The sequence below is a fragment of the Emys orbicularis genome, chromosome 3, assembly GCF_028017835.1.
Source record: "Emys orbicularis isolate rEmyOrb1 chromosome 3, rEmyOrb1.hap1, whole genome shotgun sequence".
In the NCBI taxonomy this organism is placed as follows: Eukaryota; Metazoa; Chordata; order Testudines; family Emydidae; genus Emys; species Emys orbicularis.
Window position 1 is genome coordinate 27,531,323 of NC_088685.1, and position 72,089 is coordinate 27,603,411.

At 41.2% G+C, this 72,089-nt stretch overlaps 1 protein-coding gene across 1 annotated transcript; it reads left to right on the forward strand.

The window, feature by feature from the left end:
• The first annotated feature begins 1,125 nt into the window (after positions 1–1,125).
• Positions 1,126–28,937, forward strand: CYRIA (CYFIP related Rac1 interactor A). Its single transcript, XM_065401268.1, has 10 exons — positions 1,126–1,195; positions 14,430–14,551; positions 15,647–15,752; positions 16,766–16,902; positions 16,987–17,064; positions 17,361–17,477; positions 17,564–17,643; positions 21,164–21,290; positions 28,056–28,126; positions 28,874–28,937. Exons 1-10 carry the CDS (start codon positions 1,126–1,128, stop codon positions 28,935–28,937), a joined length of 972 nt encoding a protein of 323 aa, XP_065257340.1.
• Positions 28,938–72,089: the final 43,152 nt, after the last annotated feature.

The following is a 72,089-nucleotide window of genomic DNA, read 5'->3' on the forward strand; positions in this document are numbered from 1 at the left end:
ACAAACATATTTGCCATGCTTAAATTGTCATTAATATAGTGCCTCACTTATCTTACAATATAGTACTTCTGAAAGAGGTACTTGTGTAGATGAAGATAAAGGGGAAATATTGTGGTCCTAGATTGCTATGGGCACTGTCTAAACATGGAAGTTTTTCAATGTCACTTAGTTTAACGCTTTCTCTCTCTCTCTCCTATTATAACTGCCTTTTTCAGTTTAGCTTGTCTCTCCGTCTCTTGGGAAGTGGGGTTAAGCTAACCTGAAAAAAGTCTTTTTATACTCTGCCAGAATAAGAGTCTCCATGTAGAAAGATTATACTGGTATAACTGGTAAAACTTTCCAGCAAAGACAAGGCCATACAGAGGCCTCTTCCATGTCTGTCAATGAGACACTCCACTTTTTCAGGAATTTCTGCAAATTTTTCTGTGACAGTGAGTTTTTTTCATTAAGATGGGGCCTGGGTGTTTCTTAAATCACTAACAAGATGTATCTGAGGTTTAAGGGGTTTTCCTTTTTTTTTTTTTTTTTTAAATAATTGTACTACAATGAAGGGGTAAAGTTCAACAGTTTTTGTAGTAGTGCTTATGATGATGATGCTATTTAAATCTTGTTAACTTTAGAAACACAGAGAACAGTAACTTTTTGGTTCTGTTCCTTAGATTAATGGATGGTGGGTTGTTTTTTTTTTTTTTTTTTCAATAGATGACTACTTAGGTTTCTATTTAATATAAATCCAGGACTGAGACCTTGTTTTTCTTTGGAATATTCCTGATTCAGCAATTGGGAGGATTCACAATCATTCAGGGTTTGTCAGTTTTGCAAAATGAAGTAACTCCGACATATCTTTGCCTACATTTAAGGGTCAATACAAATGCATCTACCCTGACTGCTGACCGTCTGTTTCTCGATCAGAGGTATTTCCAAGTATAGACAAGGCCTCACTCTCTCTGCATTGGTATGTAAATAAATACCACACAATTAATAATCGTTTTCTGTAAGGTCTAGAACTTCTATGAAATTTAATAGATGTTGCAGACTGTGTCAAGCCCTTAGTTTTAACTTTCTAATTTTGCATATACAGTATAATTATTTTATGATTTTGTTGCATTCACTAGGTTTGCTGGGATGGGTAATCTTCTTAAGGTCCTTACCAGGGAAATTGAAAACTATCCACATTTTTTCCTGGATTTTGAAAGTAAGTTCAAAAAATTACAAGACAATGAGAGAATCTTTTCCATGACTTAAAAGCTCGTTGAGAGAACTTTTTAATGATCAAATACAGTGGCAAGTTTCCAGCAGAATCAGAATATCCAAATCCATATCTCCAAGATCATTCATTCACTCAGGATGCCTGTCCTCTTTCTTTTCTGTTTTTCAATAACCAAATGTGAAAGCTTTTTAAACATACTCATTTGCACAGAACTTGATCAGGGGGCAAATTTTTTCCTTGACTTTGAAAGTGAGCAAAACTTCTTGCCTGGCTTGCCGCCTTTATTCCTAATAATTTTTTCCTAATACTGTATGGATTTATGCATCATACAATATTTAAAAGGAGATTTGTAAACAAATTGATATATGCTTCTGTTTAATATTGAATTCCGATAAATACTTGTAAAACATTTTACTGTAAAACTGCTTAAATCTTGTTGGGCAAAGAGGATAAATGTAAGAGTAAAGTCTCGTCTTGACTTGGTTTCAATACACATAGTATCTATCCTGAAAGTAGACACACAAATACTGATGTTTTTGATGAAAAGCCTTGATTGCCTTAAACTTTTTTTAAGAATCATGTTTATAAAAAAAAAAAACCCACAATATTTTATTTTGTCACTTCATCATATAAAAGGTTTTTGGTTTTTTTAAATAAGTACCAAATATATCAATAACTACAACATAAATTGTTCAGATGGCACTTTTCTTTGCATTGTTCAATACTGAATAAACTGGGCTATTTTTATAACGTCTAAAAATGAAAATGTGGTCTATATATGCTTTATTGCATCTTTGTCACATGTTTGTCAGCTTACAAAATTTAATGTGTTGCATGCTAATTTTCTAACCACATCTGTACCTTGATGCAAGATAATTCATTTTTTACTGGTTAGTTCTGCATGTATTCTAGACATTCTCTTGAAAACTGGCCATCACATTTTTAAACATAGATTGAATCTCAATTCTGCTACTTAAATGAAATGCCTTTTTAAATTATACCAATGCATGTTGGCCTGGCTTTTTTTCTTAGAGTATTTAATTACCTTTATTAAACAATGGTTCTGGCAGAAATAATTAATTACAGACTTCTGTCAAATTCTTTTGGAAGAATGACAAGGACAATTTCAGTCTGAGTCCAAATTTGTACTTGTCTTAAAATACTCGAAGAATTGGATACCCACCTGTTTTCTAAAGTCATTTTTTTAAAAGATTGGATCCACTTTTAAAAAAAAATAATCTAGTCATTATTTTTAATTCTTAACAGAAAAACAATGGCGTTATTTACACACTCAGGTCAGCATGATCTTAAATCAATGCCTGTTCAAGAAACCACTAGAACATGCTTTCCTGAATTGAGGCTACAGCTTGGAAATAGCGTTATGTGGATATATAACAATTTCCCCTCCCAGATCTTAATTTGCTACGTTATGAAGAATCATGCTGATACTACTTGTAGAATTTAATCTATTCGTTCCAATAAATAGTACAAGTAAAAATTTGAGTTTGTAAGCCTTGCATCCTTCTCTCTCTTGTCCAAATAATATGAATGTGTTTTATTGTAAAACTGGGGTGTCAAACCTTTGTCCCAAACATTGTAATCTGGTCTATCAAACTTTAGAGTATTCAAATTGAGCTCTACACCTGCCTCTATACTTTTACAAAGGCCTCTTGCTGCCTTGGGGATGCACTGTTTAATCAGTACCATCATGTCATGGATTGAAAAAAAGGTACTTCTGCCAGAACTGCAGACTTGGCAGGAGACAGGTGGTCTGGCTGTAGGAGGCCTTGAAGGAAGAAATATCTATTTTTAAAATCTTGGCACTAGAACTGGATTTTCCTGAAGTATGTTGCCAACAAGAAATGGAGTGGGGTAATGCAGAGAACACCCACTCCCCAAGGACAGTGACAAGTAATTATTATAGGTACATGCATACACTTGTCTGGCACTCCCAACTATGGAGGAGCAAAAGTGTCTACAAATTTAAATTAGTTGACACTGCTGAGTGAAAGGTTAAAAATGCTGTGGTTTTGTTATTTATATAAATATAATTATTTATATATTATTATTATTATTAAAAGTACTACATGATTGAATTGAGCCAAGTCTAAAATGTATAAAATAAATACACCAGAAGTTTCCCTTAGCTGCATGCTTGAATGTACTTTACATTTACCCCATTACAGCATAAAAAAGAGGCTCTTAAACTAATATGCATGCATAAGAATGTACTTGGATTCTTGCTGGACTTGTTTTCTAACTTCTTGTATACTTAAGGTTTCTAGTTTTAGGTTTAAGTCAATTAAAATGCCACCAAAGCTGACACTTCAGAAGGCTTTTCTAAAATACACACTAACCAATGCCCTTCCGCAACTTACTTTTTTTGCATTGTTGAATTTTCTTTGAGGGGGCTGGGCATACTGTACAGTTACTGGGAACTCCTCCACCATACTTCTGGACTTGGGAGTTGGCCAGTTTATTTTGATATACAGTGAAACAAGATACTGTCCTTAATGGGAACCTCCTCACTTTAGAGACCACCCTAAAGAATTTCCAAATGTATGCCCTGATCCTGCAAGCAACTTTGCTCATATTTAAGTCTGAGTAATCTAGTCAGTTCTATGGGACTACTCACATAGTGGTAAACACATGCAAAAGTGGTGGAGGACTGGGGCTATATTGAGCACAGTTCTGTTTCATGTTCGTTAAAAGACCACCTCTGTTCTGCAACCAATTGTTGGTGGTCCCTTACATGATTAAAACTGTCTTCACTGTATTTCACTCAAAAATTAATTTGCCTAAAAAGCAAACAATAGAAACAGGAAAAAATAGAACTCTCTCTCTCTCTCTCTCTCTCTCTCTCTCTCTCTCACACACACACACACACACACACACACACACACACACACACACACACACACACACACACACACACACACACACACACACACACACACACACACACACACCTCTCTTTTATAGCTTCCGTGCCCCCATCACTCCTCATTATTTATATAGGGACAACTTTTCAATTGTATCTTTACATTTGATTAGGATATAATATATATATTATAGCTATTCTTCAATATATTTTTACATCTGAAAACAGTTGAGTTCAATCATCTTTCAGCTTCTTATGAAGTTGACACGCTTATTTTAGGACTATCTCTCAGAATTCTTACCACACTCGATTGTGTGACACACACACAGGCTTTGTGTCACAGACCTCCCTGTTTATCACAAGTGCACAATAGCCAAGCGATGTGTCCGAATGGTTTGGAGATAGGGGATGCATACAGTGTATGTGTATCCTTGGTTTTAGATTTATAGTTCTTAAAGTGAGATTATGTAGCAATTAAACAATAAAAACAATTTGCACCTTGAGTGCTGTCCTAAATATCTGGTATGTAACTTTAAAAGTGCTGAGACTTTAACAAATCTGACCATGTTCTACTGCTTTAGAGATTATGATGAGAACCAGTAGGGAAGGGCTAATAAACATTAGATCTTTGTTACTATGATGTTACTCTAAATGTGTCAACTGAAATTGTAAACCAAACCAGCTCTGTATTCCTCAAGCTTAGGTAATCATCTAAGTCCAGAGAAGTCTAGTTAGTGTACTGTAATGACATGTCTGATTTACTGCACTCTTAGTCAATATTAGTTTTGTTTGGGACAACTGCCTTTGGTAAAGTTATTTTATTTTATGATTGTATTGTCCCCAGATTGGAATTTCTGGCATGACAGTGTTTTCCCTGACTCCAAGGCTTTGTATTATCTTGATAGTCTATGGTTTGATGACCTTCAATAATTGATAATATTGGCAGATTCCTCAATGCATTTATCCCTTCCTGACATTATTTCTTACCTGGCTTGAGCTAGTTGCTCTTCGTCCACGTGCTCATCTTTCTAGGCACTGGAACATGTAGGTGATGGCAGGGCCTGCCTCCTCAGAGAGGAAATAGACAGCTGAGTGTCACCAGCATCAGAGGTTCTGGTGTTCTTTCCTCTTCAATATCTGCATAACAGAGTTTGGAGAAATTGAGTGTACATTGAGCCTTGCAATACTCCCTATGCTAGTGCATTGGTGACCTGGAGTAAAGGCCAATCATGATCCCCTGGGCCCTGTTCGATAGGAATGAATGAAACCAGTAGCATGTTGTCCCATTTGCTTCTGCAAGATCTTGTATATGTGTCATCAGCACAATGTGATAAGCAGTACCAAAGTCTTCAAAAAATTGAAGTACTATTACCATGTGACCTTTTTTCCCCCCAAACTTCAGTGGGTTTGGGTAAACAATGAGTACCAGCAGAACTATTTTGATGCCATATCTTGATATCTGACATCTGATTATGATGACTTCAGGGATTCTGGCAGAGAATAGATACTAATGGAGCTTGGGTGTTACCACTGTCTCAATTATCTTGCCAAGCAAAGGAGGCTGAGGGTAATGCAGACAAGGATACAAGAAATGTATGACAAATCAGGATACTTTCAAAGTGGTAAGATACATTCATGCTAAAAGCCAAACCCTACTCCATACATTCTATAATGGAGTGCAAATGGCAGTCTCTGATACATTTGGACCCTTGATATATTAATGCTCTCAAATATTATGGAGGAGTCCATCGTTCAGGTAGCGTTGAGCTTTTCACTTAAAGCAGGACTAAATTTGCTGTGTTTCACATATTAATGATTGAATTCAGTCTCAAAATTTAACACTGTTGTTCAGGGGAGAAGTAAATTTTTATGGAACATTTTCTGGATAAAATACTTGCCAATTTTTCTAGAGAATTTTTTTTTAAATCAGCCATCTATGAAATTTTAGCCCTAAGTATGTCTAATATTTCTTATTAACTATAGCTACACAATCACAATTAGTACAAACTGCAGAGTTCATAGAATAAAATATCAGGGTTGGAAGGGACCTCAGGAGGTCATCTAGTCCAACCCCCTGCTCAAAGCAGGACCAATCCCCAGACACATTTTTGCCCCAAATGGCCCCCTCAAGGATTGAGCTCACAACCCTAGGTTTAGCAAGCTAATACTCAAACCACTGAGCTATCCCACATACGTTCTACACCAGTGTCTTTTCTCAGGCACTGGTCACCACTACAATTTAAAATACAAATACATTAAAGAAAGTTATTCATCATAATAAGCTTTATTTCCACCAAAAGAAGCAGATGGAACTATCCCACTGTATGATTACTTCTGTTTTCAGACACTTTCTTCCTAGCCCAGCTGCTTGGCCTGTCTCCTTGCTCCCTATCTCCACTCCTCAGAATTCCCTAGCCTGATCATGGGGATGTAGACTGAGCTGTGGAATGATGAAAGTAGAATGGCATACATGCAGTATTACTTGATAGGGCTGCTCCCCAGCTGTGCTGCTTAATTTGTCCCCTATCTCTGCTTTAAGATGTGGCATCTTTTGGCTTGGCTGAGTAGTCCTACCTGTAAACAGACTCAAACCAACCACCACATTAGCCTTTCTCTAGCTCCCTGGCCCACTCATTCCGGGCCCCTGGCAGATGTCATTGCTTCCACCAATGGATGTCTGCACCTGACATATCTGCTTGGGTCCAAAAGACTGAAGCCCCTCTCTGGCAAACTACAAGTGGATCCCAAGAAAAAAAATTGCCTCCAGAGTTTAGGTGATGACCTGCGGTGCACACTGTTTTTGTAAGAATTTCTTCCCTCTCTGCTCACTGTTAGATGGTGTAAAAGATCTGATAGAGAGGGAGATTTGCAAATTAATGCACCTGAGAAGCAGAGCTTAATAGTTCAGCTCCTGAGGATGCCCTTTCCTCTGTTGGACTTCCTGTGGCTTGCTGAAGAGGAGTCCGAATGTGACAAACCTGAGCATGTTAGCTGCACCCTGCAAAGGTGGGGGGGGGGATATTAGTTGTGTGGGTGAAGACCGCCATTAGAACATGGCTGGAGGTTAAACAATCTTGTACTAAACACACAGCCACTCCCAAATATGCTCTTAGAAAACGGGCTGAAGTCCAGGGGGGAGGGTGAATCAAGACATGGGTTGAGGACAAATGGGTGAGCTGAGACTGTGTAAGGATGTAGGTGAGCAGCGAAGCATGCGGACAGGGAAGAGAGGGTGTTGTATGGAGGCAAGAGGTTGTCCTGTGCTGAGGCATTAGTGAATGAAGGGCTCCCTAGAGTGTCTAGAAAGCAGCACATGGAGAGCTCTTGATATGCCAGTGCCTCAGTGCAGGCATACTTTATGGACGTAACATGTTACAGGTATTTCTACTAACAAAATATCTTAATCTGGCCCAGGTCTGAGTTCATGTTTTGTATGAGTGCTCTCAAATCATTGGATGAGTGCATTGTGAGTGGCTGTTATAATTGAAAGAGTTTGGGTGGGTGGGTGGGTGGGGTAAGACCTGGGAATTAAGGATGGTTAGATAGGACTATTTGTTTAACTGATGATTTCCTTTATTACTTTTAGGTTGTTGTGTTAAGTGGGATGTGCATTTGAACATTAACTCTGTTAGTTAAGATTTTTGTTGACAACCAGAAGTACAAATAGGTTTCAGAAAATATGCACATATATCTAGGTAAATAAGGACAAGTTGGTTACTTATGTTAATTTTCTCAGGGCTGAAAGAAAATTTCTTGTTCAGCAAAACACTTGCCACATGAAAAAGTTTTTCAATTATGTGACTATATATAAATAAAGTCAGTATTGGTTAGCTCAGTTCATTCAATATTAAATACAACATATAAAATAGGTCAAATGAGCTATCAAATTTCTTAAACATTTTATATTCTTTTGACCGGATTCATGGGTGAATCTTGGATAAATTTAGAGGAAGGATAATCTGCATGTATGTATTTACAGAGATTTATTCCAGGCACATATCACCTGTGTGCCAGGGCAGCTAGATCTCTACAAAGTGATGCTTCTGGTTAAAAGGGGCAGGGTTTTAGCTCAGTGCATTCCTTCTTCGGGTTCTGTTTTCCTTACAATGATCAAAATGAAGTCCAACTGAGGCAACAAATGTTATTTCAACCCTTGCATAGAATAACTGCTGTTCAGTAGCTTCCTTGGGTGTGAAGTTAATGTGCAGACAAATATACAGCACTCTGATTTGGGAACGCACTCTGGAGAATGTTACTTTAAAAAAAAATGGTGTTTGGGGACAGCAAATTCTGTTTACTGCATTTTGTGACTTAGCAGGACACTGTACTTTTTCTTCATAACTACATGCTGAAATTTCAAAATGTAATCTCTGCATCAACTCAGAAATATATATCTTTGTAATTTATCTTGCAATTCTTCACTAGCCCTTGGGATATGTCAGCTGAAGAGTGGGTGGGTACGTGAGATGACCTATCACTTCCTGTCATGGATGCAAAATGTCACACTGGATTGCAAGCCCTAATGATTTCTTTGGCAAACCAATCTTTTTGAAAGTAAATATAACTATGACCCACATGATTGCCCCACCCTCTCCGCTTCTAAACAGAGGTTACATGTGCAAATATTGGTCAAAAGTGGTGAGGAGACAGGGTAAGAGATCTGAGTGGGAAGAGAAGCCAAAGATCAGCATGGTTCTTTACTCTCCACCCTTCATGTGAACTGTCCATAGGTTTAGGTAGCTGGCTGTAGGGATGAGCTGCACTATCTTCTCCCAGCAAAGTAGCATGTTACATGTTTATTAAATGCTGATTCTCCATACCTGTTATTACTGGGTTGACCAGTAATTCTATAATTTGATACAGATTAATAGCAGGACATCTTCACTTTAGGATTTGAAAAATCCTACTATGTAACTTTCAATTAGCAATACATAAGACCCCAATCTACTTCCAACTGCTCTTTCTTTTCATCAGTTGAAGGATCTCACTTTTGTCTCAAACAACTATCACCAGCCTGCACTTTTCATCTTTTTGTCCTTATGTGTTTCAAACTCTTTTGACATAAAATTCTTGACTTTCTTACTAGGGCTATTTGAAAAAATGAGCTGGGGACTCTTGAATATTTGTGTGAAAATTCACAGACACACACACACCTTTTTAATTCAAAATTTGTAAAATTTTGACTAGCTCTACTGTTGGCTGAAAAATAGGTGAGAAGGATGACAATCCTCTCAACTTTTTCTTTATCCAAATCTTGAAATTTCATCAATTTCAAAAATGTTGACCAGCTCCATTTTCTTACATTTCATCTACGGTGCTTAGGGATTTCGGGTACAGAAAAATCCTTTACCTCTCTCATAATTTTTTTTCATGTAACCAGCTATGTGATCAGTGTAGTTTTTTCTTCTGGTGTTTTCCTGCATTATCTTGACAAGAAAAAGTATACTTCTGAGCTGGAGATGGAAGTAAGAGCTAAGGAGGTAATACTTTAAAATTGCCATTATACTTTTCTGTAATATTGTCTTGCAAGCAAAGGGAGTTCTGTGTACACAGGAGTAGTTTTCCTGAGTTGGGCAGGTACGGTGGTGATCAGTGCCATAAGAACCTAGACAAATTTAAAAAAAAAAAAAAAAACTAGACAGGCAAAAATCAAAGCTGTTAATCACAGCACATATCTCAATATAACAGCTGAGTAGATTCAGCAGCTTCCATCATCTTCTTTCACTCCAGACTTGAAACCAAATAACAGTGCTCAAGACAGTCTCTCCAGCAAATGATATCCCACTTCGGGAAGCAAGTCTTATCTCCTGTGAGTGTGTGGGGGGGAAATAATTTCAAAAGCCCTTCTGTAAGAGTAGGATGCAGACCAGATAAACGTAAGCCATATCACTTTGATAAAGGACTACCAGTATAATCTTACTTTACTTACAACAATAAAACAAATGAGCATTCTTCTTGAAGCACGAGGCATTGGTGATGCGGGCATTTTCATTCAAACAGGTTTGGATTTGGATTGATTAGACACCTCCTATACTTCTTCCCCTTACCCCATCAAATTTTGCGTTGATAGAGTAAATGATACAGAGACAGAATCTTAATAACTCCCAATTGGTCATGTGAATCTTAGGCATCACAACTAATGAAAACTTTCATTAGCACTTATGGTGAATTCCATGATGTGCATTTTGTTAATTCAAGGGGCATTGTACTGTTTGGGTCTGACCATGTTTAAATTAATGGCTAGTAGACTGAATCCTGAGTACCTGAGGCTGTTCTCAGCAGGCGCTGAATTTTCTCTTTCTCTTAAAGGATTTACTGCCACAGTTTATTGCTGCCCATGGAGGCCCTTTTTCAGGGGTACAAAGAAAGCAGAAAAAAATATCTTGCTGGGAATACTTTGGAGTTTTCTTAAAGCAACAAAAACAGTCCATTTTGAACTTTGAAGGAGTTCTGTTTTATAGCAGCCTCACAAGTTATTTTGGAAGTTTTTTTTCTTGAGCAGTTCTTCTCTTCCATGTACTTCTTCTCTTCCCCCCCAACCCCCCCAAAAATACCTTTCACTTTCTAAAAGCAGGGGCACTTCCAAAACCACTTGGAACTGAATGCAAGTTAAATAGTGCCCTACAGAACTTGACATTCCATTTTTGAACTATTGGCCAATATTTGTTCTCATTTCTATTCAGGTGGCTTTCAAAAATTATGATGAACTTTGGAACAACAGACCAGAGAATTTGGGGCTGTTAGTACAAATAACCATTTTATTCCCAAGAGATGCTAAACCTAAGACCAACTCTTTCAAACTAGATTGTCTCAGGTCTGTATTTAGGCACCTAAGTAATCAACCTGTTTTTTTTTTCTTCCAGGCCAATTATAGTTGTGGGTGTTTAGCATTTTTAAAAATCAAGCTGGCTGACTAGCTGCCTAAATGGGAATTTATGTGCCTAATTTGAGACACTAGAGTCTGAAAATGATATCGAAGACACTTTTTATTCATATCCCAGTGATTTCAGAGCAAGAAAACAGTGGAGCTTGAATTCAATTCAATTAGAAAAGTTATTGGGTCTCAGTTAGATAGATTGTCAGCTAATTACAATTTGCAGAAATAGTCATAAAGCTTCCAAGGATCCCCTCTTCAGGCTGGCTAGCAACTTCACTGTGAAATCAGATATTGTCAGCTCCATTGCTCAAAGCATTTGCAACTTCCGGATGGAGAATCAAGTTTCCTGTTAAAACACGAATAGAGGCATCAACCGTTGGAAGAAGTAGTAGATATCTATATTACGTCATGTTCCAACTGTCTTAAGTTCTAAGAACTTATGCTCCTCCTATTCCCCTCAGATCTGCACAGTGAAGGCCTGAGAGCATGCGGATGATGAACAAGATTGACCAAGCCCTTTGCCTAGGCATCCACTTTTGCAACTTCACACTGAGGAATGCAGTTCTCCCATGAATCCCAGGTTCTGTTGCTTTGCAAGTGCAGTGCATCCAGGAAGTAATGTGGGTTATGAGGTTGACACTCCCTTAGTGGCCTATTGGGTACTTCTGCTCAGTGGAAGTACCCGGGCTACTTTAAGTTCAAGAAGTTGGCATGCGGGTGTTGTGAACTTCCTAGACTCTGAAAAAACAGTCATGCAAGTTCCTTTAACATACATAAAAGTGCTTTTAAGTAGCTATAATTTCTCCCTTAAGTGTTCCTTCACCCTTCCAAAAAAAAAAAAAAAATCCTCACCAAAGGTGCATTGGTCCTTGCCAAGACCAACAAGTTTAGAAGCGAAAGCTGCATTTGGAGTTGGAGCCAGAAAAAGTGAAACCACTGCCTTTTTTGTAAACATATCCATGAAATGCCTTTGCTGAAAACATCAAAAAAAAAATTTCCGTGCACATGATCATACTCATGAAATTTCAGGTGGCTTGGTTTCATTTTGACTAATTTAGAAGGTAGGAAACTCAATCTAGTTTATAAGGAAATTTTGTTTAAATCTTAACCATGGAGAGATTAGCATCTCTACCTAATACTTTTTGGAAAAAAATTCATTGCATTTAATGGTGTTTGGAGTCCTCTTAAGTATAGTATTTGCTGTAACAAGTAATGCTGGGGGAGAGGGGTATTCAAGGTCATAAAATACCTTTTGTCTAATTGCTTTTGATAAATGAGGGTGTAGAAACAATGTTGCTGTGATTTTAAGACATGACTACAGCATACATACTATATCTTTCATTCTATGCTGTTCTCTGTATTATCAGTGCTGGGTGATGAGCTATGTAGTAAGGGGCAGTGTTGACAAGATAGGCTCAAAGCAATGCCTTCAAGGCATTATGCTCCCTTAATGTTCGGGTCCGTCAAAGCCAGACAGGTGTGATGCTTTTGGCAGATATGATGCCTCACTTAGTGACATGCCAAGATTGGTCTGCTTGAAGAGGAGACATTTTAACTTTCATTTGGCTTCATTTTCAACTCCCTGAAGAGGCCACCCAAGACCTCACATTACCCCAGCCTCATTAACTTCAATGCCTTTGGTCCACATCGCAAATTCTTAGGGACAGCGGGACATATTGATTGGCTTTATATCGTCCTCATGGCGTATAATTTTAGTGATATCCCAGGTAATTGCACCAGCTTCACCATAGAGACAATCCTTTGTATATTTGATGGATAAGCAAGGCACTGCCTGACAGTGGTTTTTGCACAGCTAATGTTGATGCATACCTGGCAGTTGCTACATTTCCAGCAACTGCATGGTCTGGAACAGATCATTTGAATCAGGGATGTTAGACCCTGAGGAAACTGAGGGCAAGTTGGGTTTTTTTCCCCTCTGTGAAGGAGGAGGAGACACAATGATTTCTTCCCAGGAACATCGGACTCCACTGTTCGTAGGAAAATGGCCTGGATTGTCCCTTCTGCTTCAGAGACCATTAGGACCCCATGGTAGGCATTTTGAGGAGTACCTCAAAGAGGCTGCTCTTACAGACAGGGTAAATGATTACCACTGTCTTGTTCATGACTAGTTGGTTGAATAACAACATCCTTGCAGCTCCCTCTCTATCTCTAATGGGTCTGACAAAGTATTTTCTCTCAAGGGGTTACACTAGTTGTTTTCCACCTTCCCCATGACAATTTGCTGGTGGAGGTTGTAAAAGGCAAAGCCGGCCACTTTGGAGGCTTTGATACAGGATTTACCAGTTGGTAGTGCTGGCAATTCATATTAGGCAAGCATCACTTGAAACTGGTGAAGAAGGTCTCACTTCCCTGTGTATTTTATTTTCCTCCAAGAGAGATGCAGTGAACTTTCAATGATAACCAGTGAGCGTATAGGCAACCAGACTTCAGATGCAGGTGTTTCAAGTGATGGTGATGTGTCACTGAGGGCAGTTGTATCTAGCATGGGCGCTTTTTGGCTCTCTTGGCTGTGTTCAGACTTTTACAGTAGAACCTCAGAGTTACGAACACCTTGGGAATGGAGGTTGTTCGTAACTCTGAAATGCTTGTAACTCTGAACAAAATATGTTTCTTTCACTTAATACAGTTTTAATTAATTAAAGTCTTGTATTAAGTTAGGAAAGTAGAAGTGAATTATCTGGGCTGTCACGGTTGTCCTAAATAGAGGGAATTTCATGGATGGGGCTGTCTCCTGTTGCCCGGGACAGACAGATCTGGTTCTACCCTCAAGCTGCAAGGAGGCTGAAGTAGCCATTCTAATGGATTTGTGGACCTTATTACTCAAAGAAAGGAAACTTTCAGTTAAGCACAGTTAGGTTGTCCTAGTTTCTAATTTTACTTCTGAAAAATACCTCTAACTTTTTTTTCTATGCAATGTTGTTGTAGCCTTGTCAGTCTCAGCATGGTAGAGAGACAAGTTGGATGAGGGTATATCACTTATTGGACCAACTTCTGTTGGTGAGAGACAAGTTCTCGAGCTTACACATGAAGAGCTGTTATTCAAGTGTAAGCTTGAAAGCTTGTCTCTCTCTCTCCAACAGAAGTTGGTCCAATAAGAGAGATTACCTCACCCACCTTGTCTCTCTAAATATTTTGAACATTTGAGTGTACTGACTTGAGGAGTGGGGGGAGAATTGAGCAAAGACACTGGTTCTGATCTAAAGCCCACCAAAATCAACGGGAATTGACTTGAATCAGCTTTGGATCAGAGCCTGATTCTGATCTTTCTTTCTTTGATGTAAAGGAATAACTTCTTTGAAGTTAGTGGAGTCGTACCAGAATAAAATCAGAATCAATTATGACTGATCCAATTGGAGTTAACGCCATAAATGGAACTGAATTATGTTGACATTCATATTTCATTTCTAATGTGACGTGTATTTGCTTTTTATGTTTCTTAGATGCACAGCCTACAGATGGAGAAAGGGAGGTATGGAATCAGATCAATGCAGTTTTACAGGATTCTGAAAGCTTGCTTGCAGACCTTCAGGCTTACAAAGGAGCTGGACAAGAAATAAGAGATGTATGATAATATAGCAATGACATTTCTCTTGAAGAAACATCAAGTAATAGCCTGCAGTATTTATTTCTACTTTGCATGCCAGACAGTTCACAAAAGTTATTTATATTAAAAGTACTCAGTAAAACTGTACTTATAAAATACAGTAGATATTTAGAATTAAATTACATTAACTCTTTCAATGATAGGTTCAGTACTATCAGTGGTGTTTCATTTAAACATCTTAATATTAATACAATTAAATACTGTACTTTGGTTCTCGGAAAACACATTTTATGTACCTTTATGGGGGGGAAAAATCAACATCCATATTTAGAAAAATATTTCAATATCGTTAAGGCACTGTAAACATAAGAAAAATGCAAAATAGTTTCTGTTCTATGTAAGACTGTCAAATGACACCATAAAAATACACTGCAATTACAATTCTACATATGATCGTCTAAAGGAAAGCTTCTGAATTGCTACAATTATCTGCTAGCATTCAGAATTGTATCTGTCAGCTTTAGCTCTCACTTAACCTAGGGCGTTTGCCAAGATAGGTGTCTCGGTCTCTCTGATACAAGATCTTCATGATTATCATTAGTAAGAGCAATTGGTCACTTAACAGCCGAAACCTACTACTAAAGTAGTTACAGAACTCCCATTCAGTGTGAAGGGACCAAGCTTTGACCCTGTAAACCCTTTTTCAGTGTGAGTGTAGTACAAATGGCCTTCGTTAATGTTTCTGCTATGGATACTTAGACCTAAAAAATGATTCTGAAGCATGCTCCTGTATGTGGGTGCTGCACTTTGAATGAATAGTTTTAAAATAGTTCCCAGGACTGCATTAAATGTTATTGTTTCTATCACAGCTGAAACAGATGCCTTGATATTTTTGGTTTGCTGTTTTTTAAAAAGCCCTTGACCTTGTATTTTTGGCTTTTTTTTTTTTTTTTTTTCCATTCAACATCTTTTTTTTACAATTTTTCTAGATTTTTTTTCAAGAAATATTTTAAAAACTATCATACTGGCAATCTTCCTATATCTATACATCTACAAAAGCCTGGTTCTTTACTCCCAGTGTCATATATATTTACAGTAATATTGTCATTGCAGGCAATACAAAACCCAAATGATATCCAACTTCAAGAAAAAGCTTGGAATTCAGTGTGTCCTCTGGTTCTGAGGCTGAAGCAGTTTTATGAGTTTTCACTCAGACTAGGTGAGTGCCTCATATATTTGTTTTAACCGATAATTTTTTCATATACAGATATACAAAGCTTCTCTTTTTCTGAAAGCTTAGAGAGTTTCACAGTAAAACGTTGTACTATTAATTTGACTACAGTGCCTAGATTTCTCTCTTCTGGGAAGCCTGTAGGTTCTATTTGCACAGATCTGAACATAAATTTATCCTGATGTAATTTTGGGAATTTATTAAAAGCAGCACGAAGCCATATGCTTTAACATTTAGGGTTCTGGCCAGCCCTTGAGTATGTTTTCACTATCAGTACTGGTCAATTTCCTGAGCTAAGGGAGAGCTGGGAAAGAGGGTCTGGGTTAGGACTCCTGAGTGGAATGGGGAACAAGTATAGACAACCTTCAGGTCCACCTGGCTGAGCTTTCCCCTCCCAAAGCCTTTGTAGGAGATTATCCCTGCATCCTGTATTGCCAGGTCCCTCACTCTGCATTTGTAATCCTCATGTTGGACCCCAGTGGCATCGGTGACGAAGGGTGGATTCTTTTTGGCAGAGGTCCCAGAAGCATCTTCATATTGAAGTGGGGCGGGGTGACCATTAGGGGAAGTAAGGTGGATGAAGAGTCTGAGGGACTGGATGCAATAGATCTTTTTTTAGCATTTGTGTGTTAGGGAAGGACTGTCAAAGAATTAGGGATGTGGAAGGTCTCTTTTGAGAGAGAAGAACAGGATGATGTGAAGAACTGGGAGTGATGGCAGAGAGTGAGGAGCCAGGTTTTTTGTTTGTTTTGTTTGTTTTTTGACACCCCGCCCCCATCCCTCATTTTAGAATCCTATGGACAATTATTAATTATGTCCTTAGGGCTCCGCAGGTTACAGAGGGCCTCTCTTCTTGACAAATTCTTATTTAGAAATCAAGTTTGTTACAAAAAAAACTATACATATGGCATAAAGCATCAAGGTACAAATTGACATTGTGTCAAAAATGCAGAAACCATGACTTACTACACAATATTTTGTGTGATTTTTATCTTCCTTAGAGAAAGCACTACAGAGCTTATTGGAATCATTGACCTGTCCACCCTATACTCCAACTCAACACCTGGAACGAGAACAGGCTCTAGCCAAGGAGTTTGCAGAAATCTTACATTTTACTCTCCGCTTTGATGAACTTAAGGTTAGAAATATTTTTTAAATATACACTGAAACATTTCCTTGCATTTTGAAGTGTGTTGAATACTGATTCTTTTTATCCATTAAGATGAGAAATCCAGCCATTCAAAATGACTTCAGTTACTACAGACGGACAATAAATCGCAACAGAATAAACAATATGCATGTAAGTAAATGGAACTTGGACATTTTGTTTCCACTCTGGAGTTTATGGATGTGCGTTCCCACCCCGGTGGTAATGTTTTTTGCATTGGTTTACAAGCTGCCTACTTTAAAGACCATATTGTCAACTTCTTACATTGATGAGCAGTTAATCAAACAAGTTGTACCATTGACCGCAATGGGACTACTCATGTAAATAACGGCTCACCAGTGAGTATGCAGTTTATCTGTTTCTCCCTGCTGGTAACATTTTGAAAGGAGTGTCATTTATTAACTACTTTTTTTTCATATTTTCATCAGATAGACATTGAGAATGAAGTAAATAATGAAATGGCCAACAGAATGTCTCTATTTTATGCAGAAGCCACACCAATGCTGAAAACACTCAGCAATGCCACAACACACTTTGTATCAGAAGTAAGTGATAGAAAATAGTGCAAAAAATCTTAATATTTAGTTGTACAAGTTGGTTTAATGATCATGGTTGTGTTTAACTTTTCTAGAACAAGACCCTACCGATTGAGAATACAACAGACTGTTTAAGTACTATGGCCAGTGTATGTAAAGTCATGTTGGAAACACCGTAAGTTATTTATCAGTTCAATCTTTTTTTTTTTTGGTCTGTTTAAGTAGCCATCTAGCATGTGAGCAGTTTTTGCAAACTAAGTCTAGTATGTATGCCTTAAATTAAAATATCTTTCTAATATCTTAGATTTTTATAGAACAACCAGCCTGGTAGTTTCTCTATAAAAATCTAAGATAGATATTTTAATTTAAGGCATACGTACTAGACTTATGAGTAGGCAAAGAACTAACATAAGAAGTCATGCCTCCTATCTTGACTAGTATGAATATTTTTCATTAATAAATTAACAGTTTTGCCCAGGGAGGTTCACAGCATAAGGCTCTGATTCAGAAGAGTGTTAGAATTGGTACGTAGACTTCAGTGGGACTACTTGCATCCATAAAGCTATGCACATACTCTGTGCTTTGCTGGATTGGGGGTCTAATTTCTTAGAAGATCCCCAAACAATTGTACATGGGGTAATCTTCCTGTAGTTGATATCACAAAACCAGATACTTCAATCTGAGTTATGTCATTTTTATAGACAAACTGGTGGGAACAAAGATAGTCTTTTTGGGTGGTGGTGAGGGTTTTTGTTTTTTTTGTTTCTGAAAATACTGGAGGTTCTGGAGAAGTATATATTTTATTGATCAGGGAACTTGTTTAAATTTAATCTCTATTTTGCTGTAAACCAACCAATGGAGAGAGTTTTCACTCAGTTGTGATGTTTGGCCAAATCTACCTTCACTGCAACAGTTTATATATAAAGTTTATCTAAATAGCTAGAACTGCAACAAAAAAAGAAACGTCAAAATGCTCCTCTGCTTCGATGCCTACAAAAACTGCTGTGTTATGACCATGGCTTACCAAGTTGATCATAGTCATTTGTTACTCCGTGCTCCCTTCCCAATTTGTTTGTATCCATTTCCTATTCAGATTAAGGAAACTCTTGGAGGTAGAGGCCATCTTCTCATTATATGCTTGTACAGTGCCTAGTACGATGGGTTTTGTCCTCTAGGCATTACCACAATAATAAACATCAAATACTATCAGTGCCCCCGTTGTAGAAGAGAGGGATGTAAGTAACAGAATAACTGATTATTTCCCAAGAACAGGACCCCGTTGTACGTTAGCAAGGAGTACATGTGTCCAATGTTCTGCAAACGTTAATTCAATCCTCATAATACAGCTGTGATCTCCTAGATTAATATTTTCACATTGGGAAAGTGTGGCTGCAAAAGAAAATGTCTAAAGCCATATAAGGAGTTGGTATCCGAGCTGAGAATCCCTCTGCTCGGTTTCTGTACTCAGCAGACAATAACAGAGGGAGAGTATACTAAAATGACAAAAGGAACGTAGACTATATTGTCTTTAGCTTTAACTCAAATGCCCTTACTCCTTTAGAAAGGGACTATTACAAAATTTTACTGGGTCCAAGGGATTTCTTTAAATAAAATAAGCTAAAGATTGTGTAATGAGGAAGCCACTGTTTGTTTTTTGGCTTTTTTTAATTGTAGTCTAGTTTTTTAGTTATTTTGTACAATCCATCTTTATGAAAGGAATCCCTTAATTTTACTTACTGTTATGGCTTCTGCTGCAGTTGATCTACCAGTTCTAAAATGTCCTGGCATGATGCTTCTAAACAGATGGTGGGAGGAGGGGAGGAGATATTGAAGGTCAAAGAAGGTAGTAGTAGTACATCTCCAGTGAACTCTCATTTACCCTAACATTCCAGGAGCTATGACATACTAAAAATTATCATCGTCCTAGGAATTGAATTAACAAAGCCTTAAATATGATAAAATGTAAGATACAATATTTTATTCTTACTGATGGTGAAAAAAATCTGGTGACCTTTTTAAATTCATCCTCCCTCTGCTCCATATTTCATATATTAGTGACCCTTAATCTTAGCTAAGGGTTATTACCAAGGGTTGTGGGGGATTCTCCATCACTGACAATTTTTAAATCAAGATTGGATGTTTTTTCTAAAAAAGATGCTCTAGAAATTACAGTTAAACTTGTTCTTCATTCAGAAGAGAGCAATGAAAAGTGACTTATTTGGGGTGATTCAATTTTTGGTTGTCCATCTTGACATCTGATAGGAAGCTGATTTACATAAGTGTTAAGCATCCGCTTCTTTATTTTGAGTGCATCAAATTTTTTGTACCCATCTTGACACCTTAATCAGTCGCCTTTCAAAATGTAGGCCCATGCGCTTACAAAAAGTTAGCATAATTAAGGAAAATTTAAGGAATTAAAATAATTCAGTTAGAGTGGCTAATAGGTGTAATGGAATTCCAGTTGATAAGCTTAAAGGGGTGTTTGGTTTGTGTTTGCTGGCCACTCGGGGTCAGGAGCAGATGTTTTCACTGATAATATGCCTATCCCTAGATTGACTACAGTTATTGTTTGCAAGAGATTGTATTGCCATCCTGGTACAACTGTTTTTTTTAAAGACAATAAAATAAGGAATGGGACATTTTTCAGAATTGCACAGCTTTGTCCTGTCTGCTTCCAATGAAGTCAGGGGTAAAACTTATATGAAGCAGAGTTAGGCAAATGCTGATTGCTTTTGAAAATACCACCTAAAAACTTTAAAAAACAATGTTAAAATTATGCTTTTTACAAATCATAAAGGAGACAACTGAATAGTTATCAGACATTTCCAGATATAAGTGCTCATAGCCTGTTTGATTATATGCTATTATTGTTACTACATTATTTAAACAAGAGAAAATAGAGTTCAGGAATTCAAAGTAAAGGAAGTGTAAAGTACAGCTTCTAGTTTTTGGAAATTAACAAGGTTCACCATTCTCCTATTGCTGACTTTCATTTAAGAAATCAGCAGAAAAGTTGTCAATTAAAACAGTAAAGGAGTTAATCTGAACCTCTGATGTAGGAAGGTAGTTGAGAAATATAACACAGACTAGTCTCAGGCCTCTTTTCTGCTCAATTCATTTTTCACCCCCCTGATGATAATTTCAAGGAGTAACTGTTGTAGTGACTGTTTAACTTTGCCATCCACATACTGAGGCTACCATTTAAAAGGCAAATAAAATCTTGGTAGGAATGTTACCTGTTCACTACTCATATTTAAACAGAAGTAGCCTTACTGTGAGTTCCTATTGTTTTGGTGTTCTAATAGTGAATAATGAGCATTGTCTACCTTTATAACCTTCCATATATGTGGAGACCTCCAGTAAATGTCTAAAATTCATGCTTTGATAGAGGCGATAATATGATCTTTGAAGAGGTAGTGGACGATTTTACTGTACCATCAGTTGTTTTCTGACTTTTTTTTTCTCTCTCTCTCTCTCTCTCTCTCTAAACTGCCAAGTTGATTCAAGGATCATTACTGGTGTTGGTTTCCTTAAAAGCTTATTGATTTACATTTTTAATGCTATTATATCAGATTTGGGATTTCCGTGCACTAATACTCTAGTTTGAGAATAAAGTTCTCATGTGAAACACATGAAAGAATAAAATTGTGCTATGCAGAATCAGTCAAGAATTTTTTTTTTAATTTATTTTCCAGAGAATACAGAAGTCGGTTCACCAGTGAAAAGACTCTTATGTTCTGCATGAGAGTAATGGTGGGCGTTATTATTCTCTATGATCACGTTCATCCTGTGGGAGCTTTTTCTAAGACATCAAAGATTGACGTAAGCATAATTTACAAGGAAGATTTTTTTTTTTTAATGCTCTGTACATTTGCAAAATATTTGTCTATCGATTTCTTCCATAGAAGTTTAGGTTTTTATACAAATCATTTTCAATTGTTTTTGAATCTTGTATCAGACATTAGTGCTCATTTGTCTTGTATGAAGCCAGTTCTGTTGCTTTACTAGCTGTTCTATTACAGTAAAATTGCAGTGTCGACATTCTGGGATAAACTAACCTTGTAATTTGTCAGTTCTAAAACTCTCACTTTTTGGACATGTTTCTAATCTAAATAACCAGCTATTTTGTGTGGTTACTATTTTGGCTGAAACCCAAACTAAGCCTAAAGTTTATCTGTTTAATGCTGACTGAGAGGTTTTAGCTTAAGTTTTGGTGAACATAGTCATGAAGTGAAATCAACCTTTAATGTCTTGCATACATACAGGAAAAAGTGCCTACCTATTTATCCAAGGTGCTTTTGACAAACTTAAATCTACAATCAGTTAAACAGCTAACCTTCAACAAAACTAAACTGCAAGTGACAAAAGAAAAAAAGTTCTTCAAGTGATTGCTCATGTGTATTCCACAATAGGTGTGCGTGCTCACCACATGCACCGGTGCCAGAAGTTTTTTCCCCTAGCAGTACCCCTAGGGAAGCGCCCCAGTGACCCCTGGAGTGGTGCTTCCATGGCACGGTATAAGGGGCGCTCATCCCCAAAACTGCTTGTTCGTTCAGTGTATGGTACCTGTAGGTAGTTAGTTTAGTTTAGTTTAGTTTAGTTTAGTTTAGTTTAGTTTAGTTTAGTTTAGTTTAGTTTAGTTTAGTTTAGTTTAGTTTAGTTTAGCTAGAGCGCCCGGGCCGGGGCACGTCCCGTGCCCTGGGTTTTAAGTCGTGTGACACTTGTTGGCGATCTATGCCAGTGTGTGATCCGCACGTGGACTGTTTACGCTGTTTGGGGGAAACCCATCTATCGCTGCAAGATTTGCAAGTCGTTTAAGCCTCAGACCAAGAGAGAAAGGGACATTAAGCTCCGGGCTACTCTGATGGAATCGGCGCTGACCCCGCCTCCAGCACGCAGCTCTGAGTCGGCACCGCGGTGTGGATGCGTGGCAACCCTTCGGTGCCATCAACTAGTCGGCACCGCTCCTCGTCCACAGGGCAAACCCGGGACAGAGGCTTGACACATGTTGGGCAGTCCTCGTTCCCCACTGGCCTCTAGGCCTCAGACTCAAGTTGAGCGAAGTAGCCCAGCCCATTCGGAGCAGGCCTCCCTGGATGTCCTGGATGCTCTCCACACCGGAGGCCCTGCAGGTGGCCCGGGATGTTATGTCCATGCCAATACCAGGAGCACCGCCAATGTCAGCCCCGTGCTCCAGAGGCAAGCCGCCGCTGGGATCTCCGCAGTCACCCCCAGCTCGGTAATGGTCTTGATCAAGGGAACGTTCCCGACGCCATTCACCCAGTGATGGTTCAGGGCAAAGTCCACGTGGATCACCCTCAACGCCCACCAGGCTGTCTGTTTGGGTTCCGTTTGACCGAGACTTTCGGCACCGCTCCGCCTCGAGGAGCGAACACCGACAGGACCGAGGGAGATGACGCCAAAGGTCCTAGTCTCGGAGGGGCTATTGCAGCTGGTCACGGCACGAACGTCGATGTCGTTCCCGTCCAGGACCCCACCACGGCACCGCATCCACAGCCCCGGGCGTCGATCGCCGGTGTCTCACCATCGCGAGTCCACCCGCCGGAGCCGATCGTGGAGCAGCTGTTATCAATGGTACCAGTCCTCCACGTCAGGATTGCGGTCCCGTGGTCGGCATCACTCCCAGCACCGCTGCTCCTCTTGGCCCAGGGACAGCGGCAGGTCATATGTCAGCCCAGCCTCCCTTCATAGTCATCCATTGATGGGCCAGACTAGCCAGGCCGAACAGCCGGCTCTGCCTGTGCCACAGTAAGTGCAGTGGCACCGGGCCCCGTGGCCGGCCCAATGGTACCAGTGGGCACCGTGGCCCCTTGTGCAGCCCTCGGTGGGCTTGCTCGGTGGCCAGAGCCTCAGAAGGACCATTGGCCTCCCTCACCAGACCTCCGAGGAAGGAGTAAGTGGTACGTACATCCTCGGCACCGTGCCCGGAGACCGACCAGGTGGTGGACCCTCCAGTGGACACACAAAGTATTGCGCCTCATCCTCCCCGGATGAGGCGATTTATAGCCCCTCCTCCCTCCGTCCCGCAGGAGGACTTTAGGGTCCACCAAGAACTCTTAAAAAGGGTGGCATCAAGCCTCCACCTCCAAGCAGAGGAGATGGAGCAGCCCTCGGGCTCCCTGTTTAATGTACTGTCCTCCTCGGCACCAGGCAGGGTGGCCTTGCCTCTCTGCAAAGGGGTGGCGAAAATTTCAAATGCCCTGTGGCAAACCCCGGCCTCATTGGCCCCCATGTCTAAGAGAGCGGAACACAAGTATTTTGTACCCACCAAGAGGCATTAATACTTATACACCCACCCTGCTCCTAACTCCCTGGTGGTCGAATCGGTCAGCCACAAGGAACGGCAGGGCCAACCAGCCACTACCCCGAAACATAAAGATTCAAGGAGGCTGGACTCATTTGGAAGGAAAATATATTTGTCCTTAAGTTTCCAGTTATGGGTGGCGAACCACCAGGCTCTCCTGGGCCAGTGTGAGTTCAATCTGTGGGGCTCCCTGCCAGTTCTCATCAGGGATCCACCCTCAATAAAGCTTCCCTTCTCCAATTGGTTGTGTGCTTTTCTCCTGGAGTGGTCGCGGCTGACCTCAGACCGATGGGTCATCAACACCATCTACCAGGGCTACACCCTCCAGTTTACTTCCTCCCCGCCAAGCCCCCTGTCCCCCTCCCTCCTGGGGGAACCCTCGCATGAGGCTCTGCTTGAACAGGAGGTGGGTGGCTCCTGGGAAGCAGTACTGGGGAAGTTTAAAGGCAAGGGGTACTACTCCCGCTATTTCCTTATCCCAAAGGTTGAAGGGGGGCTCAGGCCCATCTTGGACCAGTGAGGCCTGAACCCAGTACATGGTGAACCTCAAGTTCTGCATGGTCTCCCTGGCCTCCATGATTCCCTCCCTGGATCCCGGGGACTGGTACGCCACCCTCGATCTGCAGGACGCGTACTTCCACATTCATATATTCAAGGGGCACAGGTGCTTCCTCCATTTCATGGTTGGGCGGGAACACTACCAATTTACAGTCCTCCCCTTTGGCCTGTCCACTGCCCCCAGGGTATTCACAAAATGTATGTCGGTAGTGGTGGCCTACCTCAGGCACCGGGGGGTCCAGATCTTCCCCTATCTGAATGACTAGTTGGTCAAGGGCAGCTCCCGGTCGCAGGTGCGGGATCACGTGGCGCTCCCTTTGTCCACATGCACCACTTTGGGCCTGTTGGTAAACAACACCAAGTCCACATTAGTCCCGATACAATGCATAGAGTTTATTGGGGCGGTCCTGGACGCCTCGTCGGCCAGAGCCTCTCTCCCACTGGACAGGTTTGAGACCCTGAAGGGGCTCATCGACATGGTCACAAGGTTTCTGGTGACAACAGCCAGAGCGTGCCTCCAGCTCTTGTGTCACATGTCGGCATGCACGTATGTGGTCCGTCACACCAGACTCAGGATGAGGTCCCTCCAGCTCTGGTTGGCCTCGGAGTTCTCCCAGGCCAGGGACAGGATGGACAAAGTCCTCACGGTGCCCGAGCCAGTGATCACCTCCCTACGGTGGTGGTCCTCCCCGAGAAATATGCTCCAACGGTTCCGGTTCAGAGGCAGGACCCCATCGCTGGAACTGGTGTCCGATGCATCGGACCTGGAATGGGGGGCCCATGTGGGGAACGTTCAGACCCAAGGTCTGTGGTCGGCACGGGATCTGACCTTCCACATAAACGTCAAGGAGCTCAGGGCAGTACGGCTGGTGTGCATGGCCTTCCACTCTCACCCGGAGGGCCAGGTGGTCAGGGTCCTCACAGACAACACGGCCTCGATGTTCTACATCAACAGGCAAGGTGGGGCCCAATCCTCTGCCCTCTGCCGCGAAGCCCTCAGGCTGTGGGACTTTTGGTATAGCCCACGACATCTGCCTACAGGCCTTCCATCTGCTGGGCGCCCGGAACGCGTGGGCGGATCGCTTGAGCAGGGACTTCTCCTCTCAGCACAAGTGGTCTCTCCACCCAGAGGCGGTGCACAGACCTTTTCAGAGCCGTCGCTGTCCCTGGTTCTGCTCCGGGGAGGGCTGGGACGGGATGCTATCTCCGATGCCTTCCTCCTGTCCTGGTCAAGCCAGTTTCTCTATCCCTTTCCCCCATTCCCACTGATTGGCAAGGTCCTGGAAAAGATAAAGACGGACAAGGACCGGGTCCTTCTGATTGCCCCGGCATGGCCCAGGCAGCATTGGTACGGGACCCTCACGGGCCTGGTGGTCGCCCCCCGTGGCCGTTGCCATCCTGCCCGGATCTGCTCTCCCAGGACCAGGGCCGCTGCCTCCACCCCAACCTAGCGGCACTCCACCTCACGGCTTGGCTGCTAGATGGTTAGGTAGGGAGTAAAGGATATGCTCGGAAGGGGTTCAACACATCCTCTTAGAAAGCAGGTGGCCCGCGCCGAGCCTACTTGGCAAAGTGGTCTCGGTTTTCCAGATGGGTGGACGAGTGGGGCGTTTCCCCGGTGGCCACCCCAATCTAGTTTATTCTGGACTATCTCCTTCACCTTAGAGCCCAGGGCCTGGCGCCCTCGTCAATCAAGGTGCACCTGGCGGCCATATCGGCCTTCCATCCGCCGGTGCAGGGCCACACGGTATTCTCCCATGCTATGACTAGCCTATTCTTTAAGGGGTTGGATTGTCTCTTCCCATATGTTAGGCCCCTAGTCCCGCAGTGGGACCTAAACCTGCTGTTGACCCGTCTCATGGGGCGCCCGTTTGAGCCGCTAGCCACATGCTCCTGGTCACAGCTCTCGTGGAAGGTGGCCTTCCTGGTTGCGATCACGTCGGCTAAGTGGGTCTTGGAACTCAGGGCCCCGACCTCCGAGCCCCCGTACACGGTGTTTCATAAAGATAAGGTCCAGCTCCGCCCACACCCTTCTTTCCTCCCGAAGGTGGTCTCTGCCTATCACATGGGTCAGGACATTTTTCTGCCAGTCCTCTGCCCCAAGCACCATGCGTCCAGTGAGGAGAGATGGGCTCTGGCTTTTTACCTGGAGCGGACTAAGCCGTTCAGAAAGTCCTCGCAACTGTTCATCGCCTCGGCCGAGCACGTGAAAGGTCAGCCGATCTCCACTCAGTGGCTCTCCGACTGGATCACCTCTTGCATCTGTGCCTGTTATGACCTGGCGGGAATCCTTGCGCCACCAATTGTGAAGGCGCACTCGATTAGGGCGCAGTCCTTGTCTGCTGCCTTTTTGGCCCATGTCCCCATTCAGGACATTTGTAGGGCTGCCATGTGGTCTTCAGTTCACAAGTTCACCTCACATTATGCGATTGTCTCTCAGACCAGGGAGGATGCCGGGTTCGGCAGGGCCGTTCTCCGTCCCGAGAGTTTGTGAACTCCTTCCCACCTCCAGCAGATATAGTTTGGAATCACCTATTGTGGAATACACATGAGCAATCACTCCAAGAAGAAAAGACCGTTACCTTTTCCGTAACTGGTGTTTTTCGAGATGTGTTGCTCATGTCTATTTCACATCCTGCCCTCCTTCCCCTCTGTCGGAGTTGTCTGGCAAGAAGGAACTGAGGGTGGGCTGAGCGCGCAGCGCCCCTTATACCACACCTTGGAGGCGCCACTCCAGGGGTCGCTGGGGCACTCCCCTACGGGTACTGCTAGGGGAAAAAAAAACTTCCGACACCAGTGCACGTGGCGAGCACGCACACCTATTGTGGAATAGACAGGAGCAACACATCTCGAAGAACACCAGTTATGGAAAAGGTAACTGTCTTTTTTTCCCTAACAGCTTTCCTTCCCACATATGAACAACTGACCACTTTCAAAAAAATTTGTGCATCTGTTTTTTATAGTAATATTAGCTTTCATAATAATTTCATCTGTAGATCTCAAAGCACGTTACAAAGATACTTTCACTGACTCCACATTACAGTGGGGAAATTGAGGCACATATAGGCAAATTGACTTTCTCAAGGTCAGTGGTAGAAGTGGGACCAGGTTTCCTGATTCCAGTGTCTTACCCAATAGACCATGCTGCCACAGAAATAAAACACTTGAAATATTGCCAAAAGCCCAGTTGTATATGATAGCTTTCCTAATCTATATGATGATTGTTACACAATGCTGTTATCAAATGAATGGGGATCATTTGCCTGGCACTTTATTATGTATTGTAATCCAAGTTTATAACAGTGTACGTAGCTAGATACAAAGTAAAAAGGAATTGGCAGGCAGGAGATATTCAAGTCAGATTTTAGCGTGTGCAAAGGGGACCCAAATCTTAATTTCAAGTGTAAAGTGCATGTCCTAGTATGAATACTTCCAGTATTTCAGAGTGGTCTATTCAAACGAAGGGTCAGTTTTCTGCAGAAGGCAATTCTCCTCTCCTCTTCTCTCCAAGCCAGCAATCTCTTGGAAAAAGTTTTGGCGCCACCCTTGCCCATTAGTTAATATAATGACATTTTACTGTTCATGCTCACTGGCTGTATGAGACATATTTGGAAATAAAGCTGACCTGTACTGGTTAGGTTTTTATCTGTTTTCATATACTGCAAATTCTATATTGTTCAATAGTCATATGCTTCTGTTTCTAGATGAAGGGGTACATAAAAGTTTTAAAGGAACAGCCTCCTGATACCGTGGAAGGCCTTCTGAATGCTCTCAGGTATGTATGGGAGTAGATAGAAGAGTATGGTGTGAGGTGCTCAGGCTATATGGTAAGGGGGCAGGGAGGCATGCACATATCTAAGGTAAGTAGATGTACTAAACCAGGGGTCGGCAACCTTTCAGAAGTGGTGTGCCGAGTCTTCATTTATTCACTCTAATTTAAGGTTTCACGTGCCAGTAATACATTATTTAGAAGGTCTCTTTCTATAAGTTTATAATATATAACTAAACTATTGTTGTATGTAAAGTAAACAAGGTTTTTAAAATGTTTAAGAAGCTTCATTTAAAATTAAAATGCAGAGCCCCCCAAACCGGTGGCCAGGACCCGGGCAGTGCGAGTGCCACTGAAAATCAGCTCGCGTGCTGCCTTTGGCACACGTGTACTAAACGAAGATTCCAAAAGAGCCGAATATATTTTGATTATTTCTTAGCAAAATTAATGAGATTGTTTTGAGATTTGTAATGGAGATGAAATGGATGAATGATAATGGAACCACTGACTGTCTTCTATGAAAGTGTTAATATCAAACCATACAATTACACCTTCCATTTTAGAGTTATGTTCCCAGCAGTAGCTTTGTTTCCCATAGGGAAAGTGAGGAAACCATGTTTAATATACATAAACCTACTACATTTTGTAAAACTTCATATTAATTTGCAGAACAGCTAACAAAGCTTTGAGGATATCCTAATTCATGTTCATTGTTTGTATATTACGCTTTCACTTTGTATTTATAATTCCTAGGTTCACTACAAAACACCTGAATGATGAATCTACTTCCAAGCAAATTCGAGCTATGCTTCAGTAGTCCCTTCTGAGACAAGTGGATCTATGTATTGATCACAGAAGATGTGTATGTTTACATAATTTAATACAGATTGGTGTTAATACTTGTGTGTATGTTCTTCACATCACTGAAATCTATGAATCTTTAGTCATAACATGACTGACTTTATATAGCACAATCTCCATTTACATGTTGGCCTTATCTTTTTACATTTTACTTCAGCTACATCTATAACAGTCTGTTGTTGTCTGTGTTTGTTTAATCCAAAAAAGCCACCTCTTTCACAGAAGTAAGCACAAAATGGAGGTCAAAAAGACTAAACCCTAGGGGTGAAATCTTGCAGGAGAAATTGAATGTGAATTAAAAGTGAAATTGTCTCATTTCTTTTTTAGTGTGCTGTTGGAAATTTAGTTTTACATAAAGATCTCCATTGAATTTTTATGGAATGAAGGTCATTTGAATGTTCAGCACCATTGCATGAGACACAACATGTTTTGTATTAGGCAGAAGGAAAAGTGGCCACCTACTGCTCATTCTTGCTTGGCTGATAACAGCCAACACATTCTTTTGCCAAAGACGACATTGTGTCTCTTCGGTTTATTATGTAACTCTTGCCGTTCCACAGTTGAGAAATTAATATCCTGTTTCAGGTTTAATGTATTTACTTATAAAATGCAGTTCAAGACTATCCTGAGATTCAGACAAGCTTGTATTACTGAATAAGAAAAATACTCTTAGGCCTGATGCCTGAAGCTTGGAGAATAATGAGGAAGTACTAAAGCCTTGTGTACATTAGAAAGCTTATGCCAGTTCCCCAAATGAAATCTAAGGGTCTGTCTACACTGAAATGAAACACCTGCAGCTGGCCCAGGTCAACTGACACGGTCTCAAAGGGCATGGGCTGCAGGCTATAAAATAGCAGTGAAGATGTTGGGTCTTGGGTTGGAGCCCAGGACCCTTCCCCCTTGCGGGGTCCCAAACCCTGGGTTCTAACCAGTGGCGTAGGCAGGTGGAGCGAACAGGGGGAGCGATACCAAAAAAAAAGAAAAAAGCGCCACCCGCTGCGGTGCTTTTACTCACCCAGCAGCGCTCCAGGTCTTTGAGGGCAGGCCCTTAACTTGCTCCGGGGGTCTTCGGCGGCACTGAAGGACCCGCTGCCGAAGACCTGCGGAGCGAGTGAAGGTCCCACCACCGAAGACCTGGAGCGCCGCCGGGTGAGTAAAATAAAAGCGCCACAGCAGGTGGTGTGTGTATTTTTTTAAATCACTCCCCTGGGTGAGTACAAAGGTGCCAGGAAATTGACAAGGCACCACTTGTGCTCAGTGGGGGAGCCCCCCCGCCCCCCCAGCTACGCTACTGGTTCTAACCCAAGCCTGAACATCTACACTGCAATTTTATAGCCCCAATCCCCACAACATGGGCCAGCCGCAGGTCTCTTACTGTAGTGTAGACATACCTTAAATGGGCAAAAAGCCTTTTTGCTGGTATAACTGTGACTGTACTAGAGCCTTCTGCTGATACAAAAACATTGTAAAGACACCCTCACCCCTAACTGACATTATTATACCAGCAAAAGTTTCTAGTGTAAACCTGGCCTCATTAGAGCAGGAGTGATATAAAGAGGGTTTGACTGTGTTTGGGAGTTGGGCTATTTGTAAACTTCCTTAAAATTAAACTCCTTTAGTACTTTTTATCAGCCAATACCATGTGAAAACTGAGAAGTTTCAGTTGCTTACTTAGCTGTTGTTTTCAAATGTGACTTATACTTTCAAGAAGTTGAGTTCCTCACTGAGTTGCATTTCTCCAGTCGAAGTAATAGAGGTCTTTTGCCAAAACCAGCAAAGTGCTCTTTTGAGTGTCTGAGTGACCTGCAGCAGCTGTGAATTTTCTAGCAGAGAGGATCACGTTTTCAAAAACGCACTAAATTTTGCATGCTTGGCTTACACGTTTGCATGTAAACTCTAAGGCATATGCATAAACCCTGATTTGTGTATCCGTATACATATTGGAGTTTTTGTGCAGTCACTGGAGTTTTCATGAATGTACTTCAGAAAATGTGGCCCTTTCATGTTTTGGAGGTATAACGCTGCACGCTAGAAACTGTACTGCACTGCTACAAAGCTACTTATCAATGTCAGTTCTTAGGTAGTATTTAGTTTGTAAGCTCTTGGGGTAGGGATTGCCTTCTGTTTTATATTTACACAGCACTTATTACTCTGAGGCCTCAATTCTGATTGGGGCCTCTAGAAGCTAATGTAGTACAGATAATAATGCTTCTGACTCTACTATACAGCTGCTGCTGAGTACTCAAATGTCATCAGAAACAGTTTAATATAGGGATATTTACCAAATGTAAAAAAGTACTTTCACCATTGTCAGCTAAATGGACTACAGATTCGTAGTGGATCTGGCAGATTCTTTATTTGCTAAATTTCCTAAAGTTAATACTTGCCAAAAGAGGAGAGCTGTGTAATAAAGAAAAATGTAAACCTGAAAGCATTCTTAAAGTTGTCATGTGCTGTTTGCAAATGTCAATGCATTTCTTTGCCTGGTGTGATGGGGCTATTTTGTACAGAAGTTTGTTTGAAATAAAAAGTTTGGTACATTCACAGCATTTGGATGGTCTGTATTTATACAGTGGGTAATAAGAAAGGAGGGTATGGATTGACATTTGAAAGTTCCATTCAATATCCCCAAATATACCCAATTTATAAATGTTATATTTTTTATACCAGTAATATTACAGATATTACAGTTGTTAGACACTTGAACAGCTCTGCTGGTTGAATGTATCCTATATAATTACTCTTGGGGAAATTCTGCGCCATTGCGCAAAGTAGAATTTGCACAGAAATTAGTATTATGCTCAGAATTTCCTCCCCCCACCCCCCAAGAAATGGGCTTCAGAGCTGCCAGCGGCCACTAAGGAGCGCTAGACCCAGCAGAGCCCAACTCACAAATAGAAGACACTGTTGTGGAGGAGGCGGGGAGGGAGCTGTAGGATTCCTGGTAGCTACAGTTCCCAGCATGCCCTGAAGGAAAGAGGCGGCATGCAGGAAACTCCATTCCAGCCCAGGACCCAGCATCAGGATGTTTCTCCCTGTGGATCACTGGGCTCTGGGGGGGTAGGAGGTGCGTGCAAGTGTCGGGGCGGGGGGAGAGGGCACAGCTGAGCTTTGGGGGCAAAGGTTCCAGGAGTCTGGGTTGGGGGGAGGTCCTGCAGCTGTCCTCTGGGAAGAATGGTTGTGAGAGTCTGGCCCCCCGGGCCATTACTACTATGTCATCCTATATTATAACGAAATAAAAACTGGCTACCATAAGCTCTGAGGCAATGCAGAGTCTTAAATAGCTTGCCGTTGTTGGAGAAAGTTCAAATATTTAATTGAATCATCATTTTTAATATGGTGCCCAAATGTAGAGTCAGGGTCCATTGTGCTAGGCAATGTACACATGTGGCTATAACTTTCTACCACTGCCTATGGCAGGGTATGGTGCATTCAGGCTGCATGTTGATTCTATGTGGGTGGCTAATTTCTTTTGAGGAGGAAAATTCATGATAGAAGCAGTAATGTGTACATTTTTCCATCTCCATCTCTCCTTTTGCCCTAAAACTGCTGCCCTTGGAACAAAGAGGCTGGAAAGGCAAAATGAAACTATTCAAACATTTATTTTTTTTCAAAACCACATATTGTATATGCCAAATAAATTGACCAAGATATATTTAAAAGATTTGGGATGGGATTTGCAAAGGAACTTAAGTGAGTTGAGTATCAGAGGGGTAGCTGTGTTAGTCTGGATCTGTAAAAAGCAACAGAGTCCTGTGGCACCTTATAGACTAACAGATGTATTGGAGCATAAGCTTTCGTGGGTGAATACCAGATGAAGGTTGGGTGGGGGGGGGGGGAGAACCAACCCAGAATGTAGCTGGCCAAATGTGAATCAGAGAAAAAAATTCATTCCTGACCCTTGCAGGTGACTTTCTGAAGTCTGAGGTTAGATTGTAGTGATTGACTAAATGCAGAGCTGTTATGTACATAATGAGGGCAATTCCTGTTCTCTCTGGAGCCCATGAAAAGAGGGAATGAACAGGGGAAAGGAAAGGGGTTATGGCCTTTATTTAGCAGTGAAAGTGGGAATCAGGAGAGGGTAGGGACAGTCCCTCCAATGAACTCTGTGCTTACACAAAACAAATCCAAACAGGAAAATTCCATGTGATCTTCCTTCCGTTGTGTGAGAGCAAAGCACACTCGCTGTACTGCCTTTGTGGAATGATGGACTTGCTGATGGGCTCCAATTGCTCGTCCCCCTCCCTCTGTGTATACACTGAGGATGCTTGTGCTGAGGACATGTGAAAACAAATTACATTATTATAACAAGAATGCTAAACTTCTATGCGACATTGACTGGTTTGATGCTTTGGGATCCAACCCAGACAAGTAAGGGGTTTTATCACTGCCTGCCCTGTATATCAGAGCCCTAACACCAACAGTGTACTCACAGCACAATAGCCTCATCCTGGTTTCCACCAGCCTGGTTATTCCTTGCAGAGTGACACCAACACTCTCCCAGTTCTGAATTCTCCCCAAGAATGTCTGTTGCTGCAGTGCCCAGCCCCTCCTAGCGTAGCACCCACAAAACCACCTCAATTTTGCTGTTTCTTTCAAGAGACCACACACAGCAGCTTATTAAGTGCGGTGGAGAAATCCTCCACTTCAGTCAAATCACTGAGTTGGTTTATGGTAAAAGTAAAACAATTTTATTAAGAAAAGGCCATAGGTTTAAGTGATACCAAATATAAGGAATAGGAAAAGAAAGCATTGCAAACAAACAAAAGGAAAAAATACATTTCTGAGACTAAAACGCAACAACCTAAAGTAATTTGTTCAAAGAAGTTTTTCTCACCAGTCATTCTTCCAGCATAGCTGTCTTGTTCCTTAGGCAGGACCCAGCACACAGCAGTCAAAGCACTTGGATTCTTGGACTCTGCGGGTGAAGACTAACTATGGGGTTTGTTCCCCTTCTTTTTATAGTAAACCTTTGAAATGTATTCTTTGAAAAATAAGCTCAAATGTTCTCACTCCTGCAGGAATGTAGATGCCATGCTGTCTTCTTCCCTGCTTGATAGCTTTGTTTACCTTATGTGTAAATGTACCTTCATTGTTTCTGATGACCAGACTGGTCAGACAAGCAAATACACAGCCCTTTGTGTAGGGCAGACTGGCAAGCAATGCACAAGCCCAAACACATTTAAAGAACATAATTCTAGCATCTAGTGTACACACCGTGTTCATACACCACACAATGATTTTCAGGACCAGCATGTTACCAGTTTGTATATGATACCTTACTTAACACCTTTTAGATACCAATTATGACAACACTGTGTTAGGTGTGGTGAATATGTCAAGCCTGACAAGAGTTGCTGACACAGACTAGTGAAACACCGGTGGGCCTCTGTATCACAACTGTGTCTTCCCTTCCTCGTTCAGACTCCCATTGATGGTGCCATCCCCAGTGGGCTATTAGTAATGATATAACTGGAGAAATGGTTGCTATCTGGTCCTCTCATGGGGTCAGGCAGGACCAATGAAACTGAAGGAGAGAGGCAGGATCTGACAGAACCTCTCAAACTGTTCTGAAGAGCTTTTGACAAATTCAATTGCATTGGGTTTTTTTCAGTAGAGCTGACTGAAAATTGAATTTCCATCTTACGGGAAGATCAAATATTTTGACAGTCTTTGTCCTAAAACAGGATATAAAGTTGAAGTAATGAAATATTTTGAAGAAGAAAAAGTTCCCCAAAAGTGTTTACTCAGACTTATCATAATGTTGCGTTTCATGTTAGTTTGGCATTAAAGTACATCTGCTTTTGGTGTAGTAGTGCTTCGAGAGTTGTAGTTTGGGTATCTTTTACTCCTACTCTCCCTTATGGGGTTGTCTCCCTCATCAGACTACATCTCCTACAGTGCACCCACAGTCATGTGACACTCATGATACACCAGGTGGCTCAGCAAAAGGCAAAATCGGACAGTGAGGGTGGCTAACCATTGGAACAGTTTATGTATGGATGCGGTATTATCATCAACTGTCATTTGTATTATGGTAGCACCTTTGGGGAAGGGCCTCACCGTGATTGGCTCTGTATAAACATATAGCAAACAGATGGTCCCTGCCTAACAGAGCTTACAATCATAAATTCTCCATCACTTGGAACCTTTAATGCAAGATTGTATGTCCTTCTAAAAGACATGATCTAGTTCAACCATAAGCTATTGGGCTACGTGCAGGAATCACTGGATTAGATCTATGGCCCTGTGTCATTCATGAAGTCAGATTAAATTGTCATAATTTTCCTGCCTGACCTTAAAAATCCATGAAGTTATAACTTTCAAAAATATCATATATAAAATGGCAAATAGTTGTCATCTCTCATAGTTGCACCCCCAAGCAACAATCTGGTTCTGACTGATACCTCACCTGTGTAAATCAGGGATTACTCTGCTGTAAAACATGTGAGAGCAGACTGAAGTGCTCTGGTGTTTGTATTTTTAGGGGTAGATGAAAAATGATGATAAAAATACTTCGCTAGGTTTTTTTTAATGAGGACTCTTCTCCCTCTCAGCTTTATGTTTTGTCTTGCCAGCTGGCTTAGTTGATATCTAGTGCTATCATAAATGGATAACAGAAATAAATGGGACTCGTATCCATGAAGTGTGGGCAGTACACAACCCTTAGAATTCACCACCTGGGTTAAAGCTCCATACCACAGTGGCATTGGTGGAGATCACTTAAAACTTTTTAGGAACAAAACTATAATGACCTATGGGTGTGTGCAATAAATTGGGCAATCTTGTGTGGTGTCTTTCTTTCATTCCAGATCTGTTTTTACCTATATAATACTTAACAATGTCCATGTGTAAAGTACTTTACAAGCATTAATTAATAGCCACACAACACTGATTTTGGTGTAGGTAAGTGACATTTTCAACCTTATTTTACAGATGGTGAAACTAAGGCTAGCAGGATGAGACATACTCCATGCCACAGAGTGCGGTATTGTCAGAGCAAGGATTAGAGTTTAGGAGTTCCCTTATTCTAGGTCTCTCACAGAACCACCTCTTGCCAGTGTTATAGTTGTGTATGCTGAAAGAGTTACATATATTCTATGGCCAATGGACTGCTCGGAAGTGTATGATTCTATGGGCATGGGAATTTGAAAAGCCAAGTCCTGGAATGCAGAAGAATGTCAGGGCCCATTGTTGTAATTACATGCAACACACAATACAATATGGGAACCAATGGGCTGAAACAATTATAAGATTTCCACTTGCAAATAAGTGAATGAAAACCATTTTGGTTGCATTGAAATATGACTCCAGTTCTCATCCAAGCTCATTAGCCAAAGCAATAGTCCACTCTAATGGCTCCTTTACAGACTAAATAAAATAATCTGTGACTGCAATATTATCAAAATTCTTTAAGCCTGATGCTGTTCTCACATCAGTTTTACACCAGTGTAACTCAACTGATTCCAGTAGAAATAATTCTAACTAATGCTAGTATAAATACTACGCGTTGTGTTTTCTCACTCATGGTCTTCCTCTTTGGTTACTTATTACTAATAAAATTTAGGATTTTGTTTGTGCAGATCAATATATAACATGAGAATCTTGTTGAAATCTTCTACTCATAATCTGTCTGTAAACTGAATCTAAAAATTAACAAGCAAGAAAATGTTTCAGAAAAATTAATAGATGTTTACAAAATCCTTTATTTTCTGAACTAGACTGAATGAGGCTGAGTTTAATGAAGATAATAAAGATAATATCCTAGATTTTTTTCCAGTTGATCTAAATTTAGGGGCCAGCTGATGTAAATTTGGGAAATGCTTTATTTACCCCACTTTGTAAAATTGTTAAGCAAGACACAAGGTTAAAAAATGTCCTGTTTTATAATGTTGCTTTTTTTTATGCCTTCTTAATACATTTCAAATCCTGGGTTTTTTTAGTATCTATGTTATTTATGATTAGCCAACAGTAAGATTACCATTTCAATGCACACTTTTATGTGGTTGGGTGCTAACTGCAGTAGGCATTGATCTCCTTTCAACCAGAATGATTTTCTAATGGGACTGTTTGTTTGGGAACACCACATTCTCAATTAGGCACAGAGTGATCATTTTACATTTCCGTAAGGTAGGTCACATGCAAAGAGTACAGCAGCTCAGTTCGGCATGTTGGAAGCATTGTACCATATCTTAGGCTGAGGACCATGGGTGGGATCCACAAAGGGAGTTAGGCATTGCAAGGCAGAGCATGATAGCGCCTAACTTTTAGGCACATAGAAAAATCACAGGAACAACACTGTAATACACAAAGCTGAATTAGGCACTTAGGCTCCCAATACTATGAATGGGGGGAAATCATGCCTAAAAATGCAATCTGCAAAAGCCAGCACACTAGGTGGGAAGCCACCTAAGCTCATCAATGGGGGATGGCAAACAATGGAGTGTGGGCAAAGCTAAATCCAGGCTGCAAGATCGTGCCTAGCTACCTGAAGTCAGTGCCTAAGGCGCTTCTTGAAGGATGAGTTAGGAGCCTGCCTTGCTCTACTTGAAATGGCCAGAGTAGGTACCTACCTTATAACATTTAGCTCAGTGGTTAGTGCACTTGCCTGGGATGTAGGCGACCCAGGTTCAAATTGCCCCTCCTTACAACAAGGGAAGAAAGGATTTGAACTGTGATCTTCCACCTCTCAGAAGAGGGCTTTACCCATTGGACTACAGAATCATACTCATTCTTCCCCCAACCTTCAACAGGAGAGACTGGGGGAGGCCCACATCAGAATAGCACAAATCACTCTCCTGAGAGATGGGAGACTCCTGTTCAAATCCTTTCTCTCCCTTAAGTGGAGTGTGGGGGTGAATTGCACTTGTCTCCCCCATATCCCAGGTGACTGCTCTAACCATTGGGCTAAAGGTTATAAAACAGACACCTCCTCCGGCTGAGTTTTGAATAAACCCTGTCTGGTAGGTGGCCCCTGGGCACACCTACCAAATCAGACCCGACCTGAGACTTAGGAGACTGAATCCCTGTCTTTCCCTGGGCAGTGAATTGCTCTGGGACTTAGGCAAGAGAGAGGCATCTGGACATCTAAGGGAGGTAGGACTGTGCATACCCAAAGGCTGAAACATAGGCATCAAGGGAACTTTTACTTTGAGAACTTGGGCACTGAGTAAGTATAGGCACCTACATGATTTGGCAGGAGTGTTGTGGATTGCGGTAGTGCCAAAACTGTGACTTAGGACCCTACGCCTGAGACTTAGGCACCTAAGTGTGGGGATATGCATGTCTAAGTGCCTTTGTAGATCTGGGTTTGTGTGTGTGTGTTGAATCCCTGCTGCTTGCTTGCCAAAGGACTGAGCCGGCATCTGTCGATGTAACCGGCAACATTCCCTTGACTTCACTGGGTAGAGGTCTGAGCCCTAGGATTGGTCAAAAAGTTTCTGTTTAAACTTTATTTCTGTTGGAAAATTTGGTTTTTGACTCAATGAAAATTTTTGCTGAAAATGTCTGCTTTCCTCCATGGTTTTATTTGAAAACTTTTTTTTTTTTTAATTAAGATCACAGAAGGCTTTTGGTGAAAATTTTTGGGTTTTGGTTGCTGAAAACATTTTGGCAACTTTTCAACAAAAAGTTGAGATTTTCTAGTAAAACTTTTGACAAAAACATTTTTGATTTTGTCAAAGCTTTCAGTGTGCTGGAGGGAAGGAGGAATACATTTTTTGACCAGCTGTATCCAGTAGACTACCTGCTCTCCATCTTCCAGCCATCTCCATTCGCCACCTCTGCTGCTATGTCCTGTTCACTAACTCTTCTCCTCTCTATTGTAGTTCTGTTTTAGTTCTGTTACAACTGATTAGTTCTGTTACAACTTTTTCCACATCTGATTATTCCTCAACTATATGAGCAGCACCTAGATCAGCCTGTCACACTATTCACCCATCCTTAGGTCAGACATTGGTTAAAACATGTATGTTTTAACATGTTTGTCCCCAACCAACACAAGCTGGAGTGAATTGTGTTACAATCCAGTTTGTCCATACCTGAAATAAACTCTCTGTTTTATAGTGCACACAGAGATAGTAGTAGGTCCAGTTAAATCAAGCATAAGTACCCTTGCAGAATCAGGGCCTTAGAAATCATCCTCCCCAACTATGGAGACCAGATAGCCCGATTTTATAGGGACAGACCCGATATTCAGGGTTTTGTCTTATATAGGCACCTATTACCCCCCACCCCTGTCTGTATTTTTCACACTTGCTATCTGGTCACCCTATCCCCAATAGAAGGATTTCTAACATAGGATTCCTTAGAGTGGATGTGAACCAGGGTCTTACATGAGTTTTACAGAAATTAGTATATTTGGTCTCAGTTACTGATATTTGGCTATAAATTTATGCTTTCTAAGGGGGTGCCATGGTGAGATCAGCCATTTAAATGCTTGTAAAATTAATAACTAATTGTGGAACGAAACTTTGTGACCCCAGACCAACCTTATTAAGGATTTACATGAAATTCTTATTATGTGTATTAGATTAAAAGTATGTATTCATTATGTTGATTTTTTGATTGCACACATTTTGATTGAAATATATGTTCATAATAATATCTTAATATTTGTACCCTTAAAGATTACTTCCAGCTCCTAGCCCAGCCAATTCTGTGCTGCTGTGTTTTAAAATTACAAAGTAAAGGCCACATTTGTTTAACTTAATCTGTCAGAATGACATTTGTTTTATTAATTAACAAGTTAAATAAGCTAATGAAGATTTCTTTGTTCAATGGTTTCATGTTCACATTATGGCTTACCATTCTGATGATGTCTTGCACAGCTATAATTATTTTAATTAATTTAGTGGGATATGCATTTAAGCTTGAATAATTAGCCTTAATTTTTATCACTCATGACATAATTGCCCAGATCCTCAACTGATGCAAATTGCTCTTGTGCCATTGACGTGAATAAAGCTATTCCAAAGCTACACAAGATGACGATCTGACCCAAATAATTTAAGCTGGTTTGAGGTCAAACTAGCTACCACCAGCCTTTTGTATTTTACAGTGGCAATGATTCATATCAGAACATCTAGAGATAATTAAATGTCAAGGATTTTACATCTGGTAATGAATAGTAGATAGGAACCCAATAAAAAAATAAAGAGCTGCTCCCCTTTATAAGTGCATTGACCTTGTGGCTCTGCCTGCTTTCCTGCTGTTCTCAATGTTTTTTATGGTGCTAGCATTAAGATAATACACCCAAAGTTATATTGAAAAGAGAAATTAATTACATTAATAACTGACGGCCTGCTCTGAATAGTGAGAGTCTAGTACACATGAGGATATGTGGGGCCCAATTCTCTCGCTTACATCTATTTTACACAGTATAAATTCCTGGCCCCATTGAAATCAATCGGCATTGATTGATTGATTAATATCAGTGGTAATACTCTTGATTTATACTGGTGTGAGCGACATCAGAATTAGGTCTTATAGCTCCAGTTCTGATGTGACTAATGATCTCCTTGTAGTCATTTGCTTTTTAACTGATAATAAAATAATCTTGTTTCCATTGTTCGGGTTATATGAAGTTTTTACACCATTAGACTTTGGAATGACAACTAGGTCTTGTGTAGGGTGACCAGATGTCCAGATTTTATAGGGACAGTCCCGATTTTTGGGTCTTTTTCTTATATAGACTCTTATTACCTCCCACCCCCGTCCTGATTTTTCACACTTGCTATCTGGTCACCCTAGTCTTGTGAGAGAGTGCTAAAGCATTCTTGCCTTCAATAGATTTCTCTATTGTCTGTAACTGACTGGAACTTAATAAACAAGTTTGTGGATAATGCACAAATAGGAATAAAATCCAGCTCACAGTACATGTGTTTGCCACACAAAGTGAACAGGAGTAAAATACAGTAAACGTTTAGAACTTGCCTACATGCACATTCAGTTTGTGGCAAGCGGGTGTGAATCTACTCTGCAGTAGCCTGTTGTGGACCAATCGACCACCTGCACCCTTCTGAAGCACATTAACAGCTCTTGAGAACACTTTGATCTAGACATCTTTGAAACAGGACTGGCTCAAAGTGCTCTAATGAACTGTTAACATGTGGGGCACACACACAGCTAATCCACAGAAGGCTAGTGTGGGGTAGATTCACACCCAGCTTGCATTGAACTAATTGTGTAGAGAAACTGTGATGAGGTGTCCACTCCACACAAGGCAGAGATGGTTAAAGTAGGTTAATTAATCTGATAGGCTGCACCTGGGGAGAGCCAGCCATTGAAAGACTGATTCATGATGGAGTCCAGCTGAGGAGGAACAGGTGGGTCTGCAATAAAGCCAGGAAGTTGGCAGTAAAAAAGGGCTGTAAGGAAGTAGTTTTCAGTCACCCTTTGGGAGAAGAGGGATGTGTTTTAGGGCTTTGGAGTTGAGTAGGCTGCAGTTACTCCTTAGGAGGAGGGAGTTGGGCTGCCAGGGAGGGAGCCAAAAGATGTAGGAAGGAGTCCAGGGAAAGAACAACAATGTCTGGGAGAAAACAGACCACAGTTGCTAGACACAGAGTCCCTGGGCTGGAACCTGGAATAGAGAGCAGGCCTGGGTTCTCCTACCAGCCACTGGGCAAGTGGCATGGACTGGGCAGTGGAGCAGAAAACTACCTGGGACAGTTGTCCAATAGGAGTTTGTTACCCTGGAAGGGAAGGACTAGAGTGACCTGGCTGGAGGGCCAAGCCATGAAGAGAAGAGAATACCTTGAGTCACATAGAGAGGTGGCAAAAGGGGGTGTCAGCCCTGGAAGGAGCTGGTTCCCCAGAGCAGCTAGGAAGAGGCACCATAATGGTGAGTGGGTCCTGTGATACTAGTCCTTATTTTAGCCACTACGGTCAGCAGCTATTATTCTGAATTAGGATTGTAACTCAGTATAGGTAGTATTTTCTATGGGGAAAAAATACAATTGTGTAGCTTTCTGCTTTGACAAGCAAAGGGAATAAAAATTTCAGTTTTGCTTTGTCAGAAAAAAGATTTAAAATGAAATGAGAATTTCTGTGGAAAGTGACCTTTTGTGTGAAAATGGATAATTGAATGTTAACAACATTTTCATGGAAAATATTGCTTTTGAAGAAAGCCCAGTCTGTAACCAAAATACTTTTCTGTTGAAAAATTTCAACTAACACTAGTATTTATGTAGCTCACATTCATTCTGCAGAATCTAAGATGTCACTTTTTATAGGAGTGAAAGCTTCTAGACCTCAAGGTTGTGGTACAAACTTTACAAGTGCTCTCTACCTGAGTTTGTTGGGAGTCTGAAACAATGGCTCTGTGAGGGAACATATAAAACATACCTTCAGGGCATGTCTACACATACAGTGCCGCTGCATCACGTCTGGTGAAGACCCTCTATACTGACAAGAGAGAGCTCACCTATTGGCATAATAAAGCCACCTCTTTGAGTGGCGGAAGCTATGTCAGTGGGAGAAGCTGTCACACAGACAAGCATCGATGTGGACAGTGCGGTGTAGGTGAAACTTATGTCACTCAGAGGGAACAGTTTATTCACACCCCTGAGCGACATAAATTATGCCAACATAAGCTGTAGTGTAGACCGCCTCAGCTAGTCTGCAAAGCTGCTTGCTTCTCTTCCTCCAAATCCCTCCCCAAGAATCAATCACGTATGGTGCCTACAAGTAATCAGCCATCAAGTTAAGTTGAATGAAAGTTGCAGCTTGCTTCCTTTTTACATATTGTAATGAAGAATAACAAGCAGATGAGAAGAATGGATACTCCTTAGCAGTATAGGAGATGCTGTATTTAAACTAATTCAGATGAGGGTTCTTCCATATCTTGTCCGATTCAGTGTGAAACGAGTCAAATAAGCAGGCACAGCTCCCAATGAAATAGCAATTTTTAGCCTAGTGCGGAAAGTCTCTTAAAGCTCTGTGTGTGCCTAGGAAGCTCATTTTTCAGGGGATTCCTGTTCCATTGTATTACACACTATGATAATTGTAACTGCCTCTTGCTGGGTGTACTCCTTTGACATAGCTTTTATTGACTTCCCAGGTCAAGAAACATAAAAATGAAAGATAGTGTTTTAACCCCTGCATTGGTGGCCATTTACATCCGTGATCTCTAAAGCAGTATGAAAACAATTCATGGCCAGAGTGCTGGTATTAGAGCAGTTAAAAAGACATTCTCTCAACTACTTTTTAATGGGCTTTAATATTATTTTTACTAGCTGCCTCCTCCTCCCCCATTTAAAAGCTTGAAAATAAAACCTTTTTTCCTTGGCCTATTCTCTCCTTGTCTATCTGATGCAGGATTTATTTCTTCCAAGCCCTCTTTTGCAGTATGTCCAATGGAACTGAAGTGAACCCTTGGAAGCGTAGACTTCTGAATGCTGCCAGCAAAAGACATCACATGAAATATATTGCATATGATTCCCAGCACGAAAGGGGGAACCCTAACTGTGATTGTTCCCTGCTTTATTTATACACTAATATCAGCACAATTCTGGGAAGGGCCCCCTCCTCCTGCTCCCCCAGCAGTCTCAAAGGTGGCTTTGTCTGGGTCAGCATGGCAAAGAAAACCCCTGGCCTCTCTAAAGATGGCGCACCTACCCTTGTTTTTCTCCTCTACTCCTGGGCCCCTCCTCGTGGGCCTGAGGAGGATGGCTTAGGCTGATTGGTTCAGTGAAGGATTCAGCATAAGTCTATTGGCTCCTATGCACCCAAGGAGAGGGTTTATAAAACCTTTTGCCTCTTTGGGATTACAATAGGACTGGATTTTTTCCTTTGCTGTGAGCATCATGCTAGTTGCCTTTTGGGGGGTGGGAAGGGAATTTTTCCTCCCTGCCAGATTGGTCTGGGAGGGTGGGTTTTTTGCCTTCATCTCAGCAGCCCAGAGAACTGGTGAGTAGGTGAGGCTGTAATATTCATTTTGTCGCAACTTGGCTTGTGCCCGCTGCAGGTACTTGTTCATGAGGGGATTGGAATTAAAAGTGGATTAGAGGAAGACCTCTCCTAAAGAAGGTGAGGAATGGGGGTTTTCCTCACCCCCTTAGCCCTTCGGATAAAGGGAAGGCAGTGGGGGCTCACAAATGGTGCTGGGACCAGGTTAATAGAGTGAGGGACTGATGGCTGCCACTCTAGCAGGTGGAATGTATTACAAAGGAAGGAGGACCTGCACTGGATGAGTTATTGCTGGATAGTTGCCAAATGCATAAATTAATAAAATGGCAGCCTAGTTAAACCACATTCCTGGTGTTATGTCGTGCTTACTGGATCCTGTGATAACTCCCCTACCTCCAGCGCAGCAGAGGGAGTATATCAGGGGAAGAGCAGAGCTCTCTTCCACCCTATTGATCCACTGGCATATGTTAGAACTGTCTCTAAGATAGGCTGGCCCATCGAATCAGGCAGCCATAACTAGCACCATGACAACTCCTGCCCTCTCCTCCATAATTTCCTCTCATAATAATCCCTCTATTCATTCAGACACTTCCCCCTCCCAGCCCCCCCCAGTGTGTGTCAGTGCAAGAGGCTACAGAAACAAAGCTCAATAATAATGGGGGGGTTTCGACTCATCCCATATTGACTAGGAATATGTCACCTCAGGATGGGATGTAGAGATAAAATTTCCAAACCCCATTATAATGACTGCTTCTTGGAGTAGCTAGTCCTGGAGCCCACAAGAGGAGGGACAATTCTAGATTTAGTGCTAAGGGGAGCATAGGATCTGGTCCAAGAGGTGAATATAACTGAATTGCTTGATAATAGCAACTATAATGTAATTAAATTTAACATCCTTATGGCGGGGGTACCAAAGAAACCCACCACAGTAGCATTTAACTTCAAAAAAGGGGAGTTACACAAAAATGAGGAGGCTAGTTAAGTGGAAATTAAAAGGAATGGTCACATGAGTGAAATGCCTGCAAGCTGCACAGAAACTACCAAAAACTTCCTAACAGAGGCTCAAACTAAACACATACCCTTTTTTTTTTTTTTTTTTTTTTAATTTGGGGTAAGAGGACCAAAACTAAAGAGCAGGGTAAAAGAGGTGATCAGAAGCAAAAAAGTGTCCTTTAAAAAATTGGAAGTCAAATCCTAGTGAGGAAAATACAAAGGAGCATAAAGTGTGGCAAGTCAGGTGTAAAAGTATGATTAGGCAGGCCAAAAAACAATTTCAAGGGCAGCTAGCAACAGACACAAAAACTAACAGCAAAATATTTAAGTACACCAGAAGCAGGAAGCCCGCCAAACAATCAGTTGGGCCACTGGACAATCAAAGTGCTTAAGGAGCATTCAAGGAAGACAAGGCCCTGGTGCAGAAGTTAAATGAATTCTGCAGAGTATGTGAGCAAGATTCCCACATCTTCGCCATCCTTTATAGATGACAAATCTGTGAAACTGTCCCAGGTTGAGGTGTCAATAGAGAAGATTTTGGAACAAATTGATCAATTAAACAGTAATAAATCATCAGGGTCGGATGGTATTCACCCAAATATGAAACGAAGAATTACTAACTGTGGAATGTAAATCAGCCTCTGTACCAGATGACTGAAGGATAGCTAAAGTAATGCTGATTTTTTTTTTAAAGGCTCTAGCGGCAATACTGGTACTTACAGGCCAGTTAGCCTAAATTCACTACCAGGCAAATTGGTTGTAATTCAGTTCTTTACTAGAATTTATCAGACACATAGATGAACACAATTTGTTGGGGAAAAGTTAAGATGGGTTTTGTAAAGTAAAATCAAGCCTCCCCAATCTATTAGAATTCTTTGAGGCGATAATGAGCATGTGGACAAGAGTGATCTAGTAGATATAGTGTAGTTGGACTTTCAGAAAGCCTTTGACCAGGTCCCTCAGCTAAGGCTCTAAAGCAAACTAAGCTGTCATGAGATAAGAAGGAAGGTCCTCTCATGGATCAGTAACTGGTTAAAAGATCGGAAACAAAGGATAGGAATAAATGGTCAATTTTCACGGTGGAGAAAAGTAAATAGCAGGGTCCCATGAGGATCTGTACTGGGACCTGTGCTGTTCAATATATTCCTAAATGATCTGGGAAAAGGGGTGAACAGTAAGATAGTTATTTTGTGTTGTCTGAAAACTTTGCTATCTTGAGTAAAGTCCAAAGTTGACACTGAAGAGTTACAAAGGGATCTCACTAAACTGGGGGATTAGGCAACAAAATGGCAGATCAATTTTAATGTTAAGTGCAAAGAAATACATAGGAATAAATAATCCCAACCATACATAAAAATGATATGATTTAACTTAGCTGTTACCACCCAAGAAAGAGATCTTGGAGTCGTTGTGGATAGATCTCTGAAAACTCTCAATGTGCAGCAGTAGTAAAAAAGCGAACAATGTTTGGAATCATTAGCAAAGGGATAGACAATAAGACAAAACAAAATCATAATGGCACTATATAAATCCATGGTATGCCCATGCCTTGAATACTGCATGCAGTTCTGGTTGCCCCATCTCAGAAAAGGCATATGGGAATTGGAAAAAGTACAGAGAAGGGAAACAAAAATCATGAAGTGTACAGAACGCCTTCAGTACAAGGGAAGATTAAAAAGACTGTGACTGCTCCGCTTTGAAGAGATGACTAAGAGGGGATATGTACAGGTCTATAAAATCATGAATGGTGTCGAGAAAATGAATAGGCACATCACACACATACAAGAGATCACGCAATGAAATTAATAGGCAGCAGGTTTAAAAAATAAGGAAGCATGGTGGATGTTGTGAATGTCAAAAGTATAATCAAGTTTAAAATAAGTGTAAGTTCATGGAAGATAGGTCCATCAATGGCTGGTAGCCAAGATGGTCAGGGACACAACCTCATGATATGGGTGACCCATAACCTCTGACTGCAAGAATCTGGGACTGGATAACAGGGGATGGATCACTTGTTAATTGCCGTGTTCTCTTAATTTCCTCTTCAGCATCTAGCACTGGTCACTGCCAGAAGACAGGATACCAGGCAAGATGGACTAGTGGTTTGACCCAGTATAGCCATTCTTATGTTAATAATCCTAGCTTTCTTATCTTAGTGGATCTCTTATTTATTTGTCAATAAAATATATGTCCATGCATAATCAGAGCATCTGTATGATTGTAAAGCTGTCCCCTCTGTCCTTTCTCATGCCGTCTCTTCCTTTCTTTTCCATTCTATTCAGGGTCTTGACCATCCTTGTTATCATCATGTCTGAGCCCCTTCCTGAAATGCATTAAATGATGTGACTGCCATGTGGCTCATTCTCTCCCCAGGGAAAGAATTGTGTGTGCAGTGGAGTGTTGTTGTTGGGGTTTTTTTTGGTTTTTTTTTTGTTTTTTTATATTTTGGTGGGGATGTTTTGTTTCTTAGTTTTTCATATACATGCTACTCTGCATATATGTTAAGAAGGCAGGTCAAAGACAAGCACCTTGGACTTGCAGCAGAAGGAGGGGAGGATTGTGAAGAGTTTCTATAAAATATTGTTCCACAATCTGATCTCCCTCAGAGAAAGCTATGTCTCCTGCACAGATGAGCTATATTCTTATGGTAGAAAGTCACATTGTGCCCAAAGAAGCAGAGTCATTCCACTATGGTCCTCATTCCAGAGCTTTGGTTGATCTTTAGATATGCTGGGCCCAGGCCATGGAATGCCTTAAAATAAGGATTGAGATCTTAAACTTTAATCGATATTGCATAAGAAGCTAGTATAGATGGCAGTAGACAAGTTTGATGTGCTGCTGGTAGCTTGAGTAGCTGAGGGGAAGTGCTGCTCCATTCTGAGGTAGTTGGAGTTTGCTAAGGGTTGACAACTTCATGCCCAGGTACATTGCATTGCTGTAGTCCAGATGGGAGGTGACAAAGATGTGTATAACTTAGGATGGGATGGGATGGAATCTCCTTCCATAGCCTATCAGAGATGGTAGAAAGCATTATGTGCAGATGCCGCTATGTGAGAGCTTAGCATCAATGAGGAATTCAGGGACACATTTAAACTACAGATTGAAAGTGCACGCCCACAATCAGTTAATTCAATCAAAGGAAAATGTACCATGACTGCAAACTCACCTACACCGGTCACCTTCACTCACCCTGGTGTGTCTGAAATTTAGGGCCTGGTCCTACAAGCTGATGCAGATGGATGGACCTTCATGATTATGATCAGATCAGTGCTTAACCAACAGCACATATTAACAATTATAATACATAGACATGCCCCCCACCGACCCACTATAAATGATTGGTGTATGTGCGCCTGGTACTCTGGGCCCTACCAGGCTGAGGTGACTGCAATTGCCAAACAGAGGTACTTGGACCACAGTGAGAACAATGGAAAATAAAGCCAGTGACCTGGCTCCCATGTAGCTCTTGACTTAGAATCTGATCTAAAGCCCCTTGAAGTCAATGTGTTTTGGATCAAGTCTGTTATGAACTTTAAAAAGAAAACAAAACTAAAAAGCAGTTATTTCAAGTTCTAACATTTTTGTACCCCATGTACATCCTCATGTACCCCAGTAAATCCTCCTTTTTCTCTCTGGTGGCCACAGGCTACCTGACAGGCTAACGAGCAATGCTAGTTTCTCCAGAAGAGTTCAGCAGTTCATCCTTACTGGGTTACTTGGAACTCCTTTTCACTTACTCTCTCTGGGTCTCTTTTCCATCTGTGTCCACTTTGAACAGAGATCCTCTCCAATGCTACTATGTTTTAAGACATGTTCTATTTGCTGCAGCACAAGTTTTATAGCCAGCCATAATTGTTTAGAGCTGACCAAAAATACTCCAAATAGCAATCTGAACCTGAATGTGTACACTCATCACACATCGTAATTTTAAGTATTTTTGAGAAAATTTCTCTGGTTTAATAAAAGAAATAAAGATAGAAAATCAGTTAATCTATTTTTCCCATCAGCAAAGAACACATCATAGCAAATATTTAAGGAATTATGCTTATTCCTGCTTTAAAAAAAAACAATATATCCATGCCTATAGCATTCAATAGAGTTGCAAATATTGAATAAAATGTTCTGAGAATATTTGTTTGAATTTCAAAATAAATTGACCTCAGCCATTTTCCTGCCCCTTGTTGCATATGCTTTGCTTTATCTTTCTGGGAAACAAGTGCACAGATAGGAATGTCTGTGTGTGTTTTTTAGAATATTAATAGAAAGTGAATTTTAATTTTTTAATTATGAGGAATTGCTCCAAAAATCTGATTCTAAGACTTTTGCTCATCCTGTCAGGGAACAGAAAACACCTCATGCTGTCCAACTTGAAATTTGAATATCAGACACTTGCAATAAAATGCTCACAAGATACAGTCAAATAATTAATTATTTATTAAAACAATTGGTGAATAATTTTAAATTTTGAAGGAAATGATCCATTGATGGGCAAATTGCTGGAAAATATGCAAAATTCATTGAGGACCTGATCCCAATCCAAACAAGGTCAATGGAAAAACTCACATTTATTTAGAGGCTTTGGATCAGGCTCTCCTTTCATCCAACTCTATTATGAAGACTCACCAGAAAGCTAATATAAGATCTGAGCGTTCAATCTCAGTAAGGCATAGTTCCCATTAAAAGTTCATCTCAATGGGAATTTGTTGGAGAAGGGATTGTAAGATTGGGCCCATGCAGCCTAAATAAGGTGTTTACCATGTTGGTAACTTCCTTTCATTGGATCACATGCTGCCCTGACTTAGGCCTGTCTTCTACGAACCTTTTTTTATTGTAAAACTCCTGCAACTCATGGGCCAAATTCTCTACTGGAATAACCCCACTGAACTCAAAGTACTTACCCCAGCAGAGAATTTGACCTCTTAACTAAAATATGTCAATACTCCTATGAGCAAGAGGTTGGCAATGAGCGATGTGTAAGTCCTACAGTACATCATATATGCATATATCATAGCATACAGCAGGGTAGAATTTGGTCCACTGTAGAAAAAGGAACGTTTGCTACAGATGCTACTGAATATTATACGCTATGTTCTATACAGTCTCACCTACCTAAGCCTTTGATTTTTGTCAGGTTTTTCATTGAGTCAGTTTTCTCCTTTATTGCCAAATGATATTCCCTGTCAACTCAAATTTGCTTCCTGCAGTTATATTTCTTAGAAGAGAAAAATAGCAAATCATAACTTTTCACTTAAGAGTTTCTGCTTCTAGTCAGATCTGCTTTTGTCTTATGTGGAAGAGAAAAAAAGAGGCCATTCTGTTATCTCATGTTTCAGCTCAGTCTAGCATAGATTTGCTTGGGGGGAAAAAGGTTGAAGGAAAAAAGGAAAATGTCAAAAATGAATAATAAATGGTATATAAACAGAAGCAGATTTTCTGCGATACATTACCCCTGATAAACTTGATAATGTTTCCCAAATGTGTTGACTTGGCTCAAAGCCAAGTTGACTGGTCAGGTTTTATGTGCTATTTTTAATTTTACTGCTTAAAAAACTTGACATCATCCTGTAGGAATTCCCTCCTACTGCATAGCTGCATCTAGTTATTTGTATGTTAACATTCATCTTTATATTGATTCATATAAAACATGTGTTACCACAGAGGCAGCAAAGAGTCAGAGCTGGGTGGGTAAAACAAGCAGGATTTGCAAGGAAACCATTTTTTTAAAAATGAAATATGTTTTCCTTTGAGGTCACTCCACTGTTTGATATTGTAGACCTGAAGGTCTTTCCATTCAGTAAACTTTCCTTGCCCTTTTATGCAGTGAAATCTGAATGTGAAATGTGAATGCAAACAACTACGGACAAGGGAACATAGAGATGTTTTGGGTTTCACAAAAAGCCGCTAGAGCTATATAATAAACTCAGGAGGCTTTGCAAAACAATTTAGCTCTTATTTAATCTCCCCCACCAGCATTACACCAATAGAACCCTGTTAACCTGAGTAGTGTTACTCCAGAGTTACGTCAATGTAAGTGAGGGTAGTTAGACTCAAAGTAAAAAGAATCTTGCTCTGTCTCAGAAGAAAATATTAAAGGGCTACAAGATTTTAAAGGGCACTAAAACAGACCAAGAACACAAGGGAGTGATGCTAGTAGTGAGACACTGGTAGTAGAAAAAAGTAGCACCATCAGTAAAAAAAAAAAAAAAGATTGGCACACCATTTGGAGATCATTCAGCTAGTTTTTGCTTTGCTCATTAGCCCTCAGCAAGTGATAGATGTGTTGAAACAACTCTCCAAGAGTCTCTCAAGTTGAGGGTTTGGTGCTTTAGCTCATCATTACAGAAAAAGGAATTATATGGACAGATCCTCAGCTGGTGTCAATTGACTTCAATGGAATTGTGACAATTTATATCAGCTTAGGATCTGACCCAGAGAGCCTGATCTACTTTTATTTCTTCCACCACCAACCTTTCCAGGGAAAGAAGGGTTGTCAGCCATCCAAGTGTCTTACTTTCTCACTACCCAGAGTTGGAGCAGCATAATGAATCCCATCTCCAGAGGGGAGATCATTTAGGAAGTGCTGCAAATCGCATTATGCAGGGAGCTTCATTTTGCCTGCTGGTTCTGTCTGGGAATGTATACAAGGACCATCTAATGATATTGGTTTATTGACTTTCTCATACCTACTTTCTCCATAGGTTGATGACACAATTGACTGTAAGTAACATATGGTCATTGTGGTTACCACAAACCCTTTAAAATATTAAAATGCCCAAACTCAAGGAATTAAATTTAGAGCTGGGCACTTACTTGCCAAAAAATGCAGCTTTGGGGTGACCAAAACTATTTGTCGATTTGGGTCAAACTTGGAAACTAGTTTCAGCCAAAAATAAAAGAAACATGTTTCCAAAAAGTCAAAATGCTTTTTTTTTTTTTCAACATTTTTGAAGTGAAATGTTACAACTTTTAGTTTCAAAACTGTTTCTCATTTTGAAATTTAGCTAGAATTATTTCTTTAAAAAGGATAAAAACACTCCAAAATTAAAATTTTGGCTTGAACAAAACTTTGTTTGACCTGAAATGATTTTTTTGTTTGTTTGTTTTTGTTTCAGTGGGGCAAGGGGTGGAATCTGTTTGAGGTGGACCATTTTTTCTCCTTTTTTGGTTTGACCACTGAACCGAATAATTATTCCCTCACTGCTAATTAAATTGCCTTTTGCAGTGTCTGTCTAATAATGCACAATCATTTAAATCAAACATTATGCCCCTCATTCCCAAGTTATTTGGCAAGAGATGGAAACTCATCTGAACTTCTAGCTGAGTGTTAATTGGAATGGTAAGGGAGCAGAATATGGTTGGAGCAGGAGATGTGGTGGAGACTGGAGGAGCAGTCAGAAAAGGTGAGGAGGTTGGGAAAAGAAGCAGCAGTGTGATTAAAAGCATGTGCTAAAGACAACAAACACAGCAATGAGAAATCTTACATGCACTTGGAGAGCTAAGTCTATGCATCTGGGGTGAAATTCTGTCCCCAGTAACTTTGACTTTGACTTCAATGGAACCAGGATTTCACTCCTAGTCTTTCCTTTCCAGAAGTGCAGATCTCTAGTGAGCTGAAGGAGATCTATCAGAGCTGGCCCTAGTAGTCAGTACTTTATTCTTACTCTGAGCCACCCACTAGATGGCAACATGGATACATACACACAGTCACTGCAGTACAGTGACAAGGTTAAAATCAATTTTAATATTACAAAAACAAAAGGGGCCTACAAACTAAAATCTAGCCAATTTAAAATAGAAAACTACTTTATCATGTTTAATTACTCTGTAGAACTCACTACAATAGGATACTCTTGAGGCAAATAGCTGAATAAGATATTAAAAAAGGATAAAATATTTAAATGAATAATGGTAGCATGTGTAGTTACTAGGGCTATCAAGCAATTAAAATATTAATCACAATTAATTGTGCTGTTAATAATAGATAATAATAAATAACCATTTATTTGAATATTTTGGTGGTTTTCTACATTTTTGAATATATTGATTTCAATTACAACACAGAATACAAAGTGTACAGTGCTCACTTTATATTTATTTCTTATTACAAATATTTACACTGTAAAAAACAAGAGAGAGCATTTTTGATTCACCTAACACAAATACTGTAGTTCAACTTTCATGATAAAGCGATTGCACTTACATATGTAGAATTATGTACAAAATATAACTGCATTCAAAAACAAAATGGTGTAAAACTTGAGAGCCTACAATTCCACTCAGTCCTACTTTTTGTTCATGCAATAGCTCAAAAACAAGTTTGTTTACATTTGCAGGAAATAATGCTGCCCACTTCTTGTTTACAATGTCACCTGAAAGTGAAAACATGCGTTTGCATGGCACTGTTTTAGCCGGCATCGCAAGATATATACATGCCATAGGAGCTAAAGATTCATATGTCTCCATGTTTCAACCACCATTCCAGAGGACATGCTGATGACGGGTTCTGCTCGATAACATCCATTGGTCTGCACTGCTTTGGATATTCTTTTTCATCATTTGAATCAGATGGCACCAGAAAAAGGTTGATTTTCTTTTTTAGTGGTTCGGGTTCTATAGTTTCCGCATCAGAGTGTTGCTTTTTCTGAAAGCATGCTCCCCACCTCGGGCCGCTCAGATTTTGGAAGACACTTCTGATTCTTAAAACTTGGGTTGAGTGCTGTAGCTATCATTAGAAATTTCATATTGGTACCTGCTTTGCATTTTGTCAAATCTACAGTGAAAGTGTTCTTAAAACGAACAGGTGCTGGGTCATCATCTGAGACTGCTATAACATGAAATATATGGCAGAATACAGGTAAAATGGAGCAGGAAGCATACAATTCTCCCCCAAGGAGTTCAGTCACACAAATTTAATTAACACACTTTTTTTTAATGAGCATCATCAGCATGGAAGCATGTACTCTGGAATGGTGGTCGAAGCATGAAGGGGCATATGCTAAACATTCATATCTGGCATGGAAATACCTTGCAATGCCGGCTACAATAGTGCCATGCAAATGCCTGTTTTCCCTTTCAGGTGACATTGTAAACTAGAAGTGGGCAGCATTATCTCCTGTAAATGTAAACAAACTTTTTTCTCTTAGTGATTGGCTGAACAAGAAGTAGGACTGAGTGGACTTGTAGGCTCTCAATTTTACACTGTTTTTGAATGCAGTTATATTTTTTGTACATAATTCTACATTTGTAAGTTCAACTTTCATGATCAAAAGATTGCACTACAGTACTTGTATGAGGTGATAAAATAAATAGTATTTTTCAATTCATTTTTACAGTGCAAATATTTGTAATCAAAAATATAAAATGAGCACTGTACACTTTGTATTCTGTGTTGTAATTGAAATCAATATATTTGAAAATGTAGAAACGTACAAAAATATTTAATAAATTTCTATTGGTATTCTATTGCTTAATCACTCTTAAAGCTGTGATTAATCACAATTAATTTTTTAAGTTAATCGTGTGAGTTAATGGTGATTAATTGACAGTCCTAGTAGTTACATTACGTATGATAAATATTATAACGACTATGCACCATCATATTTCAGGTCAAAAGCTTTTCACAAACAGAGGTCAGGTAGCACTTCCCCAGGATACAGAATTACACAGTTAAGTAAATTATGGAGATGTTATGTTATGCTTTGCTTTGAAACATCAGGTATAAACATCTTAGGTATATTAGCCTAGATGTACCACTGCTGTGTGTTGATATGCCAGTTTCCATATTCCTATTTAAAAAGTAATTTTAAATTTTTTAAAAGCCTCATGTCCTTCAATGATTTGGAAACAAATTACTGAAATAAATCCAGAGCCTGCTTCCATTGGCATCAATGGCAAAACTTCCATTGACTTCAGTGGGAATAGGACTGGGTGGATAGGACCCAATCCTGAAATGAACTTAGCATGAAACTCATCTGGAAGGTACTCAGATAGTATGATAAGAGTAGTACAAGAACTAGAATAGCCCACTTGGAGCTCATAAGAGAACTGATGGTGTAGTTTGCAGCCATTCATATTTCCATTGGGAAAACAATATGGAAAGTCTCTTTCTGTAATTACTTAATTTAATAATCATAAATGCTAGTTTTTCCTTTTTTGATAACTTGTTGATCATGTTCCCTAAAATGAATGATCTTTGTAGGAAGAAAAAGTAAGGTAAAAGGTATACTATATTTGAAACAAAAAAAAATGTAAGCCAATAAAATTTCAACAAACCCTTTTAAATTAATGCCCAGTGTCCATTGTGTTTTTGAAAAGTGAGACAGTTTGCTCTGCAGAAAGTGCTGGTCTCCTTCCACCCTTTTACAGCTTCCCTCACTTTTTAAAACTGGCAGCAGCGGTGAGAAATTGGGGCATAGTAGAACCACCTCAGATCCTTCAAATTCTAACATTGTCTGAGCCTTTTAAATGTGTGTGTGTGGGGGGGGGAAACTAGTCACTCTTATCATTTAAGCACACAGAACTCAACATTGAACCCATTGTAGTCAAACTGATTTCCATAGGAGCAGAAGCAGGACCAATATATTGAACTTTCCCTTCATGATTTACAATATCCATCATTCAGTTACTTCTTTACACACTCACACACTTTCCAGGATTGTGCAAAAAGGAAATGAGTCACATGACCAGGAGGTAGAGCAATCATTTACATACTGGGCTCCTGTTTATAAATATTGGACTGAAACAACACATCGTATCTTTATTTGTATGTGAATCCCCTGCAGCACCAAACAAGTGCATTGGCTGAACAGTATTCATCACTCTGAAATCTTAGCATATCTGACAACATATTGGCATCTGGGCAGGGTGGACATTCAGGATGCTTGAGCTCAGATTTCAAAGACAGGCAGCCTCCTTTTAGCAGCTGTACATAGTACAGTATACTGTATATAACTGGGATATTATAGGGCTAGACTAACTGTGCCCTGAATAGAGTGTGGTGCCTAACTGTACCTCCCCAGGAGAAAGCACAGAATGAACTGAGATTCACAATTCCTCTCCTGCCCCTGCCCCTTGCTGAAGGGAGTAAAGTAGAACAAGCTACTTGGTCGCTTTTCATGCAGCAGCTTACTACCCTGATATGCTCAGCCAAGCATAGCTTGCCCCTCTTCACACTTCTTGACCAGGGAGTATCAGGCAAGTGGCTTTTGTTCTCTACCCGACAGCCAGAGTCACCATCTGAGCAAGCTGGAGTAAAGAAGTAAGGGAGGCCTCACACCTCACTCCCTTCTCACTCCCCTGTGTGGCTGAGCAAAGGTTCCAACAATCTAGCCCAGAGTCCTTTCCTTTTAAAAAATGTTTAGTGCCAAAAATTACATATGACTGTACAGAACAGATAAAGTCAGTCCTCACCCAAAGTGCAACCTTTCTCAAATACCCATTCTGAAGACTGAATGCATGTGGGAAAATCTTAGCTGGGGCTCATTTCTATTGTCTAATATTACTGCTAAATTCACTTCTTGTGAGCATCACTGATGGGCCTCAAGATGAGATTACTTTTTACAACACACTTTATTTCTGTGATTACTTTTGGGCTCATTTCTGCACCATCTTGCTCCTATGTCTGTGTAATATTTGTCTGGACTGTTTTGCCTCTTTATCATAAATCCCCTAAAACCGGGACCATCCTTCAAGGCAGCACCAAGCCCTTGGCCAGCACTCAAGAAATAAATAATATTAATATTTACATACTGGAAACAGGTCTTATTTATGGTCTCCAGTTTTCTTTAGTGTATTTCCCTTTGCAGTTAAAAAGTATGAAGTTGTACATTTAAGAGTCTTTGACTGGAAGCGTTGCTCTAACACAACTTTTTCATAATTAGCCAAATACTAGGATCCTGGCTCAGGTTGTACTTAGTCCTTACTCAGGCAGAACTCCCACAGAAGCGAGTGGGAGGTTGTTCAAGAGAGTGACTATGACTTTGGGGCTGGGTCCATGGTGTGTGGTGGTTTTTTTTTTGTTTTTTTTTTTATGACCTCATCTACTACTGGTTTTCTTGTAGGATCCAAATGGTATTTTTTTTAAAAAGTTAACTTTTATCAGTTGGTTCAGAAAAGAGATTCCAGCCTGATTCTTAAATCAGGAGTAGATCGGTAGTGTCCTGTTCTATACAGGCTCTGACCCCTCCCTCATCACCATGGTATCTGAGCGCCTTCCAATAGTGCATTAAGAGGTGTGGTGAACATCTATTACGTGAGACGTTGTCTCGTTCTATCCCATGAGGGAAAGGGGGAAGTGTGTGTGTGCGCAGTGTTTTTGTAGGGGGTTTGGGTGCTTTTTAGGGTATTACATTACACTAAAATGCCATCGAAATTCCATTGGCTTTAATTTAACTGCTGTGAAGGAGAAGAGAATCAGGCCCATTAAACTGTGGTTACAGAGGGGTTTGGTTAAGGAAAACCCTTCACTGAGCCATACGCACATCATCCTCTATGGAGTGTGGGTTGTATAAAGTTGTATTGTTCCCTGTTCCAACTCACTCAAAGGTTGTCCCCCCCCCCCCCATTTTATATGCTGCCTGTTCTCTTTTTATTCTTACTGCTGCTGTTTCCTTTTTTGGCCTCTGGGCAGGATGTAGCAGAGCCTGGGCTCCCACCCCTCTGCACATGAACAGCATATCTCTCTTCTAAAACAGCCTGCAAGCCACAGGAATGCATCATGACATCAGCACCAGGCAAGGCCTACCAGTTTCTCTAAATAGCTCCTTATATCCCTGGCTGCTGAGCAAACCACAGGGTGGTGAGGTTGGTGGTTTAGCGTCTAGCCTATGTCAGCAGTAACTCACATGCCCTTGCTTTTACTCTATAGATACATTAAAAAAGATTCCCAGAAAATAAAAAGCTGTTCAGATTGGATTCAGTGTTTGCTTTCAAATATATTTGTGCTCAATGACTTACAGTCTAAAGAAGGAAAGTTTTTTTTTTTTTTTTCCCGGTTCAAATCAGTGAGTGCAGAGATAAAAGTAAAGATTTGTTCACATAATTTAGCTTTTATATTGCATCCATGCTTACTAAATCCATCATTATAGTTACTGGATTTCCTTTTATTCTTGGATTGATTACTTTGACTGGTAGGTAATAATTATAAATTTGGCCTATAGGTATCTCATATTTTACAACATTCCCAGATTATATTAATTAACATTTGTAGCACACCACTCTCATGGAACTAGGAATAAGGAAGGTGGATCAAATAAGGAAAAAGGGTCAAATTTCATCTCTGAGGTTTTTTCATATACTTTAGTGGTGTTAAATCACTGATGGGTTTGATCAAGCCTAGTATTATTATCCCTATGTTATGGATGGGGAAAATAAGGCACAAAAGGTGATATTCATCCCAGAAGCTAATAGAAAGTCTGTGTATCCCTTCAGTGCCATTTAAACTCTTCAGATGTATTGTTTAGTACTTACAGTAGCATCTAGAAGCCCCACAGCATGGAGCAACCCTTAAATTTTAAATCAGATAGTTTCATTTGAGGGAAAAGGTAAATGGCATCATGTTTTCCTTTACCTAAACGTCTAGGAAGTTAGCTAGATGTCTCTTGCACTGATTTCTTGCTCTGCTAAAGGTAAATTTGTTTCTTTATTCCATTACCAGAAAAGGATATCCTCCGAGAGGAAAGTTTCCAAGAAGCAAGCCTTTTGGAGGCAGGTATCCCTCCAAATTGTATGAGACACAAGTAGATTTCATTAAATTTAATCATAGTCATAGGGTTAGAAGGGATCGTAAGAATCATCTAATCTAACCCCATGCCAAGATGCAGGATTTGTTGTCTAACCCATTCCAGACAGATGACTATCCAGTATCCAGCTTTCTTTTGAAAACCTCAGGTGAAGAAGCTTCTAGAGCCTCTCTACCCAGTCTATTCCATTGTCCTATGGTTCTTACAGTTGGGAAGCTTCTCCTGAGATTTAATCTAAATCTGCTATGCTGTAGTTTGAACTCGTTGCCTCTTGTTGTGCCCTCTGTGACTAAAGAGAACAACTTTTTGCCATCTTTTTTGTGGCAGTCTTTCAAGTATCTTTAGACCGCTATCATGTCCTCCCTTAATCTCCTCTTTTCCAAACTAAACATACCCAGTTGGTTCAGCCTTTGCTCATATGGCTGCATTCCATCCTCTTGATCATCTTTGTCACTCGCCTCTGGATCCTTTCCAGTTTCTCTCTATCCTTTCTATACAGTGGTGACCAGAGCTGGACACAATATTTCATCTGAGGCCTAATCAGTGCTGAGTAGAGCAGTACTATCACCTCCTGTGACTTGCACGCTATGCCTCTGTTAATTCAACCTAAAATTGTGTTTGCATTCATTATCTTACCATGTATACTTCTGTCATATTTTCTCCTTTCCCCTGGACTCCTACTCCACTTGAATAAACATGGAAAATTTGGGGCCTGGATTTCAATGGATAGATCTGTTCTAGATAATGAATTCCATAAGTTTCATTGCAGTGTATCAAAACTTCATTACAGCAAAACTCTCAAAACTTATTTCTGTCTCTATAAGCAACTAAATCCAAAATTTTGGTGCCCTGGGCATGCTCAAAACCACTGTTCAGCTGCCTCCTAATGTCCGATAGGTGTTTTAAATTTATGCTGGTGGTCATGTGAAAGCCACCTAAGTCCTGAAGTTACTCCACAGCTAACAAACTCCTTGAAGCCCTATCATAGAATATCAGGGTAGGAAGGGACCTCAGGAGGTCATATAGTCCAACCCCCTGCTCAAAGCAGGACCAATCCCCAACTAAATCATCCCAGCCAGGGCTTTAAGCCTGACCTCAAAAACCTCCAAGGAAGGAGATTCCACCACCTCCCTAGGTAACCCATTCCAGTGCTTCACCACCCTCCTAGTGAAAAAGTTTTTCCTAATATCCAACCTAAACCTCCCCCACTGCAACTTGAGACCATTACTCCTTGTTCTGTCATCTGGTACCACTGAGAATAATCTAGATCCATCCTCTTTGGAACCCCCTTTCAGATAGTTGAAAGCAGCTATCAAATTCCCCCCTCATTCTTCTCTTCTGCAGACTAAACAATCCCAGTTCCCTCAGCCTCTCCTCATAAGTCATGTGCTCTAACCCCCTAATCATTTTTGTTGCCCTCCGCTGGACTCTTTCCCATTTTTCTACATCCTTCTTGTAGTGTGGGGCCCAAAACTGGACATAGTACTCCAGATGTGGCCTCACCAATGCAGAATAGAGGGGTATGATCACGTCCCTCAATCTGCTGGCAATGGTCCTACTTATACAGCCCAAAATGCCGTTAGCCTTCTTGGCAACAAGGGCACACTGACTCATATCCAGGTTCTCGTCCACTGTAACCCCTAGGTCCTTTTCCGTTAGGTGGAGCCCGTCTCTGCCTAGCACTCCTTCTTGGAACACTATCCCATCATCAAAGAATCCAACGCCTTCTCTCCGACACCACCTGCATAGCCATTCGTTGACTTCCATGATTCAACAGTCTCTACCCGGGCCTTTTCCTTCCACAGGGAGGATGGACGAGAAGCCTGGTGGGATTCTCAGACTGGTTGTTTCCCCATCTAGGGATAGCTCAGTGCTCTGAGCATTGGCCTGCTAATGCCAGGGTTGTGAGTTCAATCCTCAAGAACTGGCCCAGGGTTGTGAGTTCAATCCTTGAGGGGGCAATTTAGGGATCTGGGGCAAAATCAGTACTTGGTCCTGCTAGTGAAGGCAGGGGGCTGGATTCGATGACCTTTCAAGGTCCCTTCCAGTTCTAGGAGATAGGATATCTCCATTTATCTCGCTTGTAGGACCTGATCGTGCAGGCATGCTCAGAGCACACCTAACGAGTACAAAAGACAGCTGGGGTGAGCAAATCAGAAATGTTGGGGTCTGTCTGCAGGGTTTTTCCTCCAAGAATATCCAATGGCCCAGGGCACTGATATGACACACCCAGGTTTGAATAGTCACTCTGCCTGATTTTGAGCAGGAAATTGAGTCAAGGTTTCCCACATCCCAGGGAAATGCCCTACTCACCAGGCAACAGAATATTGGAAGGGGGAATCTCTCTCAATCTCTCCTGTTGGAGCTGTTCTGCTTAGTATAAGTAAATAAATATTACTATGGCCACAAATTCCCAGCAGAAAATTCCATTGGCATGAGGAAAGATTGAGCATAGATATGCTGGATCTGACTTATTTTTCCCACCCTGGGATATGGGGTGGAGAGAGTGACTGATGCAGCTATGTCAGTTCTCCACAGGCATAGGATCCATTAAGGCAGCAGTTTGGACCCAAGGGTCAGTTCAATATCTTCATTAATGATCTGGAGGAGGGGGTAGATTGCACACTCAGCAAGTTTGCAGATGACACTAAACTGGGAGGAGTGGTAGATAGGATACAGAGGGACCTAGATAAATTAGAGGATTGGGCCAAAAGAAATCTGATGAGGTTCAACAAGGACAAGTGCAGAGTTCTGCACTTAGGATGGAAGAATCCCATGCACTGGTACAGACTAGGGACCGAATGGCTAGGCATCAGTTCTGCAGAAAAGAACCTAGGGCTTAGAGGGGACGAGAAGCTGGACATGAATCAACAGTGTGCCCTTGTTGCCAAGAAGGCTAACGGCATTTTGGGCTGTATAAGTAGGACCATTGCCAGCAGATCGAGGGACGTGACCATTCCTCTCTATTTGGCATTGCTGAGGCCTCATCTGGGGTACTGTGTCCAGTTTTGGGCCCCACACTACAAGAAGGATGTGGAAAAATGGGAAAGAGTCCAGCGGAGGGCAACAAAAATGATTAGGGGGCCGGAGCACATGACTTATGAGGAGAGGCTGAGGGAACTGGGATTGTTTAGTCTGCAGAAGAGAAGAATGAGGGGGGGATTTGATAGCTGCTTTCAACTACCTGAAAGGGGGTTCCAAAGAGGATGGATCTAGACTTTTCTCAGTGGTACCAGATGACAGAACAAAGAGTAATGGTCTCAAGTTGCAGTGGGGGAGGGTTAGGTTGGATATTAGGAAAAACTTTTTCACTAGGAGGGTGGTGAAGCACTGGAATGGGTTACCTAGGGAGGTGGTGGAATCTCCTTCCTTAGAGGTTTTTAAGGTCAGGCTTGACAAAGCCCTGGCTGGGATGATTTAGTTGGGGATTGGTCTTGCTTTGAGCAGGGGGTTGGACTAGATGACCTCCTGAGGTCCCTTCCAACCCTGATATTCTATGATTCAAAATTGGGGTGTTGAACCTGAGTGTTGTAACTGATTTCCTCCCTCCACTCAGTTCAGGAGAGAATCTGGCCACACCAATACTAATACTATCACTGCCACTGAACCTGTGTTGCCTTGGCCAAGTCACTTGGAGCTACATTTTCATAAGCAACTGCTTGTTGGGCTGCTTCATTTCTAGGTGCCTAACTTGAGCCACTTCATTGTAGATTTTCTGAGGTCCTGAGGATTTCCTTTCTTCTGTTGACTACTTAAGTGAGTAAAGGTGCAGAATCAGCTCCTTAATTGGTCCTAGTCCTAGAAACATGAAATAGAACCTTTATTATACATTTTCCATCCCCTGGTTCATATAAGAATTTATAATCTATGACCCTGATGAGCACTGAGGAATGAATAATATTTACTTACTACATTTTGTTTTAATGATGCTTAATGCAAGGCTAAGGTATATTTTTGGTCTGGCTGGAATGAACAATCTACACCATTAATGCACAAAGCCATCATACGGAATCAAAGGGGGGCCCGTTATCCATTCATGTTTAGAAGTGACTTCAGTAAAATATGAATCAATCTATCTAATCTGTTTATAGGGGAATGATAAAGGCAACCTATATATTTCAAACTCCACTTCCTGGCATACTCAATAGTTCTGTCTAGACTGTGGGTTAAAGAGGGGTGGGGTGGGGCCAGCCAGGCCAAACTAAACTCTGCTCTAAGGATCAACACTTTCTTTCTTATAGAAATCTGGGAACTGAACTAAATCCTAGATGTCCTCTAATGGTTTCATAAGCATAGTTTAAAATATCAGAAGCAAACCACTGATCATGATGCAAAAACATAAAAGGTTGTTACAAGGAGGAGGAAGAAAAAATGTCCCCTTTAACGTGTGAGGATAGGACAAGAAGCAATGGGCTAAATTGCCATCAGGGCAGTTTGGACATTAGGAAAAACATCCTAATTGTCAGGGTAGTTAAGCATTGGAATAAATTGCCTAGGGAGATTGTGGAATCTGCATAATTGGAGATTTTTAAGAGCAGGTTAGATAAACACCTTTCAGGGATGGTCACGTAATACTTAGTTCTGCCATGAGTGCAGGGGACTGGATTAGAAGACCTCTCGAGGTCCCTTCCAGTCCTATGATTCTATGATATTGAGGTTAATAAATCCATGTGTAATGGACATCAGTTATTCAATTTCAAAGTGTACGGCAACTTGAATATCTTGACCTATGCAGACAATCTGATCCTGATCGCAGATAACCCTGAGAGTCTCTTCTGATAGAGGAGATATCTGAGCTATTAATAATTATCTTTGAAAAGTCATGGAAGATGGGAGAGATTCTGGAGGACTGAAAAAGGGCAAATGTAGTGCCCATCTATAAAAAGAGGAATAAGGACAACCCGGGGAATTACAGACCAGTCAGCTTAACTTCAGTACCCAGAAAGATAATGGAGTAAATAATTAAGCAATCAATTTGCAAATACCTAGAAGATAATAAGGTGATAAATAACAGTCAGCATGGATTTGTCAAGAACAAATTATGTCAAACCAACCTAATAGCTTTCTTTGACAGGGTAACAAGCCTTGTGGATAGGGGAGAAGCGGTAGATGTGGTATATCTTAACTTTAATAAGACTTTTTGATACTGTCTCACATGACCTTCTCATAAACAAACTAGGGAAATACAACCTAGATGGAGCTACTATAAGGTGGGTGCATAACTGGTTGTAAAACTGTTCCTAGAGAGTAGTTATTAGTGGTTCACAGTCAAGCTGGAAGGGCATATCAAGTGGAATCCTGCAGGGGTCAGTTCTGGGTCCAGTTCTGTTCAATATCTTCATCAATGATAATGGCATAGAGAGTACACTTATAAAGTTTGCAGATGCTACCAAGCTAGAAGAGTTTGCAAGTTCTTTGGAGGATAGGATTAAATTTCAAAATGATCTGGACAAACTGGAGAAATGGTCTGAAGTAAATAAAATGAAATTCAATAAGAGCAAATGAAAAGTACTCCATTTAGGAAGGAACACACATACAAAATGGGAAATGACTGCCTTGGAAGGAGTACTGTGGAAAGGAACAGTGCTGAAAAAGCAAACATCATTCTGGGATGTATTAGCAGGAGTGTTGTAAGCAAGTCACAAGAAGTAATTCTTCTGCTCTATTCTATGCTGATTAGGTCTCTACTGGAGTATTGTGTCCAGTTCTGGGTGCCACATCTCAGGAAAAACATGGATAAATTGGAGAAAGTTCAGAGAAGAGCAACAAAAGTGATGAAAGGTCTAGAAAATATGATCTCTGAGGGCTGATTGAAAAAATTGGGTTTGTTTAGTCTGGAGAAGAGAAGACTGAGGGGGGACATAACAGTTTTCAAGTACATAAAAGGTTGTTACAAGGAGGAGGGAGAAAAATTGTTCTTCTTTAATCTCTGAGGATAGGACAAGAAGCAATGGACTTAAATTGCAGCAAGGGAGATTTAGGTTGGACATTAGGAAAAACTTCCTAACTGTCAGGGTGGTTAAGCACTGGAATAAGTTGCCCAAGGAGGTTGTGGAATCTCCATCATGGGAGATTTTTTTTAAGAGCAGGTTAGACAAATGCCTGTCAGGGATGGTCTAGATAATACACACTCCTGCCATGAATGCAGGGGACTGCAGTAGATGACCTCTCAAGGTCCTTTCCAGTCCTATAATTCTATTATTCTAATTAGGGCTAGCGTGAACCGTTAGGCCCAGCCCCATGCGGGGCAGTATGTAGTTGTAAATCTCCAGTAGAAGCATGGGGAAGTAATTGTGCCTTAGAGATACCCCTTTTTGAAGCTCCCCTGATCTGCTGTGGGAAGAGTATGCTGAGTCACCTCTTAATCAGGCAGAATGGGTCCCTCCATCACAGTCAACCAGCTCTGCTGCCCAGTGCGTGGGTGGTTGAAGACATGGCTCTGCCTTGTCCCATCTGCTCCTTACCCGCTTGCACACAGGAAAGGGATGGTGGCATTAGATGTGTAGCTCTTGTTTTTTCCTTTCCCCACTACTCCTGGATCCAAGAAGATCCTGTGTGGCTATACAGCAGTGTTTGGGGTTGGGCGGAGGGAGGAGGTACTGTGTAGCCAAATACAAGCAGTGCACAATCCAGTCATAATAATAGTGTATAATGTGTTATTATAGTACCTTTTAATTCAACCTCTGTGAATGTGAATTACCTCTGTGGTTTACAATATACACACTATACACGGCAGTGCTTCAGCTAGAAAAAAAGGAGACAGCACATCCCTGAGAAAGTGGTTGTGTAAGCAAGGCACTAGAGGCTAGATGGCCTTGTGATTAAGTCACTAGAGTGGGACTCAGAAGATCTAGGTTCAACATGTTGCTCTGCCACAGATTTCCAGTGTGACCTTGAGCAAGTCACTTAATCTGTCAGTACCCTATTTCCTTGTCTATAAATTGAGGAGAATACTACTTCCTTTCTCCCACCATTTCTCTTGTATTTTTTGACTTTCTAGGGCAAGGAGTGTCACTTACTGTGTGTTTGTACACTAACTAGGAACATGGCAGGGTCATGGTGGGGTCTTGTATTGTACATAATAATATGTGTGCACCCCAAAAGGGTTATTTCCTTTCCTCCAGTTGACAGCGGTGAGACCTGCCCATATCCTCCCACCTCCATGTTTGTGATACACCTCCCATTAACCACTCCAATGCAGCCAGCCTTAGCCTGAAACATGGCAGGCAGCAAGCCACCCAACAGTTTAGGACAGGAAGTGAAGAAGAATATGAATTCATTTAAAATTGCAGTGATTGTGCTGCAACTGTTTTTCATGTGTTGTTTGGAGCAACGGATGCTGTAAGTTACACCAATGTAAATCTGGAGTAAGTCCCTTGGAGTCAATGGGGTTACACTATTTTTACATCAGCATAAGAGGTCTGAATCTGGCCCTTATAATTCTGTGGGGTATCCTGTTGCTTAAGTGTCCCATGGAGGGAAACTGCACACCGTGTGCAAGATGGTCAGTCTGATGCACAACCTAAGTATGATAGTTGCAAGTCTACTTTCAGAGTTAATGATCTAGGTGCCCAATACTCTATAGGTTGCAGACCCAGGCACAGACCACTCTGTGATGAAATCAGTACCAGGCTTAAGAGGTGGAGAGTGGGGTATGGATGCCTCCAGGGTAGGCAGAGTGGCCTTAGCTCACCTTGTTTGGAGTTAGATACTGCATGATTTTTACCTTCAGCCATAAATTGGCCATGATCTGCTCTTACATATCAATTTGTCTTACTCAGCTTCCATTGAAACTGCTGACCTGCAGTCAAATTCAGCAAGATGTAAGGGCACAATTTAAACACTGCCAAGGGGCTGCATACGGCGGAGGCCAGTGGAGCAGATGAGCAAGGTGTCTCTGTGCTCCCCGTGCATTGCACAAGGACTCTTTATGCACAGAAGGGCTCAGAGTGCAGTGATGGGGCAAGCATAGGGAGTGTGGGGGGAACACGGACAGGTTCTATTACAGGTAAGGGGGGGCATGACGGAGAAAGTTTGGGAACAACTGCTCTAAGGAGTAGAATTAGCAAAAAATACCCCCTACCAACACCACCTCCAATCTCCTTTTCTGACTGCATAATGTTGTATTAACAGATACAATCTGGCAGCTAGGTGTGCAGGTAACACCTTCATTAGACAAGTGGGTTTTGTGTACATAAATTCTTTCCCTTACACATTCAGGTGTTAGAATCTAGGGTGTTCAAAACATGCACACTTTGATGTTGTTATGTACACACAAAAGAAGGGTTGTATCTGGGAATAAGGCCCTTGATGTACACAGGGCCTAAGATTTGTAGTTTTGGAATATCCAGGTGGGCATTTTTTGCAGAGCTAGTCAGACACGTTCAAATCAGGAAGTTTCCCATATTGAATTTTGAAGGGTGTTTTTACTGCACCTTCTGCCTCTCTTCTTCCAGGACCCTGTGTTCTATTCTCATGGCTTGGCAGCAGCACTACTGCAAAGGATCGGGGAGTTGTGGTGGATCACAACCTCAACAAGAGTGAGCAATGCGATGCTGTTGCAAAAAAAGGCAAATGCAATTTTAGGTTACATTAACAGAGGCATAGCATGCAAGTCATGGGAGGTGATAGTACCACTCTACTCGGTGCTGGTTAGGCCTCAGACAGAATATTGTGTCCAGTTTTGGTCACCAATATATAGAAAGGATGTAGAGAAATTGGAAAGGATCCAGAGGCGAGTGACGAAGATGATCAAAGGGATGGAATGCATCTATATGAGAAAAGGCTGAAGAAACTGGGTATGCTTAGTTTGGAAAAGAGATTAAAGGAGGATGTGATAGCAGTCTTCAGATACTTGAAAGACTTACATAAAAAAGATGGCCAAAAATTGTTTTCTTTAGTCACAGAGGGCAGGACAAGAGGCAATGGGTTCAAATACAGCATAGTAGATTTAGATTAAATCTCAGGAAAAACTTCCTAACTGTAAGAACAGTAGGACAATGGAACAGACTGCCTAGGGAGCTTGTGGAAGCTACTTCACTTAAGGTTTTCAAAAGGAGGCTGGATAGCCATCCATCTTGAATGGTTTAGACACAACAAATCCTGCATTTTGGCAGGGGGTTAGACTAGATGACCTTCGTGATTCCTTCTAACCCTATAGTTCTATGATTCTGATTGGTTTGGGAGTCAGGGAAATATTTTCCTAAAACAGTTCCTGGCAGTGTAATCAATGGGTGTTGGGCATCTAAATACCTTTAAAAATCTGACCCTAAGAGAGCACTAAACTCACAACTGCTGACACAATCAGTGGCTTGCCTGATGAATGGGAACCCAAAGCACCAGCAGCCATATTATCATCATCATCATCAAAATGAACCTAATGTGGAGGCTGAAGATAAATAAAAGGGGATTAAGTCCCACATTAAGACTGTGCTTAAACCAGGTCAATAGCAGCCAAATACTTCAGATTCCCCAGGAGCTACAGTCAGATACTGCAGGATGGGTTTTAACTTCATCAGCTTTTGCAAGGCAATAAACATTTCTATACATTTTGGTCTCTTGGTCCAAACTTCATGCATAACGATTTTAAGAAGAGCATTGCAGCTATTCGGGATCACGTATCCGATCGTCCCGAGGGGCACTCACAGACAAACAGAATGGAAGCATCCTATGTTCTGACCCTTAGAGTAGGAATGGCAGAAACCAGGGATGGATAAACCACACACAGCATTTAATCCACTGAATACATGCTATCTGGTATACTGGGTGTTCTGTTCTGTTCACCTGTCCTTTCTCTTATTGACAGCTGCTGCTGTCATCATCAGACTGGAACTAAGTACATTGATCTGCTAATCAGTGCTTCTAGCTGGATCTGGTTGAAATGGGATTGTGTAGGTTGCTTTTGTAGTTTGCCTGGCCAGTTCTGGGGGGCATAACGGGGGATGCACTGCCAAGAGTCTGCTTTCTCCCAGCTTCTTCTTGTCCTGATGTGCATCCCTATGGCCACATAGTCTTTGCACAACACTGAAACCAGGTTCTGGGATTTGATCAGGTCCCTGGTCAAAGCACTGAGTGCACAAGGGGAGGAAGGTATCTTGCCTCCATGTGTCTACCTCACATCAGTGCAAGGACCAGGGACAAACTGAGCCTCTTCTAAACAAAAGCTAGATACCTCACTTCCCCTCCTTGTGCAATCCTATAAACAGACACCCCCCAAAAAATCCTTTTGCAGATCACTCTTTATAAGCAGTTATGAAGGTAGGGAAATATCATCACTGCTTGTATCTCATCCCTCCAACTTCTTCTTCTTTCTCTTAGATATTACAATGAATTCTTATTTCAAAGCCACAGTCAGGTGCTAAATAATATCAAGCTGACCAGAAGCAACTCAAATAAGAACTTGAATAAATCCAAATGTAAGCTAGTGAAACACCCTTTGTATTCAGTATCCTGCTTTGAAAAATTGTTGTGCATCAACAAACTGTTCATTTAACCCCCCAGTTCCTGGTAATATATGCCATGCATGGTATAAAGAAACATGATTCACAAGATCAATAACAATCTGAGAATGTGGAAAACATAGGACCAAATTCTCAGCTGAAGTAAAGCAACGTGATAAAATGTTTTGGGGAGATCAGCACAGGGTTAATAAACAAGTGCTAGAAGGTTCAGTGTGGTTTTGGAGGGTTATATTCTCTCAGCCTTTTGCCACATTAGTTTTCTTTGTCCTTAACAGTTCTTGGCAGTCCACAGAATCATATGCACTCCACATGTGGGAGCAGAAGGGTGAGGAAGGAGAAAACAGCTTTCAGCTCCCTGCAGCAACCTGTTCTAATTGTGCTTTCTCAGCATTACTCAGTATCCTCTACTGCAGAACTGTGAGGTCATCTTCAGAGAAACTCCACAATAAGGCTGCTGGAGGTTTGTTCCAACCCAAGGAAAAAAACATTTCCAAATACCATTTTGAGGTTTCCCTGATCAATGTGCTTAGAGAGAACTGTAATTCTATCAGGTAAAATAAATCTAAGAAGATTTTTTTTAAAAAATCTCTGATGCGATTACTGCCTTTGCATTACTAATGAGAAAACCGTATTGCAGGGACTAAGAGAACTGAAGAAAGCCATCAGATATGGATGGACCAGATCTAGTGAAATCAAATGCTGAAATCTGAATGCTTGTACGGGAAGGATTTTGTTATGCTAATCTTTAGTACAAATGATGATACAATTCACCTTACATGGGTACAGATTTCATAATATTAAATAGGGTGTAATATGTTATAGTAATAAGTTAATGTTATTAGTAACAAAGGTAAAGATGGGGAAAATATTGTTCACCTCACTCATGTGAGTAGTTTCAATTAAGTTACTGAAATTTTCTGTGTGCTAAGTGAGCTGCATTAGGTTTGGTGTATACCAGGGGTGGGCAAGCTATAGCCTGGGGGCCACATCTGGTCCTTCAGACATTTTAATCCGGCCCTCGAGCTCCCACCGGGGAGCGGGATCTGGGGCTTCCCCACTCTGTGCAGCTTCTGGAAGCAGTGACATGTCCCCCCTCTGACTCCTATGCGAAGGGGCAGTCAGGGGGCTCCGTGTGCTGCCCCCGCCCCAAGCGCTGCCCCCGCAGCTCCCATTGGCCAGGAACCGCGGGCAATGGGAGCTGCAGGGGCAGCACCTGCGGACATGGCAGTGCACAGAGCCGCCTGGCCACGACTCCACATAGGAGCTGGGGGGGGACATGCTGCTGCTTCTGGGAGCTGCTTGAGGTAAGTGCCGCCCGGAGCCTGCACCCCTAACCCCCTCCTGCTCCCCAACCCCCTGCCCTAGCCCTGATCCCCCTCCTGCCCCCTGAGCCCCTCGGTCCCAGCCCAGAGCACCCTCCTGCACCCCCAACCCCTCATTCCCTGCCCCATCCCAGAGCCTGCACTCCCAGCTGGAGCCCTCCCCCCCCCCCCGCCACACCCCAGGCCCCTGCCCCAGTCCGGAGTCCCCTCCCACACTCTGCCCCCCCAGAACCCTCACCCTCTCCCGCACCCCAACCCCCAATTTTGTGAGCATTCATGGCCCGCCATACAATTTCCATACCCAGATGTGGCCTTCGGGCCAAAAAGTTTGCCCACCCCTGGTCTATACTAAAAAGTTGTATCAGCATAGCTATGTCAGCCTGTGGTGTGAAAAAATCATAGGTAACGGTCACATAACCCCCAGTGCAGACACAGCTAGGTTGGCAGAAGGGTGCTTCTGTTGACATAGTTAACATTATTTGGGGAGGTAGGTTCCTACACCAATAACAAAAAAACCCCAAACCGTTCTATCAGTCTGTATAGGCTTGATGTACACTACAGGGTTATGCCAGTATAGCTCTGCCGGTGCAGTCTCTGTACCATAGACATACCCTTAGACTTGCTTTTAATGTTTAACTACATCTGATAGGCGTGTTCCCAAAGTCACTCTAATTCAGTAACAATAGTGAAGCAAACCCTGAGATCCTTATTCAGTTCTTACTGAGGCAGGCAAACTACCATGTATTTCAGAATCTAACCTAGTAACTTTATACTGGGCTATTTCAGTGGCAGTTCTGCCTGCTGAAGAATGTGAAGAAGCTTGGATTCCAAAGGACTTTAAAGATTGTAGACCTCATTTAGAAAAAAAAAAAACACCTCTCCTTTTGCTCCTCCAAACAACTTTGTCCAACATTAATTGGTGAATCAACACTGGGGGAAAGGGAAGATGAGTTGAGAACCTCTTTAAAGATCAGGTCCTCTCCCTATATCTTTAATATAGAGAGGATCCCTGACACATTACTGAATTGCCTCTAAGAAGGAACACATCTGTTCTTCATCAACAACTCTACACAACTCCTCAGTGCAGGAAACCTATCTTAGATATTTATACCATTACAATATTAATTCTCACAACACCCCTGTGAGGAACAGAAGTACTATTATTCCCATTTTGCAGATGGGGAAATTGAGGCAACGAAATGACTTTGCCCAGAGTCACACAAGAATTATTTATCAGAGCAGAGAATTGAACTCAGATCACCTGTCTCCTCAGCTAGCAATGTAGCTACTGGACCATCCTTCCTCCAGAAACCAATTTCTCCAGTTAAAATCACAGTTTGGTAGAACGTGATTATCCAGATTGGAATTTTACCAGGCCTCTGCTCTTATGAAAAGTGCCGTGGGGAATTTTTCATGAGAACCAGTTGTCAGGTCCTCAGATTTACAACTGTGCCATAAGAGAACACCTCCAGTCCTACAGCTCCCTTAACATTGTATTGGGGAATTAGGCCCTGATTCAAGAAAGCTGTTAAGTGCATACTTAATGCCATCCCCTTGCCACAATACGGACTCATGTAATTCAATTTACCTGAATAAACTCACTGATTACTTGCATAGGTAAATACTATCCAGGGTGATAAAGGGTTGCAGAACTGGGCCCTCCATGAGAAGATTAACACTTAACTCT

What these genes read in the sequence shown, in the direction of transcription:
- CYRIA (XM_065401268.1), top strand. Translation starts at nt 1,126, where the DNA reads ATGGGTAATCTTCTTAAGGTCCTTACCAGGGAAATTGAAAACTATCCA. An exon ending in TGAGTTTTCACTCAGACTAG is followed by an intron (nt 15,753 to 16,765) that starts GTGAGTGCCTCA and finishes TATCTTCCTTAG; the next exon opens with AGAAAGCACTACAGAGCTTA. An exon ending in AAAGTCATGTTGGAAACACC is followed by an intron (nt 17,644 to 21,163) that starts GTAAGTTATTTA and finishes TTTATTTTCCAG; the next exon opens with AGAATACAGAAGTCGGTTCA.